We start from the raw sequence: 56513 nt of genomic DNA on the forward strand, positions 1-56513 counted from the left end.
CTGAGGTGTCCCCAGAGAGGTGGCGTCTGATACCCAACCTCCGGAACTTGTTGTTTTCGGAGGAAAACACGAACACGGTGTACAGTTGAGTCTTAATAGCTTACTTACAAGTGGGCTCGTCAGGCACTCTTCTTGGCTGCAGTGGTTATTATTATATTTACATGCTTCCAGCTCCCGTTTTTCCTCGACGACAACTCGTACCTTTCCACTCCCCTTTTTCTCCCTCCTCGCGCTCACAGACCCATAACGTGTATGGCAGTCCATTCTCCCTGCAACACGGACTACACTGCCCATGATGCTACATTCTTTAGAGCTATGCTTGTAGCATTCTGCCTGTTAGCTTAGCACAACAACAACAAGGAAAAGGCGCTCTCTCACCCAGGAAACACACAGTCGCAGAGAGCGAGAGAGCGTCGCCCTGTAACCATGGCAACCGTAACCCTGCCGCCTGGAACAACAGAACGTAGCTGTCAAACAAAACCCAAACAGTCCTGACCTGCGACAAAATGAAACAGGAAAGTACCGCAGTGTAATCTATTTATTTCAACAAAGTAACTGTATTCTGAATACCACCTTTTTAAACAGTAACTGTAACGGAATACAGTTACTCATATTTTGTATTTTAAATACGTAACGGCGGTACATGTATTCCGTTACTCCCCAACACTGCACAGAGGCACTAAGTTATATCAAAGAAGCCAATTTGTTTGCAGCAATGCTGCGAAGAACATCTTAAAAATACAAAATTCTTCATTGATTTGAGCTGTGGGGTTTGCTACACTTGGCAGAAAATTAAAGAGTAAACAGTGAAAGCCACAAACCCAAGTCACGAGATCCTTGAATTCCATTTTTAATCTAAACAGAAACTTCCAAGGGTCTGTGGACAATGGATGACCACCCAGTCCAGCAGGTGGTGATAATGTACCTTAAAGCGTTAACCGCCAAAGAATCCAAAAAGAAGAAGAAGACGAGGAACACGACGACGACGACGAAGAAGAAGCCACAGAGTTCCCGTTTCATTGCTGTTTGTTTCTCAGTTTTTCCCTCTCCCATCTAAAAGTAAGTGCCAAGGTAAGTTTGATCTGAGTTCAGTCAGTCTTGAGCTTTATGAAGTTTTCTGCTCCTCTCTGTGAGAGCGGGCGGGAGAAGACCGTTAAAGGCGAGGCTGTAGAGTGTAGCAAAACAGCTGGGTATGTGTATAAGTGTGCAAAACAATAGATTAGAAGTGAGCCACGAGTATAGTATGGTCACGCTTTGTGAATTGTTTTTGTCACTACTGATCACGCGCTCAACACACACTCTACACGTGCTTGCATCGCACACGCGCACTCTCAAGTATCAGTATTGTACAATTCAGCTGGACTGGCCATCGGACATACCGAGCATTTCTTTGTTTATCGCCCACTTTGCCCCAGAAAGAGGAAAACAGCGTATGTTGGCGGAAAAGTGCTATAATGAAATCCATTTATTTATATTAAAACACAGCTGCCTTAATCTTATTGGCGCAAAGTTGTGTCTGCCCACTGGGCACAGGGTTCGCTGGAAAAGCTTGAAAAGGGACCTTGAAAGTGCTTAGAAAGTGCTTGAATTTGACCCTGAAAAAGGCGTACGAACCCTGTGGGCATTTGATTCTAATAACAGGCCTCAGTCTCTCCTGGTACTGCTGTGCCATACTGCTAAATTTGGTATTGGTGCTTAAACCTTTTGTGTTTGTTTCAAACAAGTTGCCCTCTTGGGGAAGCTAAAGTTTGTTCTTTGTGCTGTCAGATGACCATATGAGACACTTTGACTCTTCAGTGCAGTGTGGAGCCTAACAAAGATCTGTTTTGTGTCCCAGCTGATCAGCAGGAGGAGAAGAGTCTGACGGAGCAGCAGAGGAACATTTTCAGCCATCTGGACTCAGCTGAGTCACTACAGAGGAAACAATGAGCTCAACACAGAAGGTGACAGATACTAGTGATAACTAAAACTCCATTAAAAGCTGAAGTACTGATATATATTTTACGCAAAACTTATTGATCCTTGTGCTATATTAAGGTAATGTAATGTTTTAATAATTTAATAATACAATGCCTACATTGTAGAGGGTGACTTTGCCTCTAAACAGGAACATGAGCAGGGAGGAGGTTAAAGTGGGATTGAGCAGGTGGGAACCCTAAAATCAGCTGTAGTGGCTCAGCGTGGGGAAAAGAATCACAGCTCACAATAATTTCTGTTGAGAGCTCCAGTAGATTTTCTTAAAGTACAGGCTGTGATCAGCTGACCTGCTGCTCTCTGTGGATGTACACAACTGAATTCAACCAGATGTCAGCAGATGTTTCATGAGCTGTCCTGGCTGATTTCCATCCTCTACACTGACAGTACACTGTCTTTATATTAGACACTATACTGTTGGTATGAAGGTGGAACTCAGTGAATGAATGTCAGCATCATGAGCTTCAGTTTAAATGAATCTCTGCTACACTTGATGTAATCTAACTCTGACATGAGCACCACAGTCACTGTGCACCAGTCACACACTGTTCTTTACTTTAAATCCATCACAGTTCAGCAAACGAACCTGTTTATCCTGCACTAACCTGCAGAGGATCTACATGCAGTTTTTAAATAACACAGTTAGTCTGCCTCAGATTGTTTTGCAGCATCTTTCAGTATATGAAAAAACATAATGTCACATGTACAGACATGTATATTAATCAAATCCCACTGAGCAGTCCTTCCCTTTAAATCTGACCTCTCCTCTCCTCTTCCTCTCCTGTCCTGTGTGTCGACCTTGTTCTCATTCGACAGCGTAACATACCGGCGATTTGTCACATCCTGAGGCGTTCCTCAGGCACGCGAAAGTTAACCTTCTGCGTTCCTATGATACGCACCGGGTTGTGGATGAAAAGCAATAGATTGGCGCTGCCGGCGGTAATACACGTTCCAGCTCTGACCATAACCTGATCCCTAACATAAGCACCACCTTAATCATGTTAGATAGTGTTTTCCATAACGATTACATTAAACGTACATGTGTAGATTCATTCCAAACGGTATAGGGACATGTTGGGTGGCGGAAAGCGTAACATACTGAAGATTTGTCATCTAGCACAAGCGTCAACAACCTTTAACACCCAAAGAGCCATTTGGACCCAGTTTCTAAGGAAAGGAAAACACTGGGAGCCGTAAATACTTCTTAACATCTAAAATGGAGCTAACACTGTGTATATTGTTTTTTTTTACCTTTATGCTTTGTATAAACAACTATAGTGTGTTGCTTATGAAATCCATGAAGGGCTAAAGAGAAAATGTAATTTTATTTATGTAATGAATACATTTTCAACTCTTAAAAAATAATAACAAAAAAGAAAGACAACCAGTTGAAGGTCTCTTTTAAATGAATTAAAAAGCTAAACTTTAATTTATCATGTAGCAAACAAAAACTGTTGTGAGCTGTCATCCTTAAATCGCCTTTGGGCTTTCGGAGTATAGGGGAGCCTTGACCTGAATTTAGAAAATAATTGGAAAACAGCACTATGCTCCTAAAAAATTAAAAAATAAATATTTGCAAAATATTTTTTTATTATAATAATATAATATTTATATAATAATGATAATATTTATTTTACCTGGTTAATGTGTGTCGCAGGGTGTGGCCCAAAGTGCCGCTGCAGGAGAGGCACACACACCTGAGCGGCATCCGGAATCACGCCTCGCCGACTTAAGTCTGTTGTTTGTACGTGTCGGGCTGTGAGCTGGAAAGCTACAGCCGGCTGTGTGTGTGAGAAAAGTGGTCAATAAAGAGATGCTGAAGAGCAAGCTAATGCAAACATCGTCGGCTCTGCCGTGATATGTTTACAATGGGACTTCTGCGGTAAGCTGTCGTCTGTGAGGCGTGAGTGGTGTTCGTTTTTAACATAATTCATGGTGGAGAATAGCTGCTCACTTACGGATGTGGATCCGAAGACTGACATTCCACAAATCAGGCGTCCTGATAGGCCACTCTCGTCAGAGGTAAATGCAAATGAATCTGCCCAGGCATCATTAAATGTTGTATTGTCTTCAGATATCTTTCTTTTCTTACATTTCTCCATACTTGGCCTACCTAGGGCTGAAAGTCTCGATGAATGCACGTTGTTTCAGTGGGTATAGCGGCTTCCACAAGTGTGACTCTTATTTTGAGCAACGAAAAATAATAAAATATGACTTTATTTTTATATCTCAAGATCACAATAATCTTCTAGTCTTCTTGTGTTAGTTGTTTTTTAGAACTAACACAAATACACTTCAGTTAAATACTTATAATTTATTTCTCCAAACCACGCAGAGCCACAGTACAAAGACTAAAGAGCCACAGGTTGCCGACCTCTGACCTAGCATAAAATGTTACACTTTGGGAATGTGTTGGTGTGTCTTAGCTAACTTCAGTCAGAGACAGGGAAAGATCTTTTCTCTTCCTGTGATATACAGCAGCTGGACTTTTAGCTAGCAACACACTGTGAGACAAACTGCACAAAAACAGTTTGTGTGTTTGCTGATGTTTGTTGAGCTGATGGAAACGCTGCATTTGAAATTACCTGCCACTTAAAAAATTATTACTCCATTTATGCTCGCTTGTCTTCTGTATTGCTAGCTAGATGCTGAAGCACCGCGGCCATTGTTGACAAAAACACAACAATGTTCCACTTTAACAGTCCCTGACTATGACACACAGTTTTTCCTTTTTTATCTCATTTTAATGTGTCATACCCTGGTGATTAGTACACGATCATAATTGCCTTTCATGTGTTACTGTTTAGGCTCAGGTTGGTTTGATGTTTGATGCCTGCAGCCAAATAACTCCCCTCAAATGGCTATACAAAAAATCAATACATTTCAATATAGCTACCGTTCTGATTAATTTACATGTTGAAAGCGAGTGGGAAGAAGTAAACACTTATTTAATCCCACCCCTTTGCCATAAATTATCAGTTAATATTTAGTCTGCTTCCTTAGTGATATAATTTGTAATAAAAATAGCAATTTCTGATATACTGTTTACTATAATATCACATCATGATTTTTTGTTTTTGTAAATAGAGACATTCACTTAATTTCAATATTTTCCTTTTCTTTATAGTTCGAGAAGATCATATTTTTATAACTGTTTTTGAACTGTTTTGGACATGGCTTTAATTCCATATTCAGACTGTTCCACAGTTTCACTCCATGAACAGAAACACAAAAGCTTTCTCTTGCAGTATGTACCGTCCCTGTTTTGAAGTTACAAAACCCCTTAAATTATAGCTTCCTTCTTTCAAAAAAAAACATACTCTGAATATTACCTTTATATTTTTTGCTTTGAATAGAATTTGTACTGTTTGGAATTTCACTAGATTGTCAATTTTCAATATTTCAGACTGCAAAAATAGTGAGTTTGTATGTTCCCTATAACCTGCATTGTGGGTGATTCAAATTGCTTTTTTTTTTTCTTTTTGCTTTTTTTTTTGCTTTTTTGAAGAATAAAAAGTGAATGTAGTGTCGTTTTATAGTTGTTGCCCCAGACCTCTGCACAATAGCTTAAGTATGGTGAAACCAGTGAACAGTATAGAATATGAAGTGATGTTCTGTCGAATACCTGCTTTGGCTTGTTTACTATTGCAATGCTTAGTGATACTTTAGAATGAATATATCTTACATGAGCACGCCAGTTAAGATTTTCATCTATTATTACCCTGCAAGAAGGTCCTGAGTTCAATTCCACCATCAGGCCGGGGTCTTTCTGTGTGGAATTTGCATGTTCTCCATGTGGGGGGGTTCCTCCAGGTACTCCGGCTTCCCCCATGCAGCTTGTGGGGATAGGTTAATCCAAATTGCCCATAGTGAATATGCGAGGGAATGTAAGAGCGAATGGTTGTCTGTCCCTGTGTGTTGGTCCTGCGACAGACTGCGACCCTACAAAACGATAAGCGGAAGCGAATAGATGGATGGATTTCATAAGCAACACACTTTAGTTGCTCTGTGGATTCTTTTAAAAAGCAGTTAAAAACTTTTCTGTTCAAACAAACCTTTTGTTGATAGACGTATTTACATTATTTACATTATTTACATTTATTTTGTGACTGCCTGTCTGTGAAAAAGGCTTAATATATAAACTTTACTTACTTACTTTAGTTGTTCACACAAAGCATAAAGATAAAAAAAAACAAAAAAAAACAACATACACAGTGCTATCTTCATTTTAGATGTCAAAAAGTATTTGCGGCTCCCAGTGGGTTTTTTTGCGTGGAAACCGGGTCCAAGTGGGTCTTTGGGTGTTAAAAGTTGCTGACCCCAGGTGTAGGGAGTAAAAGTTTAAAAGAAACCCTGAGGCTACAATCAGACTGACATTCCTTTACTGAAGCAGGCTGGTAACTGTTACTTTTGATTTATTATCATTGAAAAAAAAGAAAAGAAAAGAAAAGTATGTATGTATGTATGTATGTATATATACATACATACATACATACATAGACATGTGTGTGTGTGTGTGGAGCAAATGTCGGCCAGTTTCCTCTGGAAAATCCTTTTGGTTAAACTGTCAGCAAGCAATTTGTATTTGCACTGTTAAAAATTTATATATCTTTAATACACATAAAACCAGCTGCTTGTTTAAGTGAAAATACATTGATGGGATTTTTAATAAAGTTGTGGAGTTGTAAAGTATTTTGTCTTGCGTCAATTATATCGTCAGTTATATTGTTATCGCAAATTTTCAAATGTATATCGTGATAAATATTTTTGGCCATATCGCCCTGCTCTACTTTCATGTGTTACTGTTTAGGCTTAAATAGGTTTGATGTTTGGTGCCTTTTCCTTAATGGAAAAAAAACCCTCAGGTTACAATCAGACATTTTTCTTCACTGAACCAAGCTGGTCATTTTACCAGCTCAGCTCTAAATCATGTTACAGATGACATATGGTATAAACATCTAGATGATGGGAAAGTGGTGTTCTTGGACATGATTGTTGGGCTTCATTTCTGTACTGAACAGTCATTTTAAGTTTAGCTGGTAAATAACAATTAGCTAATGTTGTTCATGAGACTAAAGTCATCTCACTTTGGTAACATAACTATAATATGGCCAATAATATAGTTATTATGTTAATCACTTCACTCAAAGACAAGTATCTTTGACAGTGTATATATAGATGTATCATATATAAGAGACAAATATTGTTCCTTTAATTTGTTGGCATTACTAAATTTGGCTCAATGCTTACATATATGTGTAAAAAGCAAATGTAGGAGCTGTGATAACTGTGTCTGATAGAATGAAGAGTAGACTGATATATGAAATATTCCTTTATTGGGTGAGAAAATCAGACCATGTCATAACTGCTTTAAGTCACACAGAATAGATATCAGAGCCTTAAACAGGCTGACTTCTGCTAAATGGGTCAAACTGGGCAGAAAGTATACAAACACATAACATCCTTGTAGAATATGATGTAACACTATAGATCAACTTACCACAGAATATATAAAGCATATAAACAATTACAGCAATATGATGCAACAAACACAGCAGTGCTACTAATCCAAAATACTCAAAGCTTCATAGAACTGAAACAAACATTTATTTTTAGCTCCATTCTGCTGCTGATACATACTTTAGGTTTCTGAATATTAAACTTGTTTCTGCCTTTCATAGTGTGTAACTTGAAGGCCCTGAGTACTTTCTCCCACACTGAAAACACTGGAATGATAACATTATTTGAACATTACCTAATAAGACTGATTCAGAACAGACAATTAGTTATTTTAAACTAGAGCTGGGCGATAGAACGATAACGATATGTATCGCGATATAACTTTTTCTCGATAGAAAAATTAAACTATCGCGATAGACCTCGCTGCTCTTGTCCTCGTAAAAAAAGGAAAAAAAGAAGAAAAAAAAGAACAGCCAATCCAAATTAAGCAGTGCAGAGCCGAACCAATCACAGCCGCAGCGTCACGTCACGTCACGTGACTTGTTACGTACAGCACAAGTGCCAAGCCGCACATGTGTATTTGTTTGGGAAGCAGCCAGCCACCGTACCGCCCGGGTAATGGAGGAAATGAGTGTGCAGACTAGAGAAAAAACAACCGAGAGCGTGACTGAAGAGAAAACAGATGATGGTTCCAATGCCGGAGAGATTGTCGAACGGAAAAGCCATAGAAGTTCCGTAGTGTGAAGGTATTTCGGCTATTTCAAGTCTGACAAAAACAGAGTAGCGTTCAGTGTAAATTGTACTGAAAGCAAGTCTGGAAATACAATAAACCAGTGCATGCTCAGTCTCTGACTGGAAGCGCTAATTTGTCATTCGGCTTTTGTCAGACTAAAGTAACTGTTAAAACTGTTTGAAAAGCTAAGCTATACAACAAGGAGAGATTGAGAATTTCCTTTTAGTTCTCAGTTTATTTGATATTGACAAAAGTTAGTCAATTTTGTCTGTTCTTCTGTAAAACAAACTAAGATTTATTTTAAGAATTAATATTTTGTTTCTAAGTGGAATTGACAATTTAGTCTGTTTTGTTTGTTCTATTTTGAAACTTAAACTCTTTAGCGGCTGCCTTTTGTGTAGTTTGCAATATTTGCCTTTATTTATCTGAAAAAGTCTCATGTTCCTTAAGTACATCTACCCTGTTGAACTTATTATGGGAAATAAATATATAAAATAAAAACAAGCTGCTGATTATTTCACATTTTACTTGTGAGCAAAGGCACATTTAAATCTTACAAATATAGTTATTTGGCTTATATCGTGATAGATATCGTTATCGCCTGAAATGAAAAAAACATATCGTGATATGAAAAAAATCATTTTGAGCAGCCTTTGAATTGGGACAGCCTCGCTGTTACCGTGACGTAATCGGCCTTATAATGCGGCCTTTAAGGCTGCAGACCCTGAATTGGGATACAGCCTATGTCAGGCTGATTGGGTTAGAATGGCAGACCTGACATGTTAAAAGGAGGGTGGTGCTTGAAATCATTGTTCTTCCATTGTAAACCATGGTGACCTGTAAAGAAACGCGTGCAGCTATCATTGCGTTGCATAAAAATGGCTTCACAGGCAAGAATATTGTGGCTACTAAGATTGCATCTAAATCAACAATTTATTGGATCATCAAGAACTTCAAGGAAAGAGGTTCAATACTTGTTAAGAAGGCTTCAGCACATCCAAGAAAGTCCAGCAAGCACCAGGATCGTCTCCTAAAGAGGGCTCAGCTGCAGGATCGGAGTGCAGAGCGTGCTCAGGAATGGCAGCAGGCAGGTGTGAGCGCATCTGCACGCACAGTGAGGCGAAGACTCTTGGAAGACGGCCTGGTGTCAAGAGGGGCAGCAAGAAGCCCCTTCTCTCCCCAAAAAAACATCAGGGGCAGATTGATCTTCCACAGAAAGTATGGTGAATGGACTGCTGAGGACTGGGGCAAAGTCATATTCTCGGATGAAGCCTGTTTCCGATTGTTTGGGGCATCTGGAAAAAGTCTTGTCTGGAGAAGAAAAGGTGAGCGCTACCATCAGTCCTGTGTCAGGCCAACAGCAAAGCATCCTGAGACCATTCATGTGTGGGGTTGCTTCTCATCCAAGGGAGTGGGCTCACTCACAATTTTGCCCAAAAACACAGCCATGAATAAAGAATGGTACCAAAACCGCCTCCAACAGCAACTTCTTCCAACAACAGTTTGGTAAACAACAATTCCTACATAAGACACACAGGATTATAAGGGGCACCGTCGATTTTCAGAAAAATGAAAGGATTGATTTTAAGTGTGCCGTATTTTCCAAAAAACACGGTAATAACGACGGCCTGCTAGCATGCTCTACCACAAATAGTGCTTTGTTGTGTATCTGAAGGACGAAAGCTAAACCAGTTCCACACCACTGAAGTTGAAGCATTTTTACAAACCAATTCTGGTTCATCTGTTTCATTCAACGATTCGCTTTCACCCTTCTCATTCTCCGTCGCCGCCATGCTTTTTCCTCCATGTGCGTATGAAAACAAAAGCACTGCGCAAGCGTGTTTTACCCATATTCTATCGTAATATTTGAATTTCTTATTGTTTCCCATTATACCGGTATTACCGTATGGGGGTGCCTACTGGGGTCAGCGGGGTCACTTGCCCCTCCCTTCCTTCCCTCCCCATCTCCAGCTGCCTCCCTCTTCCCGCTCCACCACAACCACCCACACATGCAGGGCCTTGGAGTAGGGGTGTGTCACCAGGGTGCAGAGGAGGCTACCCCCCCCCCCCCCCCCCCCCTGTCCCCTTCTGGCTGCCTCTGCCTCAATTTTATCCCACAACTTAGACATTCACATTACTCACACTCTCATTACACATACATATAGGATCTTGGGGGTGGGCACGATACACGGAGTCCAAAGTACCATCAGGGTGTACACCTCACCCCTGGCGTCGTTGCCCACCTCTCAATTTTAAATACACGTAGACATTGAGGGCTAGCAGGAGGGACTATGCGCTTACCTGCTGCTCTCTGGCAGGTAGCTCCATGCCCTCCTGGGTTTTAAATGCACCTTAGAACACAAATGCATCAACACTACAATGAGCGGGTGGAGGGAGGTTTTGGAGTCTTCTCTCACCCCCGTTCTCTGCGGCCTGCTGGAGCGGGGGGGCTAGAAGGAGGAGTTGGCCGTCCGACTGGGGTCTGGAGTATGGGGCCTCCCTGCTGCTGCGGAGTCGGGGCGGTCTGCCTCTCCCCACCGCAGGCAAAAGGGTAACACCACCTGGGTCTGGGTGCAGTTCCCCCCTCCAGGGGCAAGGGTACCTAGACCCGGTTCGTAGAGTACGCTTGGGGAGTGTGATCGTGTGTACAGCGTCTCTTTATGTCTGTCTCCACGTTGGTTGAGTGTGGAGTAAGTGCATATGAGAGCATGAGGGTGGGAATGGATGTTTGTGTCTGTGTGTGCCTGTATGTCTGTGTCTATATGTCAGGTTGGGTATCAGACGCCACCTCTCTGGGGACACCTCAGGCCCTCCAAGGTTTGGAGGCCTATCTCCACCCACCACCACTTCCCCTGCCAGTGGCGGACTCCCTCAGGTGTCGGTGCGTTGGTGGTTCTTTGTGTCTGGGGGTGGGCGTCCGGGTACACACCAGCTCACTCCTTGGCGGCCGCTTATCGGGGCCTGTAGCCTGGGGCTCGCTCGGGCCACTTCGGAGGTGGGGTGCCCCCGGCCTCTCGGCCTGGTGCTCGGTCACTCAGGCACAGCTGGCTGCCGGCGGAGCTCACGGGCGCGTCACTGCAACTCCCCCTGGCTTCTGCTCCGCGGCTGCTGAGTGAGCCCTCATCTGGGACTCTCCTCAGCTCTTTCTGGGACAGTGGCGCGGCTGCCCCTCTGTTGGTCTTCCTTGGTCTCTTGTGTTCTGGGGGCCTCTGGATGTCTGGAGTTTTGATCTCCTCCATACCTGCTTCATGCCCTGGAGGACGGGGCTGTAATGATCTAGCAGATCATTACATGAAGGAACCTTTTAGAAAAACAAGCGCGTCCATGCTCACAGGTGTACACACGGGTGATCACACCCACAAACTACACCCTTTTTGGCTCCTACCTCAAAGCACACTGTGTTCTGTTGATCTTATGTGCTGCACAATAATGTTTAATATTTAGTATTTACTGTCATATTCCCATATATCATTGTGATGTTGTTTTTTCTATTACTCTTGTTCTCTTCTGCTTGTTTTCTTTTTTCTTTCTCAGCAGGTGATCCAGGTGATTGATATATGCATTTTTTCTTCTTTTCCTGCCCGTTCTGTTGGTTTTTGTTTTTTGCCCTTCTCCCCCGTCCCTCTTCTCAGCTGTTTCTCTTTCCCTCTTTCTTTCTCCCCTTCTTTCCCCCAGTCAAGTCTGTCCCATATTCAGTAAGTGAAAATAAAATAAACAATAAAAGGTGAATCAAATGGACCATTACGGCAAGGCTGGGATGGTCAGTTTGGTAAAGTAAATCCGTTGGACATCTTTCTTTGCCTTTAGACAATAATTCTGATGGCAAAAGAGCCAAACGGGACAGGCAAAGAAAAAAAAAAAAAAAAAAAAGATGTTCATACTACACTAATATTGATAAAATGCATAATGAACTTTCTTGGCTTCCAGGCTAAAATATTCTATGGCTTACTTGTAGTTATAAAGAAAGCAATTCTCTTAAACACACCACATTTATTTCTGCTCAGCTGCAGTATCCAGATGAAATACATAATCATATTACAGTTTTCAACAAACTACAATTTAGTAAATGCTCGAGTTAAAAGTAACTTTTGTAAAACTGTTATAGTTAGAGCAATTTTGAAGTGGAATAAATTGTCTTATAAAATTAGAGAATTAGCAACTATTCAAAACTTCAATGAACATTTAAAAGCTGATTTACAGAACTTTTAGTTGTAAATATTGAAAGAGATGGTTTGTTTTTGAAATTTGTGCAATGTGTCTCAATGTTATTGATATTATTATTATTATTATTATTATTATTATTATTATTATTATTATTATTGATTGCTTATGTTTTAACAATTGTGAAACCTCACTGTGGATGTAAGAGCCAAATTATGTGGATATCTTGAATCCACTTTATTGTATAATATTTTATGTGAGTATTTGACGTGAGACGAGCAACATGGAAGCTAATGGGGTTCTTTTTGAATAAACAAATAAACAAACATAGGATTTATTATCACTGAATAATTATGTATAAATCTATACAAACTATAGAAATATGTATTAGAAACAACAAGTGTGTGTGTGTGTGTGTGTGTGTGTGTGTGTGTGTGTGTGTGTGTGTGTGTGTGTGTGTGTGTGTGTACACAATCAGGAGGGATGGGCATGATTTTAGTGTTTGAACAGTCATGAATTATTTTTAACAGCAGGTTGGATGTAATGTGTTAGAACTACCAGCAGGTGGGGATAAGAGACCTTTAAGGTGTTTGGTGCCACACTCCACCTTCAGGTTTAAAACTAGTGTTAATGGAGGGAGTTTGAAGGTTGAGTTTGTTCCACGACTGCATTTCACTCACTGCCTCTGTTTGTATCTCTGTCACTGCAGGACCAACATGGAGCGAGAAGTCAGCGCTCTCAGGAGGCCGACAAACCTCACAGAAGAAAGGGAGAGAAAAAACACACCTGTGACGAGTGTGGGAAGGGTTTTACTTTGAAGGCTAATCTAAAACAGCATCAGGTCATCCACACTGGAGAGAGACCGTTCAGCTGTGACTTGTGTGGAAGGACTTTTTCCTGGAAGGATTCCCTAAAACAACACCAACTCATCCACAGTGGAGTTAAAGCGTACAGCTGTGATCAGTGTGGCAGAGCTTTTACTCAAAGTGGCCACTTACAGAGGCATCTAGTTACCCACTCTGGAATTAAGGCATACAGCTGTGACATCTGTGGAAAAACTTTCAGCCAGATAGGGAACCGAAATATACACCTACGCATTCACACCAGACATGATGTGTACTGCTGTGAACAGTGTGGCAAAGAGTTTATAACTCACACACAGTTACAACAACACATGTTTATCCACACTGAGGAGAGACCTTATCAATGTCACCTGTGTGAGAAGACTTTTAAAGCTCCACATCACCTGAGACTACACCAACAGATCCACACCAGAAAGAGACTCAACAAGTGCAGTTACTGTGAGGTATGTATTTATATTGTTATCTTGTCATTTTAGCCTGACTGTTTGGAACAACTCTGCTCATTAAACTGTGTTAGCATGTTAGCAATTCTACTGCATGGAAAAGCAGCTCTGAGTGATTATTCAGATTTTCATGTCAGTTATGATTTTAGTATTACTGTAGTATTATGGTGGTAGTATTGTAGTTATTGCAGCCCAGTAAACTGAGTGTGTTAACTGAAACAGTCAAATGTAATTGGACGTCTGCAGAGATGCTCTTTATTTCAGGCGACGTTCAGGATAAAAATGTTGAAGGACTGACTTACACTGTCTTTGTGTCTTTGTTTAGAAGCAGAGCGACACAGATGGATCCAGTTCTCAACCCTGTCATCACCGTGGTGGTGGGAAAGACTTTCATTGTGACCTCTGTGGAAAAACCTTCAGTCGGCAAAAGACCCTAAAAAGACATCAACGTAGACACACTGGAGAAGAACTGCAATACTGCAAAGAATGTGGGAGAAGCTTCACCACATCAGCTGAGTTAAAACAACATGACCTGATTCACAGTGGGGTTAAAAAGCACCTCTGTGATCAGTGTGGGTCATCCTTCACCACTGCAGTCAACCTTAAAACACACAAACGAGTCCACACAGGAGAGAAACCATACAAGTGCAGACACTGTGACAAAAGCTTCTTACAATCAGGTAATCGTAACAGGCACGAACGTACACACATGGAAGGAAACTACAGCTGTGACCAGTGTGACAAGAGCTTCAGGAATCTCAGTTCATACTCCGAACACAAACGATCCCACGTTATTAATAAACTGTTTCACTGTTACCAATGTGCCCAAACATTCACCTCATTGTCTGCTCTGTGCAAACATCAGCGTGATCACTCAGGGCTGAAATCACTCCCATCACTGTGAATCTGAAGAGACAGAAAGATCCTCTGGTTTCAGTGTCAGACTCAAAAAGCTTGAGATCAGGCTCCACAGAGTTCAGATAGAATCATTTAAACTTGTGTTGAACTGAACTGGTTGCTGGGCTGAACTTCTACATAATACAGATTTACATGAGATCTTATTTTCTGTTGTTTTACTGAGTCAGTTTTGTCCTTTTTTCTCTGTCCTGGTTTTGCTCGTCTGTAAATAATTGAAACTCAGTCAAATAGTTCATTGTTCTCCAGCAAAACGTTTTGGAAACTCATGTTTAACCTTTAAACTCTGACATGTTTTAGCACACAAGGCTTCATCGGGGAGTTCACTCATGATTGGACCATGAGAATAAAGGTTTTTAGTTCTTTCAAAGAGAGTCTTGGAGGTGTTTGATGTTTCTGTTTTTCTACATAAAGCAAGAAAAATAGTTTCTTGCTTTATGTAGTGTGGAAGTTTTTAATGTTTCTTCATCTGTGATGTTCTTGAATGTGTTGACATGAAGATGGTACAAATAAACTGTCCTTTTAGCTTTAGCTCCTAATTTATTCATTATTTATGGATGTAGCACAGCAGCAGTGTCTTGATTAACACATAGAGGGCTCGGGATCTGATGGTAAATAATGTTTTGTGTCCTTGTACACATCATACAGCTCAGCTGTTCCACAGATATCAGGTTTACACAGTGGGATGGTTTGTAAGAACACAGCTCTCCTGTGGATAAATCCTTACTCTTAGCCTCAGGACCTCACACAGTCCCAGCAGGTTCGGTCAGAAGATTTATCCCTTATATCAAAACGTCACTGAGTCTCCTTTGCTGTGCTGTTTTCACAAAGAAACGTAAACTGAAGACCTGAACTTACAATGTTTTAATTAGTTTAGCAGATTCAGTGTCTCCATGATCAAATCTGCTGTTTTTGTGCTGCTGTTGGTAGAAAGCCGGTTAATGCTGAAATGAACTGGCTGCATGCATCTCTGAATGTAAATTGGTGCACTATTAATAGATCACTCTGGAACGGTATCGTCACCATAATTTGCCCACTTAGTAAATCTCACTCATGGCCAAGAAATTGAAATAAATCTTTTTTCCCTGCTGGATAGTGATCCACTGTAACTCTGCTCCTCCTTCCTGTTTAGGATTTCTGTGGCTGAAGTAAAATTCCCTCCATCCATCACTTATCCCAGCTAACCCAAAGTAAAAGAAAGTTTTGCTCATCTTAAAAAAGCATTACAATAATGGGCATTACCAATGCAAACTGAATAATACAGAAGATGAAAGAAGAGACTTTGATCAGTTAATAAAGCTCATGATCTTGATTCATTGTGGCTGCTACACAGATACTTCTGGGTCACTTCTCTCAGTTAGGAGCCTTCCTCACCAAACTGACTGTTGGACCACACCCCTGGTTTCATGAGAAGTTGTTTCAGCCATGATTTCTCTTCCTGTATTTCAGAGTAAAGACTGAAGTGACAAATGGAAACATGTTTAAAAAACGCAATGTGAGAGAGACGTTGAGGTCCTTAGAAGTTACCCTGGGTTTTTCTGTCACCCTGCTAGATGTTACACACCTTGTTATTGGACTGATTTCTACTGCTGGACTACTCCTGGGGAGAGTAACAATACTCTTACTAATTAGCTCCCTTTCACACCTTTGGGGATATTTATTTTTGTGCTTGCAGCGCTGTGAGCCAGAACAGCGAGAGAAAAATCTGCAACAGCGACGAGCCGAATGCTTACGTGAATCGCAGCAGCTGCACATGTGCTACGCTGATTTAGAGGATATCTTTGCTCTGGATTTATATTTATACTTTTTCATTTCTATATGATTCTTCTTGCATCTAAACAAAGATGATTCAATTTGCTAAATTTTGATGGCATTTGTGCTTTGTTGTAAATGAGACGTAATATTTGCTCTTGGTTTGGTTCGCCTGTACTGAACCTTGCAGTACAACAGAAACCTAAAAACATTATTTGTAGTTGTTATTCTTAGTTGTTCTGCTGCCTAAATACCACAGGGTGTAATTATGAAGTTATTGAGCTGCACATACTTTACGACCTGCTTAAGTCCGAGGTCACAGCGTCTGTAGAGCAGCTGGAACATAATGAAGTCTACAAGGTTAAAGTTTTCTCTTCAGTTATTGTTCTTTCTGCTGCTTGGTTTGATGAATCTGAGAGCTTTTGTTTTTATTATTGTTATTATAATTATTATTAATATTTTACTCTCTAGAAGCTTTAAAATAGTGTTTGTGTTTGAAAAAATAAATTCAAGAATAGAACAGAAACATCTGTCCTTCTGAAAATCGCCCAAAGGCACGGAGACAAACTCAAAGGATGCAACCTGTAACTTTCTCTTCCTTCATGTCAGCACCATCATTGATTATTTATAGTAAATGCATATAGCAACAGTAACACTTTAGTTTGGATTTCATGATTTCTGTAACTGGAAAATATTTTGTTTAAAGACAGAAGTGAGTGCGTAGTTGCAACATTAAAGTGAAATATTAATTAATGAGCATTAAGTATATTTGTTGCTTAAGCGTTTGCACTATAACTTAAGTAGGATTATAACTTTTAAGCAAGGAAAGATTTCAGATATTTAGTTCACTGTTTCAGTCATTGTATATGAAATTAAAAAATTTACGTTGGTCAAATATGATCCTCTAAATCAAATAAGTTTGAAAAATACTTTTTTAAATTTCCTTTTTGAAAATAAATGATGTATTTTTAAATGTCACAACAAATTTTCACAAAAAGTAACTAATAATTAAAACCAGTTAAACAAAATAAAACGATTTAAAAATAAAATTTTTGAATCATGCTTAACCAAATGCCAGGATGGAGAGCTGAACCTAAAGTATACGTAGAAAGATTTCAACATTTGAGCAGATTGTCCAGTTTTTAATGTTTTTATCACATATAAATGTCACAGTAGTGGGTCCTGGCCCAATGCTTTGTGTTTTTCATTTAATATTCTTTGACTATTGTTTTTCTTGGTTTTTGTTATTCTTATTTATCAGGCTCTCAGTAATCTTAGTTCTCCCTGCCTCAGTGTTCTTCTTAGCCTGTGTTTAGTTTCTGTTCCCGTGTCCCACGTTTCATCATTTCATGTCGAGTCACCCCTGTCTCTATGTTCCCTGTTTCTCCCCAGTCAGCCCCGCCTCCCTCGGGCACTCATGTGTGATATAGAGTAATAAACCTGACTACATTTTCTACACTCTCTTTATTACCTGTTACTTTAAAATTCATACACTAATTATGTCTGCCCACCTCTCTAATGTGAAGGTCAAAGGTCAACATCCCAGTGACATAAGAATAATCCCAAAGGGGCAAGGGGAGCGGTTAATTTAGCATATTTAGCATTAAGGGTACAGCAAGGATATACTTTTACTTATTGTGGCAGGGGTGTGGTCTCTGGCCTGCTGCAGTGGAGGCTGGTGGTGGGACGTTGGACGGCACAGGTGAGGGTGATGGAACTCATGACTCTCCCCTTTATAGTGACTGAGGAGACTGGCGTGGGGGAAGCGTGTAGTGGAGGAAGCCGAGGAGAGAGCTGGTTTCTGGCTACAAAGACGGCGTCAAACCAGAAAAGATTGCTTGTGGTCAAATAATGTGTCAATCACCTCTGAATCAAACTCTGTATGGGTCAGTTCATTTCACAGTATTGTTTAGTATATCTTCACTTGTCTCACTCTCCTTCTGTTCTGTCCATCAGGACGATCCTCAGCGCTTACACAGATCCTCCATCGATGTTTTGGATCCAATCAGTGATCAGTTCTACGAGGAGGCCTGGATGTTCACCAGCGCTCGCTACAACTCCATCTACAGGAAGGTGAGTGTACTCCTTTGTATTCAGATGAACTTTCTTTTTTAAAATACATTTTCATATATGAGCTTTCTATTATTTCATGGGCAATGTAATCAATATTAAAATTACAAGCATATCAACAAAGGTAAAGCTGATTTTTTTTTCCACTTGCTGTCACACAGTCATGGAGGAATACAATTAATCCCTAATTTGTCTGTGAAGGTTCTCAGTCATCCAGGTCATCGTAGTCAAAGGAGCTTGCAAAGAAAAGCGTCTGGACTTCTTTAAGCTACTTGAAGACGTTTCACCTCTCATCCGAGAAGCTTCTTCAGTTCTAAGGTCAAATGGTGGAGAGTCCCAGATATAAACCTAGTGGGAGTAACCCCACACAGAGGGACAAAAGGACCCCCTGATGATCCTCTAATCGCCTGAGACAAGGTGTGAAACTGGGTGTGGGTCCCAATCAGCCAGAGTTTCGGGTGAGTTCATTGTGAAACCTGGCCCCACCTTATCATGCAAATTCCTGAGATCAGATGGCCCAGGATGTGAGTGGGCGTTAAGGCGTCTGGGAAGGGATCTCAAAACTGGATTATAGATGGCAGAGAGTTGGTGTTGTAAACCACCGCCTCTGTTCAAAGATGGTCGCTCACAGTGGACATAGATGGCTTCTTTCACTCCTCTTTCAAACCATCTGTCCTCTCTGTCCAAAATGTGAACATTGGCATCCTCGAAAGAGTGACCTTTATCCTTAAGATGCAGATGGACTGCTGAGTCTTGTCCTGTGGAGGTGGCTCTTCTATGTTGTGCCATGCGCTTGTGAAGTGGCTGTTTGGTCTCTCCAATGTTACATTGGAGAGACCAAACAGCCACTTCACAAGCGTCCCTCTGTGGGGGGTTACTCCCACTAGGTTTATATCTGGGACTCTCCACCATTTGACCTTAGAACTGAAGAAGCTTCTCGGATGAGAGGTGAAACGTCTTCAAGTAACTTAAAGAAGTCCAGACGCTTTTCTTTGCAAATCCCTAATTTCCTTTGGGATTAATAAAGTATTCTGATTCTGAATACAATAAATACATAATCAATCATAGATCCTGAACAATGAGATTAAAAGAAAGTCTGTGGCTCTAAAAACTAAACAGTATAAAGACATGCTCCAAGCTGCTTTTTCTCTCCTACTCCTCTAGGTTTTCCACTGTCGGCCATCCAGAGATGCTGGAGGGCTACCTGGCCAATGCTGGCCTACGCAAAGAGGTCCCGGCTCGGGCTCGGAGGAGCTGAAGAAGATCCTTGCCTTCCTCGTCAGTTTCCTCTTCAGTTCATGTCCCAACAAAACCTGCTTTCACCTATTAGCTCCAAAGAGGCTATAGTGCCCGTGGAGGTCTGGACCTGAGGCCTGTGCTCATCACGTGGAAGGTGAATAGAAAACACTCTGACACCATTCTGGAGGTCTGACGGGACTCTGACCAAAACACAGATGAAATAAAACTTGTGGCTGGAGTTTTTAAAATCTCTTTTTCACCTCATAGATTAATGCTCATGATTGCATGTTAGCAAGACAGCATCTGCCCAAGGTGAAACTCTCAGGATGACATTTACTCTTAAACTGTTATCTGGTTAAGACTACTTGAGGAGATCTTAGTAGCGAGTATGTGGATTTAGTCTCTTCACCAACAGCAGACAGACCCATGCCAAGAAAGCAGACATGTTCACAGAGAAAGCAGAGAGCAGAGATTGGAAAAAGCTAAAAAGAAAACGCTGCAGCTTTAGACGACTATCTGCCTGTAAGGCTGAAAAATTCCAGTTACGCTCTATTTTGGAAAAGGTCCCAGTTTTGGTAACCTGGATTTTTATTTCTCCTCTTCTGCTACAGATGTTGACTGTGACCTCAGAGGCCAACTGGACCACAAAGCTGCAACAGGATTGAGGGAGAGGAGTCTTCATCCAGCTTCAAAGAAAACATCTAGGTAAAGTGATGTGGATCAGTGGATAAAAGTCTCCACTTTCAAAGGAGATACTCTGAGAGAGAGAGAGACTATCTGAGCCATTTTAGCCCAAATTATAGTACTTTATAGTACAGCAACACTTTTAAAGGACAAAAATTAACATAAACTTTGACTGTAATACAAACAAAGTATTGCATGTGTTTTTTAAAACTGTTCCTCAGATGGGCAGGATATCACTATTAGACTGTCCCACCAGCCAACTTCAACAAAAGAACACAGCAGCATTCAGTGATCAGCACAGATGAGCTTGTTCCTTTAACACTCAGCATCTGATCCCTGTTGGTCTGTGTGCTTCTGCTTTTGGTCAGTTAGAAACCCTGCAGTAACCTCACCCAACACTGTGTCTTCTTGTTCGCCTCAACGTTGAAGTGTCAAATGTCAAACATCTGGAAAGGAAACCACACCAGTGTACTGTGATGCTTCACCAACATGTGGCTGACGCTGGTTCTGCCTTTCATGCTGACATCACCAGAGAGCACCGCCCACCTCAGGACCTCCCCTGTCATGTATTGAACAGGATGATTATGAAGATGACCGAGTGCAAATAAGACTGTAAAAATCCACGACCAGAATGTTTAGATGCTTTCTAATTATTCATGAATATCATGAGTGTTTGTGTGTTTTGTCTTTTCTTTCCTGACGTTTGTTACTAACAAAGACAGTTTACGCTCTGTATGTGTTTTCATCCTTACCAGCCACACTCTAACTGCAATTAAGAAAACAAACTTTAGAAATTGTCGACTCAGTGACTTCATAAAATATTTAAGTGGTTCAGGTAGAGCCAGTTTTTAAATGACCATGAACACTTACCTTATTGTATCTGTACAGCATGTTTTTCTATTAGACAGATTTGTAACAGAGGCCTTGCTCTCAGTAAGTTTGAAGTCATTTTCTGATTTATTTTGTAATCTCTGACCTTTGTACATCCTGCTCAGTTTGCATGCTGCCTTTAGGAGTTTCTGTCTTTTGTATTTGAAGATAATTCATTGAATATACTCTGCTGCTTCCCTTTGGTGCCTCACACATCACTTTGTCAAGTTTTTCAGTGTCATTTTTTTATAGCTGTTTGAATTCTCTGTATGTTTGACCCTGTAGACTGTTTAATGGACTGCTCGTCTTCCTGTTTGTAACCACTGCCTGTTTACGACTAAAGATTTGGATTTTTGACTTTAATACAGCCTCTGCGTGTCGTCCCTTTGTGACCTCGTCCTCTGTGAATGTGTCACAGATGTTTTCATTATAATAACACAGCTTTCCCACAGTGGCTTGCAGCAGCAAAGCTTCAGATTAACACAGTGATTTTATATTCAGAATTATTCTGACAGTGGGCCACTGTGAATTGTGATCTTTCATGAGGTCAATTTTAAAGTTCAGTATTTCAAAGCAGGAGCTATGAACAGTCATCATGTTGGCATTAGAATTATTATTATTAATCATTATTAATAATGTTGTTACTCATAACTTTTATTAGTATACATGAATTTTATCAATAGTAAAAAAATAATGAATAATTCATGTCTAACTTTCATTGTGTTTTGTATATTAATTATATTTAAATAGAGATGTTGACCATAACTGTACAGTAGCATACTAAAACAAGCATCAATGTAACATACATTAATGGTCCAAGCTGTCATAAATGGGGAGCCTGATCCTTTATTATGAAAATATGACGAGTATTTTTCTTGTCAGTTGGGAAGAAGTTGGTCTTCTTTTTTCCTTTTCTGTTATAATTGAAACTCTGATCAAACCTACTCATGTTTACAGCAGGTAAAAGCAACTGACAGTCCATGGCATTGTTGTTTGTAGATGTGCAGTGTAGTGGGAGCATAAATCAAAATGAAATAAAACAGTAACATTTATGTAATAAAACATTTTAATGAAAATGATTAGACCCTTTATAAACTTTAAAAGGATCTGAAAACAACACTTTTTAAAACAGTATCTTGGGGTGTAGGTGGTCAAAATAGAAAACTGAGCTGAGGATTTAAGTTCAATCCATCTATTCATTAAACTTAGGAGGAAGAAATGTCAGGCTGGTTGTTGTGGAAGTTTTCCACTTAAATAAACCAAAAGAGTCTCCCTGAGCCTAGCATGGCTCTCAGTTAAATACCTTCTCCAGGAACAAAAGGCAGTACACAGCTGTTTCACACCTTAAGGTTCACACTCCCTTGCTACCTCCCAGAGTCCTCAAAGAGACAAAAGACTCTTCCTGTGGAGTGGTCTGCTTCTCCAACTTCCTTATTACAGTATGGGTGTCAGACATGTTAAAATCCAGTGGCACCAAGGCATTATACAATAAAATAATTTGATTAATACACAAGTAAAAGAAATTCCTATACACGAGCAGGATTTTGAATTCAATTCTGGATTTAACAGGAAGCCAATGAAGGGAAACCAATACAGGAGAAATATGCTCTCTCTTTCTAGTCCCTGTCAGGACTCTTGCTGCAGCATTTTGGATTAACTGAAGGCTTTTCATGGAGTTTTTAGGACATCCTGATAATAATGAATTACAGTCGTCCAGCCTGGAAGTAATAAATGCATGAGCTAGTTTTTCAGCGTCACTCTGAGACAGGATTTTTCTAATTTTAGAGATGTTGCGCAAATGGAAGAAAGCAGTCCTACATATTTGTTTAATATGTGCATTGAAGGACATGTCTTGGTCAAAAATGACTTCAAGTTTCCTCACAATGTTACTGGAGGCCGAGGTAATGCCATCCAGAGTAAGAATCTGGTTAGATACCATATTTCAGGAATCAGAAAATATTACAAGATTTTCAGGGCTGAGTAAAATAACCTGTTTTATCTGAATTAAGAAAAAAAAAAGTTAGTGGCCATCCAGGTCTTTATGTCTTTAAGACATTCCTGCAGTTTAACTAATTGGTGTGTGTTACCTGGCTTCATGGATAGATAGAGCTCCGTGTCATCTGCATAGCAGTGAAAATTTATGCTATGTCTTCTAATGATGCTGCCTATGGGAAGCATGTTTAATGTGAACAGAATTGGTCCTCGCACTAAACCTTGTGGAACACCATGATTGACCTTAGTGTGTGAAGAGGACTCTCCATTTAGGTGCACAAATTGGAGTCTATTAGATAGATATGATTCAAACCACTGCAGCGCTGTAAATTAAATTAATTTGTGGCCACATTCAAAAGGACTTCTCCCTGTGACTTTGTCTTTAATAGCGTTTAATGAGTGGTCTTCACAAAAACTGCTTCTTCACTTAGTAGTTGACAACAGACCTTAATCTAGAGGTTTAAGATTACCATTAAGATTACCATTTCGTAATCTTAAACTAGCCAGCTGCATAAATTTGGGCACGCCAACAGAAAATTGACATCAATATTTAATAGATCCACCTTTTGCAGAAATAACAATCTCTAATTGCTTCCTATCGCTTCCAATGACAGTCTAGATTTAGTTGAAGGTATTTTTGGACCATCTCCAAAACATCTCCAGTTTAGCCAGTTTTTGTGGTTTTTGAGCATGAGCAGCCCACTTTAAGTCACACCATAGAATTTCAATAATATTCAGGTCTGGGGACTGAGATGGCCATACCAGAACATTGTACTTGTTTCTCTGCACGAATGCCTTACTAGATTTTGAGCAGTTTTTAGGATTGTTGTCTTGTTGAAATATCAGCCCCGGCACAACTTCAACTTTGTCACTGATTCTTGAACATTGTTCTCAAGAATCTGCTGGTACTGGACTGGAATCATGTGATGTTTGTGTAATGTATGTATGGTTTTCCCATTAACAGAAAATAGAATCCTTAAAAGAAAACTGTCTTATTTTGCACACACCGCAGGTCAAGAAGGCGTCAACAACCCCTCTAATCGATATTAGTATTTCTTAAGTCTTGTAACCTAGCAAAGAATTTCATGCAGGCCTCAACTCCTAGTACGTGTAAAATAACCCTTAGTGAAAAAAAAAAAAAGCACCGCGCACATATTCAGAACTCAGAACTAAATAATTTTATTAAAACACCCTGATGAGGTATTTTGGTTTTGTGCAGCCACTCATACCAAAGTAAAGAGTTTTTCTTCATTTTTATAGCTACTTTTACAACAGGTTTTCCCATTAACAGAAAATAGACAGAAACCCTAAAAGAAAATGGCCTTGTTTTACACACATCAAGAAGGAGTCAGACGACCGTCGGTTCAATCCCGGTCAATGCTTCCTCCGTCGGGTACCATAAACATATGAGAAAAAAAAAACCCCCAGAGAATTTATTATTTTTGTAAGAGTGAGAAAGAGAGGGAGAGAGCGAATAGATCAAACTTTTCTACAAAACGTTGTACCACTCCGGGTCAGGAGGGGCGATATAGCACGGACCGGTCAGATGACTACGCCGGATGGAAACATAACCGGAAGCGTCCCAGGGACTTTCCCTTTGACCTTCATCCTGGAATGATCTGATATCCTCGTGTCGGTGTTGTTCCCACATCATCATAATAAATGTTGTTCCAGGTACAACATTGCCAGTGACCAATCACATTGTTGTGACGTCCACCTCATCTGGAACAAGAGAGATATTTTATTCAAAAATAAATCACTTTTCCTGGAAACTTAGGCCCAAAATGGGATCCTATTGGTGGCTCAGCTGGTTAATAAAGAGGGAGTACGACTTACTTACAATGAATCCCTTACACTATATAATTTTCCCATTAGTGTTTGGGAATTCTCAATGGTGCTTGGTGCCATACCCTCAGGTACTTTAATGTTATATAAAAACACTGACAGTTCAATATCTACCTCAGTCACTCTCTCTGATCCAGCTGAGTCAGCAGTGGGAGAAATCTGCTTTTCACAGGAACTTGGTAACAGCAATAAGAGAATACGTAGTTTATTCCAAGAAGATATCGTGTCTCTCCCATATATATAATATCTTACTGGAACCGACATGTTCCAGATATCACCTGGAAGACAGTCTGGATGATCCCATAAATATCTAATTGTAAACAAGGTGAAGGATATCTCATGTAAAATTCTTCATAAATGTTACCCAGCCAGTCACTATATGGTAACATTTAAAAGACACATAAATACTAATTGAACTTTCTGTGGGGATCATCCAGAAAGTGTGGCACATCTTTTTTGGTACTGTTCCTCTACACAGAGATTCTGGAAGGAATTTAACAGTTTTGTTATTGTCCATATTTTAAGGGAGTTTTCTTAATGATGGGAAAATGTTTTATTCTGTTTCTTTAAGTTCACCAGGAAGAATGATAAATGATTTTTTTATAAAAAATTTGTTAATACTTTTAGCTAAATTTTTTATCCATAAATGTAAGTTTATTAATAAAACACCATATTTCTGCCTTTTTATAAGGATATGGAATTGTACATACAATCAATATCAGACTCAACCAACAAAAAGGCTCTCAGAACAATATTTATATATGTTGATTTTTTCTTTTTTTACCCCTGATTTTGTATGTTCATGTTCTGTTCTTTTGTAAACTTCATCTGTTTGTATGTTGTATACTCATTGTGTTTCAATAAAGTTCAATTTTAAAAAAGTACATTCTAAATGAAGCTTCAGACGTCACTAATCACGTGACTCTGGCCAAACGAATCAAGCCTCGACACGGTGCTTCTGAAGCAGTATGTTGATCTTTTTCACACACGCACCGGAGCGTCAGCTTCAAGCAGACCATCGCTACCTCTCACATCTAAAGGTAAGTGTCAAGGTAACTTTGAACTGAGTTCAGTCAATCTCGAGTTTTTTTAAGTTTTCTGTTGCTCTCTGTGAGAGGAGACCGTTAAAGGCGAGGCTCTCCAGAGTGTAGCAAAACAGGAAACAGCAGCTGGCTGTGTGTGCGTGTGTGCAAAAGAATAGATTAGAAGTGCAAGTGAGCCACGAGTAAAGAAAGGTCAAGTTTCGTGAGTTGTTTTTCTCACCACTGATCACGCGCTCAACACTCTACACATACTTGCATCACACGCGCGCTCTCGAGCATCGGTATTGTACAATTCTGGGCGTCACGTGAGTTGAGGGTGTTACCATATAACGGAAATCTCCATTGTTCTGTAGCAGTGGTTCTCAAACGTTTCACAATGAGTTTCACCCTTACGAGCGACATCACAGCACAGTAGTATAGGCCTATTTAACACTACATACACATACTTGCCAACATTCAAAAGGGCTCTCTCTCTCTCTCTCTCTCTCTCTCTCTCTCTCTCTCTCTCTCTCTCTCTATGGCACACTCCGTCAGTCTCGTTCCTCTAGAACGACAAAATGTTTAAAAATATTCTCATGCAGATGGTGTTCACAGGACAGCAAGAGTAAACGATCGGGAGAATCTTGTCTTTGTCATCGTTCCCCTCGTACGTGTTATTACTCAGCGGATTTCAGCGGTTTTGCTTCACAACTAGTGCAGTTTACTACTCAAATGGAGTCCAGTCAACCAGCGCCACCTCTGGCCAAGTACTATAGCCTACTACTAGATTAACTTGTGACACACAGTAGCGGTTTTTGAAACTGGCGACACGGGCGGTTGCCCGGGACGGCATCACAAGCATCGGGGAAAAAAAAAAAAGGTTGCTCCTCATTCTGCCCCGACATCATGCCAGCGCATATTTGGAATGTCGTAGGCTCCGATCGGTTTTCTATCACCCATTTGCTGGGAGTAAGGGCGCCCTCCGTTTGCGAGGTGCGCCTGCTGCTTGCGGCACAGGGAGGAGAGGGCGGGGCGGCGGGGGAGTCTCTGGCTGTATCCCAATTCAGGGTCTGCAGCCTTAAAGTATGCAGCCTCAACGATCCTCAAGGGCCGCGTACTCAAAGACCGCTAAGGCCGGAAGTGCGAGGCTTGTGTAATGGGACGGTCTAGCCTCCTTTGCGCTGATACTGTTGTTTGTCAATAAAGTAAAAAAAAAAAAAAAGCCTCCGTTGCTCTGCCCAGGTTGCCTAGCAACCATGATACTAACCACTGGAAACGTGTCATAGCTTTGTTTGACAGAAATGAAGGAGAAAATCTTCTGTTCATTTCTTTGTTTCTACGCGAGCTTTGATCATTCTCTGTAAGATTAAGCTCAGCTATTGAACGGCGTATATTTTAAAGTAAAGGCTTTAAAACCAAGTTAGTACAAACGTCACTAATGTCACATAACTTTGCCGACATGTGGCCAACAGTAATGTTTACCGTTCTTCGTTATTAAACATTTGCACACAAATAAGTGCCATAATATTCAGTACTTAAAATGCACTCTTCGGCCGCCCCTCATTTGCCGTTTTTTTTTCTGCAAATTTATCCACACCCATCGCCACGCTATGCATTCTGGGATATGTTGGGCCATGAAGTCTACACTGCCACAGCCTTAAACTTCAGGGAAATGAAGGACGCATTTCAGGGCCGCATTTCGAGCAGCCTTTGAATTGGGACAGCCTTGAAATGCGTACATTAAGGCTGCAGACCCTGAATTGGGATACAGCCTCTGGCTGGCTGGAGCGGCATTTAATCCGGTTGTTCAGTGATGACGCGACGAATCCTACTTCCGGGCCTAAAGTAGTGTGCGTTTAATATGGCTTTTGTGTTGTTAACATGTTTAATGTTATGTATTTTCTTCTATTTGATCTCAAAAAGCTCCTAAAACAGTCAGTGATCTCTGTTGACCTCCCTCGGCTTTTATTACCGCTAATAATTTATTTAAGCTCAGTTTTTAAAACCTTAGGATGTAACTACAGCCCAGCCCATGCAGCAGTATATGAATGACTAACCTCGTATTGTGGATGGATTATCTCAGTTGTTCTCCTGGCTGAAGTTTGGTCCTTTTACAGCATCCTGCCATGCGATTACATTTGTTCCTGACCACCGAGAACACTCACGTTAACTTTTATCGAGTGGAAAAAAAAGTTAGCTTGTTTATATTATGCTAACATAGCTGTGTTGCTAGCAGTCACATAGCACATCATTATATACCAGCTAGCCCAACTTCAGTAACCCTACAAACGTCACTGCTGTTAAGTTTCCTGTCTTCATTTATGTTGGAAGTGATAACAGAGCTGTACGTTTTAATTTGTTTCCAAAACCCCGCAGTCAGGACATATTGGATTTAGATAGAAGCTAGCGAGCTAACTCCCTGCTAACTTCTAACTCCGTTAAATGTCATAAATTCCGTTTTCATGGATGCCTGGATGTTAAACTCAATTGTTACACCTGGTGGAGCAGAACGCTGATCATTTTATTAAAGATGAAAGACTTTTGATAGTTTTTCAACTCTCAGTAATGCCATAGTGATCGTTTGATATATGGACCTGCAGCGGAGTTTAGGTCCAGACACGGCTAGTGACGTCAGACTGAACAATCGGATAGAGATTGACAGACCATGTGACTTTCGCGCATTGCATGCCGGCAACTCGTGGCAAAACAATCCAAGTACCGCATCAAACGCAAGCATTTGCAGCACCGCAAAACGTTCATTCTCCGGTTCCAATACCTTCTTGCTTTTTCTTTGTTTCCCAAAAAAGGTATGTACAAAAACGAAAGAGAACAATGCTGGTCCGTACAAAGACAGACTTGATGAAAAGTCAAAGAAAGATACGTGGAAAAAAATCAAAGGAGTGAAAGGGTCAGACCCTTACAAGCACACAGAGTGGACAAAATACGTTCGCGTGCTGCCCAACTTTCACCATGCTAATTATACGGTTCTTGGAGTGAGTGCATACACTCATGAAGTTTAGTAACTTCAGGTCACTGCAACAAGCCCAGGTCCAGTTTTTACCAGCTTCGCCTTATTTCTAAGACCAGGCACTATATCCCGTATAAAGACCTAGAAAAGCTCATCCACGCCTTTGTAACGTCGAGGCTTGATTACTGCAATTCACTTTATTGTGGTCTCCACTCTTCCCTTTTACATAGATTACAGACAGTTCAGAATGCTGCAGCACGCATTCTAACTAAAACCAAGAAGTTTGCCCACATTACTCCTGTCCTTGCTAATCTGCACTGGTTGCCTGTCAAATATCGTATTCAATTTAAAATTTTGTTGTTTACTTTTAAAATTACCAATAACACTGCACCAAGCTATCTTAAGGAACTTTTAAACCCATATGCTCCTGCTAGGGCTTTAAGGTCATCCTCACAGTTACTGTTGGTTCAGCCCAGATCTCGACTGAAATCTAGAGGTGATCGATCGTTTGCTCTAGTTGCACCGGAGCTGTGGAACAATCTCCCGATTGGCATCCGGGCGTCTGATTCTATTCATTCTTTTAAATCACGGCTAAAAACATATCTTTTTAAACTTGCCTTTTCTACCAGTTAAATGCTGGCTTGCTTGCAGTGACCTATTGACCTATTGTATTGTATTGTATTGTATTAAATTCTTTGCTATCTTTCCATTATTGGTGTCTTTTATCATGGTGGTACAGTCTTACCTTGCTATAACCTATGTGCTGCAGTCTACTCTTATTGGTGGCTTTTATCTTCATAAATACACATTCGTTAACAGTTTATTAATAGGACCTTTGAGCTCAATGGTAATTAATTAGTAGTGGAAATAATTTCTGGTTCGCATCACAGAAATGTAGCAGCGACAATAATATTGTATGCTGTAATCGTACTGGGCAATTAGTGATACAAAAAACTGTTGTGTGAAATCCCAGAAATAAACCTTAGACAAAGTGAATCTGTGAACTAAGCTGTAGGTCTATTAGGTTATTTGTGGTGATCCTCGGGTTGGGGGGATTTGTGTTCATACTGGGGTCCGTTCTTCGTACCTCGCTTACTACATCCAAGATCAAATGACACATCCAAGATCAAATCATCGCGCCAACTTTGAGCTCGCAATTCCGGTTCTCCGAACACACCTGTTGTTGACGATTAGTATAGCTGGATGAAGTAATGTGAGATCACTGGGTGGCTTAACAGGGGCTACGCATCGATAGTAGAAACATTGATCGGCAACCCTTTGGTCGGCGAAAATGTCGAAGGAGCGCGCTCAGTATTTTTCGGCAGCAGAGCAAGAACTCGATTGAGGGATTTCAGGAGTTTCAGAGTTTAATTAAAACGCAAGGGAACACTGCAAAGGCTGCAAAAGCAAGGAGAGAGGGCTGGCAGAAAGTTGCTGACAAATTAAACTCGTAAGTAATTTAATAATAATAATGGAGTGGATTGATATAGCACTTTTCAAGGCACCCAAAGCGCTTTACAATGCCACTATTCATTCACTCTCACATTCACACACTGGTGGAGGCAGCTACGGTTGTAGCCACAGCTGCCCTGGGGCAGACTGACAGAAGCCAGGCTGCCATATTGCGCCATCGGCCCCTCTGGCCAACACCAGTAGGCGGTAGGGTAAATTTATTATATTATATTATATCCTCTTTTAGGGCTGCTCAATTAATCGAATTTTAATCACGATTACGATCTGGGCTTTCAACGATCATTAAAAATGACTGAGCTGATTATTAGCCCCTCCCTAATTTATCCGCGACACCTTAAAGGCCGGTCCGTGAAAATATTGTTGGGCATAAACCATCCGTGGCGCAAAAAAGGTTGGAGACCGCTGATTAAGAGGACCCGAGGGAAGCTCGGAAAGCTAAGCAGAAGTTATTTAGAGAGGAGAGTGACTGCCGTTGGTTGAAAAGAGAGTTTAAAAAAAAAAACTTCAGTGGTGTTGCACACTATTTTATATTATTTTTTTAAAGTCATTGTTAACCCTTTAAAGCCGGTCAGAGCAGCACGCTCCGTTTTGCATAACTATTTTTAAATCCCTGTAGAACCTGAACCGTGTAAGCTAGCGCAATAATTTGTTTTGCATATGAAACCGGAGGAGTTGTACTTATATCTGATGCCATCAGCTTGTCCTCGGTCACGGTTTCGTTCCACATATAGCTTTGCAAAAATTGCATAAAAAGCGCTTGCAGGAACAAAAACATAATATTCCAGAAACACGCTTTGCCGTTCCTATCAGCTGTTCGTAACACTTCCCACAGTGAAATGATGCACATGCTGTTTTCTTTGCAAATTTGCATCATAGGATTGTTTTTTGTTTTTCCTGCAGTATATAAAAATTGCTGTATCTCCAAAATAAAACTATGAAGACACTCAAAATAAATTTCCTGTGGTGGGAAACTATTTTTTGCAACTTTATTGTATTTAAAGTTTTGAGGGATAAGCCTCTTAAATTTCTCCAAGTAGAAATATATGTAAACAAAACAAAAGTGATTTTCAATTTTTTTTTTGTAGTTTATTGCACTTTTTTGCAATTTATGTAATTACTATGGACTAATGCATACATATTATTAAAATATGGGCTATAACAGTTGTATTGATGTATAGCAACTTGAAATGCTCCCACAAATGGCACTACAGCATATAAAAAAAAAAAAAAAAAAAAAAACTCTGGTGGACTTGGTTCTATAGTAGGTCTTAAAGGGTTAAATAAATATCGTCAAATAATCGTGATCTCAATTTCAGTGAAAATAATCGTGATTATCATTTTTGCCATAATCGAGCAGCCCTATCCTCTTTCACATTAGAGCCACAACAGGAGCCACTAGAACATGGGAACAAGTAAAAGTGAAATATAAGAATATTCTACAGAATGGTAATATTTATCACTTATATTGCTTTTAGTCTCTTGAAAAGAGACCCTGAAATAATCTGTTTGTTTATAACAGCAACCAAGAAAAGGGCAGAGCAAAAAAAAGACAGGTGGTGGTCCTGCACCCCCTCGTCAACAAGTTGGTTAAGTAAATAATACCCTCACAGGAAAATCGATATCTCTCTATGAGCACACTGTCGCGCTGAGCTAAAGGATCCTGTCTGTCCCGCAATATACGCTGAATTCTGAGGACTCTCCTTATCAATCTTGCACCTTCCGCAATGGGTGGCTCGCGTATACGGACAGGACATGGCTGCGACAGACTTCCCAAATCCACCTTCGCTTTTATAGCCGTGGTCTCTCATCTTGATTACATGAAGTAATTTACTATTACTACTCTAAAATATGAATTACATCTGTAATAATCACATACATGTAATAGAATGTTAATAGTACATTTCCCTTTTTTTAGGAAATGACCTGTATGTATATCTGTATGAAATCAATAAAAGGATGAAGTACTGCATTATCTTTAGTTACATTGATAACATTTATTTATGGAAAAACAGTGGTAAAATATCGCTGTTGCTTTCGTATAAATGAAGCGGACATACCTGAGTGGCTGCGATCTAATCTTGTTTACATGAAGTAAACCTGCTCCCAAGCAGGTTTACGCTTACGGATCTGTTGCTATGACAGCAAGTCCCGGATGAGCTTCGGGGAACCGAACGATCCAAGATCACGCGAAATCGTCACCAATCAAATCCAGCTAACTTACTTAGCGAGGTACGAAGAACGGGCCCCTGGAGTGCAAAATTAAAACTAATGGAAGGTGGACAACAAAAGTTCAAAGCCACATCACATCCTGTAAGCATAGTCTGCCTGTGTCGCTACTGCACCTGTTTCTATGACTACATTGAGTAGAGTCTGAGTGGCTGCACTTGACACTGGTGCATTCAAATCCACCCTCAAACATATTGAAAGATGCAATGTGGATTGTCAAGACTCAAACCAATCAGTAAGCAAAGACAGCAGGGATCACTTGTTTCTATTTATTATACAGCCAGATTTACTTGTGACACACATGTGCAGCTGGCTTTATCACCTATTTTGAATTTGTTTCAAGCACAATACATTTGTAACTTTCAGTGTTTTCCGGTCTTCCAAAAGAAGAAAAAAAACCTTCAACTACATGACATGCAATTGTGTATTTGTTTTCACCTTATCATACACTTGAAGTTTTACAAATCACCACTCCTTTTGTTTAATAACATTTCAGTCTCAGACAATCTAGTTTTTCTTACAGAGATTGAATGCACCTTCTGCGGATGGCGGTACCACACAGTGTGCGTGGACTTCCCCTGTACAGAAGGCAACTACAAATGCTGTGAATGCTAAATAAACAGAAACAAATGATCCCTGTTGTCTTTGCTTAATGACTGGTTTTAGTCTTGACAATCCTCATTGCTGGCATTGCATCTTTCAATGCCAGCAATGCCAGGTATCAGTGCTCAAACCTTTTGTGTTTGTTTCCAATAAGTTGCCCACATCGGGAAACAAATGTGTTCTTTTACTTGTCAGATGAATATATGAGACACTTTGACTCTTCAGTGCAGTGTGGAGCCTAACAGAGATCTGTTTTGTGTCCTAGCTGATCAGCAGGAGGAGAAGAGTCTGACGGAGCAGCAGAGGAACATTTTCAGCTACTTGGACTCAGCTCAGCCACTACAGAGAAAACAATGAGCTCAACACAGAAGGTGACAGACAGAGCAGGGCGATATGACCAAAAATATTTATCACGATATACATTTGAAAATGTGCGATAACGATGTAGCTGATGATATAATTGACACTAGACAAAATACTTTACAACTCCACAACTTTATTAAAAAACCCATCAATGTATTTTCAGTTATACAAGCAGCTGTTTTTTTTATGTGCATTAAAGTTATATAAAAATTTAACAGTGCAAATGCAAATTGCTTGCTGACAGTTTAACCAAAAGGCATTTCCAGTGGAAATTGGCTGACATCCTAAACATAACCATGTATAATATCCAGAAACTTAAAAAGAGGTTATACAGTCGTGGCCAAAAGTTTTGAGAATTGCATAAATAATGTTGAGAGAATATTGACTAGCACAAGGCTGGAGATCATCATGGCTGTATTCCAATTCAGGTTCTGCAGCTTTAAAGTACGCAGCCTCAACGGTCCTCAAGGGCCGCGTACTCAAAGACCGCTGAGGCTGGAAGCCTCGATCGCGCTGCCCAGGTTGCCTAGCAACCATGATACTAACAGCTGGAAACGTTTCATACAGCTTTGTTTGACAGAAATGAAGGAGAACATACTTTGTTCATTTGTTTCTACATGAGCTCTGTGTGATTTAATAAGTATCTGAGGCTGAGACCACAGGACTGTAAAACATGATTGTTGGGCTTCATTTCTGTACTGAACAGTCATTTTATGATTAGCTAGTAAATAACAATTAGCTAATGTTGTTCATGAGACTAAAGTCGACTCACTTTGGTGATGGAACTATAATATTGCCAATAATATAGTTATTATATTAATCACTTCACTCAAAGAAAAGTTTCTTTGACAGTGTATATATAGATGTATCATATACAAGAGACAAATATTGTTTGTTCAATTTGTTGGCATTACTAAATTTGGCTCAGTGCTTACATATATGTGTAAAAAGCAAATGTACGAGCTGTGATAACTGTTGCTGATAAAATGAAGAGTAGACTGATATATGAAATATTCCTTTATTGGGTGAGAAAATCAGACCATGTCATAACTGCTTTAAGTCATACAGAATAGATATCAGAGCCTTAAACAGGCTGGCTTCTGCTAAATGGGTCAAACTGGGCAGAAAGTCTACAAACACATAACATCCTTATAGAATATGATGTTACACTATAGATCAACTTACCTCAGAACATATAAAGCATATAAACAATTACAGCAATATGATGCAACAAACACAGCAGTGCTACTAATCCAAAATACTCAAAGCTTCATAGAACTGAAACCAACATTTATTTTTAGCTCCATTCTGCTGCTGATACAGACTTTAGGTTTCTGAACATTAAACTTGTTGCTGCCTTTCATAGTGTGTAACTTGAAGGCCCTGAGTACTTTCTCCCACACTGAAAACACTGGAATGATACAATTATTTGAACATTACCTAATAAGACTGATTCAGAACAGACAGTTAGTTATTTTAAACTTTCCTAGCAGTCCTTCACAAACAGGGAACAGTCTGTCTATTCTCTCCATCTGTCAGCTGTTGCTGGCTCTTCCTCCTCCTCTTCCTCACACACTGCTGAGTTTGTCCTGGTGGATCATCAGGGGTGCAAAGCCTCACAGATGATGTGCAGCAGTGGGTCCCTCAGTCTGTCCTCACTCTGGACACTTGCAGTCGTCACACATGGAAATCAAATGTGTGATAAGCTGCAGGATTCAAACACAAGTGTAACTTATAAATACATGTTATACTTTTATTACACAATCAGAGAGAGAGTGCAGGACAGACAGACAGGTGACAGTCTCAGGTGTACACACTGCTACAAACAGGAGGATTTAGTGTTTGTGTTATTACGAGTGCTACACAAGAAGAGTTCCCAGATGGTACAGTGGACACATGTGTGACTCCTGTGATTAAAGCATCTTTCTTTCAGCTTAACGAGTGAACCGTCAGCTCGTTCAAACACACGTTAAAGTGCGTTTGGCTCGACACCACCGAACAGAGGCAGCAATATAACATAGCTAACATTAACAGTGCAGTGAATCCTGCTTGTGCCGTGATATTCAGGACTGCAAACCGAGCAGCATCACTGACTTTCAGCTTGTTGTGTTTGTGGATATATGACTGACTTTAATTATCCATAAAATCATCACATTCTCTGTAAGATTAAGGTCGACTATTGAACAGTGTATATTTTAAAGTAAAGGCTTTAAAACCAAGTTAGTACAAACATCACTGATGTCACATAACTTTGCCGACATGTGGCCAACAGTAATGTTTTAATGTTCTTCATTGTTCAACATTTGCACATAAATAAGTGAAATAATATTCAGTACTCACTTTTAAAAGTTTAGTCTTTGGCTGCTCCGCTTCAGCTTTTTTTTTTTTTTTTGGCAAAATTATCCACACCCACCGCCGCGCTATGAAGTCTGGGATATGTTGGGCCATGAAGTTTACACCGCCACATCCTTAAAATTCAGGGAAATGAAGGACACATTTGTGGCTGCATTTCGAGCAGCCTTTGAATTGGGACAGCCTCGCTGTCGCTGTGACGCAATCGGCCTTAAAATGTGGCCTTTAAGGCTGCAGACCCTGAATTGGGATACAGCCTATGTCAGGCTGATTGGGTTAGAATGGCAGACCTGACATGTTAAAAGGAGGGTGGTGCTTGAAATCATTGTTCTTCCATTGTAAACCATGGTGACCTGCAAAGAAACGCGTGCAGCCATCATTGCGTTGCATAAAAATGGCTTCACAGGCAAGAATATTGTGGCTACTAAGATTGCATCTAAATCAACAATTTATAGGATCATCAAGAACTTCAAGGAAAGAGGTTCAATTCTTGATAAGAAGGCTTCAGCACATCCAAGAAAGTCCAGCAAGCACCAGGATCGTCTCCTAAACACGATTCAGCTGCGGGATCAGAGTGTCACCAGTGCAGAGCGTGCTCAGGAATGGCAGCAGGCAGGTGTGAGCGCATCTGCACGCACATTGAGGCGAAGACTTTTGGAAGACGGCCTGGTGTCAAGAGGGCAGCAAAGAAGCAACTTCTCTCCAAAAAATCCCCATCAGGGACAGATTGATCTTCCACAGAAAGTATGGTGAATGGACTGCTGAGGACTGGGGCAAAGTCATATTCTCGGATGAAGCCTGTTTCCGATTGTTTGGGGCATCTGGAAAAAGTCTTGTCTGGAGAAGAAAAGGTGAGCGCTACCATCAGTCCTGTGTCAGGCCAACAGCAAAGCATCCTGAGACCATTCATGTGTGGGGTTGCTTCTCATCCAAGGAAGTGGGCTCACTCACAATTTTGCCCAAAAACACAGCCATGAATAAAGAATGGTACCAAAACTGCCTCCAACAGCAACTTCTTCCAACAACAGTTTGGTAAACAACAATTCCTACATAAGGCACACGGGATTATAAGGGGCACCGTCGATTTTCAGAAAAATGAAAGGATTGATTTTAAGTGTGCCGTATTTTCCAAAAAACACGGTAATAGCGATGGCCTGCTAGCATGCTAGTGCTTTGTTGTGTATCTGACGGACGAAAGCTAAACCAGTTCCACACCACTGAAGTTGAAGCATTTTTACAAACCAATTCTGGTTCATCTGTTTCATTCAACGATCCGCTTTCACCCTTCTCATTCTCCGTCGCCGCCATGCTTTTTCCTCCATGTGCGTATGAAAACAAAGGCACTGCGCAAGCGTGTTTTACCCATATTCTATCGTAATATTTGAATTTCTTATCGTTGCCAAACATTATACTGGTATTACCGTGAATGGTATGATATAGCCCAGCCCTACATGAAAGGCAACCTGATCGTGCACTAATCACACATTAAAATAAGCAAAAGAGGCAAAACTGTGTGCCAGAGTAAAAAACAAAACAAACCCCCCCCCCAAATCCCTTTAAACCTTAACACCAACAAAAGGAAGCATTTCTATGGAAAAAGAAACCCCTCCACTTGGTTTGACCTGCTGATGTCATATGTGACATCATCAGGACTTTAAAATGAGGAAATGCTAGGCGGGTGTTTCCCCACACCTGACCCTCATGAAGACTGAAAAGACAAACAAAGTATGAACTTAATGACTTAATCTGTAACATAATAAAATATAAAGTAACATGTAACTGAATATTTGCCTTAATTTGCAGAATGTTTGATTTGCCGGCAACAAAACGCTTACACAAACAAACCCGGGATAGTGAGTGCAGCGATGTTACTTGACAAATAGCGAATCATAGCAAATACATAGAAACAGAATAATGTGTACAATGTGCAAAAAAAGGTAAACACATATGGGACAAATGGAGAGCATTGCAACTGCTCCTCCACTTTGTCACAGTACAGTCTGTGCCAAAAAGTACTGACAGGAAACTACATGCTTTTGCAGAAAATAGGAGCTGCAGCCAGAAAGTGAATCTAAGCAGAGTCTTTGATTGAAACTTAAAGTGTGTGTGACGTCTAGAGGAAGTATATAAATAACTAGGCTTCCCTTTTGTGCTTCAGACCTGAGCTTATGTGTTCGTGTGTTCAGGTCTCCATTCCTGGGAATGAAAAATAAAGATCATCTTTTGAGCTTTGACCACTTTGAGCCGTGTCTTTCTTTGCCGTAGGGAAAACAAAGAACTGGGATTTAATACTTGTAGTTATAAAGAAAGCAATTCTCTTAAACACACCACTTTTTTTTTCCCGCTCAGCTGCAGTATCCAGATGAAATACATAATCATATTACACAGTTTTCAACAAACTGCAATTTAGTAAATGCTCGAGTTAAAAGTAACTTTTTGTAAAACTGTTATATTTAGAGCAACTTGTAAGTGGAATAAATTGCCTTATAAAATTAGAGAATTAGCTACTATTCAAAACTTCAATGAACACTTAAAAGCTGATTTACAGAACTTTTAGTTGTTGTAAATATTGTAAGAGTTTGTTTTTGAAATTTGTGTAATGTGCCTCAATGTTATTGATATTATTATTATTATTATTATTATTGATTGCTTATATTTTAATTGTGAAACCCCACTGTGGATGTAAAATTATGTGGATATTTTGAATCCACTTTATTGTATAATATTTTATGTGATAGTATTTGACGGAAGACGAGCAACATGGAAGCTAATGGGGTTCTTTTTGAATAAACAAATAAACAAACATAGGATTTATTATCAGTGAATAAATATGTATAAATCTATAAAAAAATGATAGAAATATGTAATAGGAAACAACAATATGATATAAATTATGAAAATAATATAAGTGTGTGTGTGTGTGTGTGTGTGTGTGCGTGTGTGTGTGTGTGTGTGTACAATCAGGAGGGATGGGCATGATTTTAGTGTTTGAACAGTCATGAATTATTTTTAACAGCAGGTTGGATGTAATGTGTTAGAACTACCAGCAGGTGGGGATAAGAGACCTTTAAGGTGTTTGGTGCCACACTCCACCTTCAGGTTTAAAACTAGTGTTAATGGAGTTTGAAGGTTGAGTTTGTTCCACGACTGCATTTCACTCACTGCCTCTGTTTGTATCTTTGTCACTGCAGGACCAACATGGAGCGAGAAGTCAGCGCTCTCAGGAGGCCGACAAACCTCAACCAAGAAAGAGAGAGAAAACATACACCTGTGACGAGTGTGGGAAGCATTTTACTGGGATTTATAAACTAAAACGTCATCAGTTCATCCACACTGGAGAGAGACCGTTCAGCTGTGACTTGTGTGAAAAGTCTTTTTCCTTGAAGGATTCCCTAAAACAACACCAACTCATCCACAGTGGAGTTAAAGCGTACAGCTGTGATCAGTGTGGTAGAGCTTTTACTCACAGTAGCAACTTACAGAATCATCTAGTTACCCACTCTGGAATTAAGGCGTACAGCTGTGACGAGTGTGGGAAGGAGTTTACTCTGAAGGCTTCACTAAAACGGCATCAGGTCATCCACACTGGAGAGAGACCGTTCAGCTGTGACTTGTGTGGAAAGTCTTTTTACTTGAAGGGTCACCTAAAAAAACACGAACTCATCCACAGTGGAGTTAAAGCGTACAGCTGTGATCAGTGTGGCAGAGCTTTTACTCAAGGAAGCAGTTTACAGAATCATCTAGTTACCCACTCCGGAATTAAGGCGTACAGCTGTGACGAGTGTGGGAAGGAGTTTACTGGGAAGGCTGAACTAAAACGGCATCAAGTCATCCACACTGGAGAGAGACCGTTCAGCTGTGACCTGTGTGGAAAGTCTTTTTCCTGGAAGGAATCCCTAAAACAGCACCAACTCATCCACAGTGGAGTTAAAGCGTACAGCTGTGATCAGTGTGGCAGAGCTTTTACTCACAGTGGCAACTTACAGAATCATCTAGTTACCCACTCTGGAATTAAGGCATACAGCTGTGACATCTGTGGAAAAACTTTCAGCCAGAGAGGAAGCCGAAATATACACCTACGCATTCACACCAGACATGATGTGTACTGCTGTGAACAGTGTGGCAAACAGTTTATAACTCGCACACAGTTACAACAACACATGTTTACCCACACTGGGGAGAGACCTTATCAATGTGACCTGTGTGAGAAGACTTTTAAATCTCCACATTACCTGAGAGGACACCAACAGATCCACACCAGAAAGAGACTCTCCAAGTGCAGTTACTGTGAGGTATGTATTTATATTGTTGTCTTGTCATTTTAGCCTGACTGTTTGGAACAACTCTGCTCATTAAACTGTGTTAGCATGTTAGCAATTCTACTGCATGGAAAAGCAGCTCTGAGTGATTATTCAGATTTTCATGTTAGTTATGATTTTAGTATTACTGTAGTATTATGGTGGTAGTATTGTAGTTATTGCAGCCCAGTAAACTGAGTGTGTTAACTGAAACAGTAAAATGTAATTGGACATCTGCAGAGATGCTCTTTATTTCAGGCGACGTTCAGGATAAAAGTGTTGAAGGACTGACTTACACTGTCTTTGTGTCTTTGTTTAGAAGCAGAGCGACACAGATGGATCCAGTTCTCAACCCTGTCATCACTGTGGTGGTGGGAAAGACTTTCATTGTGACCTTTGTGGAAAAACTTTCAGCTGGAAAGCTGACCTAAAAACACATCAACATAGACACACTGGAGACAAACTGAAATACTGCAAAGAATGTGGGAGAAGCTTCACCACACCAAGTGAGTTAAAAAAACATGAACTGATTCACAGTGGGGTCAAAAAGCACCTCTGTGATCAGTGTGGGTCATCCTTCACCACTGCAAGGGAGCTTAAAAGACACAAACGAGTCCACATAGGAGAGAAACCATACAAGTGCAGACACTGTGACAAAAGCTTCTCACAATCAGGTCATTGTAACAAGCATGAACGTACACACATGGAAGGAAACTACAGCTGTGACCAGTGTGACAAGAGCTTCAGGAATCTCACTTCCTACTCCGAACACAAACAATCCCACGTTACTAATAAACTGTTTCACTGTTACCAATGTGCCCAAACATTCACCTCATTGTCTGCTCTGTGCAAACATCAGCGTGATCACTCAGGGCTGAAATCACTCCCATCACTGGATCACAGTGAATCTGAAGAGACAGAAAGATCCTCTGGTTTCAGTGTCAGACTCAAAAAGCTTGAGATCAGGCTCCACAGAGTTCAGATAGAATCATTTAAACTTGTGTTGAACTGAACTGGTTGCTGGGCTGAACTTCTACATTACCAATGCAAACTGAATAATACAGAAGATGAAAGAAGAGACTTTAATCAGTTAATAAAGCTCATGATCTTGATTCATTGTGGTTGCTACACAGATACTTCTGGGTCACTTCTCTCAGTTAGGAACCTTCCTCACCAAAACTGACTGTTGGACCACACCCCTGGTTTCATGAGAAATTGTTTCAGCCACGATTTCTCTTCCTGTATTTCAGAGTAAAGACTGAAGTGACAAATGGAAACATGTTTAAAAAACGCAATGTGAGAGAGACGTTGCGGTCCTTAGAAGTTACCCTGGGTTTTTCTGTCACCCTGCTAGATGTTACACACCTTGTTATTGGACTGATTTCTACTGCTGGACTACTCCTGGGGAGAGTAACAATATTCTTACTAATTAGCTCCCTTTCACACCTTTGGGGATATTTATTTTTGTGCTTGCAGCGCTGTGAGCCAGAACAGCGAGAGAAAAATCTGCAACAGCGACGAGCCGAATGCTTAAGTGAATCCCAGCAGCTGCACATGTGCTACGCTGATTTAGAAGATATCTTTGCTCTGGATTTACAACACGCACAAAAAACTTGTAATCCCTAGTTCAGCTCCCGAAAAATATGCTTAAGTTGTTCTTGTGTCCAACAAAAATGAGTTCTAATATGTTTTATTTTTAATGGTACTGCATTGAAGTTAGCACAATTTAAATTCCAAAAATTAATAAACTCTTAAATGAATGGCATCTTGACGTGGACTCGGTGAACGGCTTAAAAAAAGAAAGCAAAGAATGTGGGATAAGCTTCACCAGTGTGGGTCATCCTTCACCACTGCAGGTGAGCTTAAAACACACAAACGAGTCCACACAGGAGAGAAACCATACAAGTGCAGACACTGTGACAGAAGCTTCTCAGATTCAAGTAATCGTAACAAGCATGAACGTACACACATGGAAGGAAACTACAGCTGTGACCAGTGTGACAAGAGCTTCAGGAATCTCAGTTCATACTCCAAACACAAACGATCCCACGTTACTAATAAACTGTTTCACTGTTACCAATGTGCCCAAACATTCACCTCATTGTCTGCTCTGTGCAAACATCAGCGTGATCACTCAGGGCTGAAATCACTCCCATCACTGGATCACAGTGAACCTGAAGAGACAGAAAGATCCTCTGGTTTCAGTGTCAGACTCAAAAAGCTTGAGATCAGGCTCCACAGAGTTCAGATAGAATCTCCTGTAAAAATCTGATGAGGCAGCTGTGAATCAAACTCTTCCCCTAGTTCCATTTTAAGCTTTCAAAACTGTCCTACTGTAGTGTTCATGTCGAGTGGTTAGCTTTCTTTTCATCAGTTCGTTGAAAACTCTGTTTCCTATTATAAAGTATTTGTTTTAATGTATTTTGATACACAAATGTCTTCTTGTTCGGGTTCTTTATGTTATTGAATCTTGGAAATGTTAAATAAAAAATTCAAATGTTAAATAAAGAAAGATTTTAATGATAAAGACTTGAGCCATGATGTCATTTCCTGTATTTCAGAGTAAAAACTGAAGTGACAAATGGAAACATGTTTACAGTCACAGTTAGATGAACTGTTTTCAGTGTGTTACAAAATTAATATATTATTAGTGCTTATTTAGTGAATATTGTTACTTGTTTAAACAGGTACATGGAGTTGTTTGCAGTGAAAGTTATTTTTAAACACAGTCAATATTCCTTCTCCTCTACCTGATATCCTTGGAGCATTACGAAATGAGCCGTCAGAGGGTAACAGTCCAGAAATAATGCTAGACTCACCAACTCTCATCTGTGTCTCAGTCACAAAAAGGAGATCCAATCCATTGGAGGAAAAATAATTTATAATGAAGCTTTATTTGCTAAGGACCACGCATTTGTTAGAGCCATCTTCATTGGAGCTGGAGCCTGGGTAGAAGTTGTCGGTGAAGCCCAAGTTAATGGGACCAAATACAAAAAGTTTATTCCATGACTCCCACAATGCAAAAAACAGTGGTGAGCAGGGTTATGGACACCTAAGCCTACAACAGTAACCAGACAGGAGATAACAGGATCCAGGAGACGTCTTGGGATGTGGCGGAAAGGACCATAACCAGCTGGAGCGGCCGCTGAAGAAAAGAGAAGTCAAGCTTTAAACTTCACCAGCCGACCGGCACGTTTACCCCGGTGTCTGTGGCGGTGTGTCGGAGCAGGTGGTGGCACTTTATGTAGCAAGTAATCAGGAACACCAGCCAGGAGCAGAGGATACCCTGTTTGTTTCTTCTGATTAGAGCTCTGAAAGCTGATGGCAAAAAACTGAAGATCTAAAGGTTTTTGGTGTTCCCCAGTTTTGAGTTGATTTCAGTGACAAGAAACATCAGAAACAGAACAAGCAGTAAGAAAATTGACAGAGGTAAACAGCAAGCACACACACTGGAGCCATTTTACCCTTTAGTTTAATTATGTAAATTACAATTATGTAATCTGATCATTTACAAACTGAAATAATCTCAACATAAGCTGACGGAAGAAGAAGAAATTGAGGAAGAAATTCAGGCCGTGCACTGAAAATGTATTTTTTCTTGTTATCTTAAGACATTTGGTGTGACGACTTCTACAACTCAGTTTTTGGTTTTGCTGAAGTAAAGTTTACACTCTGAGGAGTCACAGTGTTGATATTGGACACAAAGAGAAAAGTTCCTGTAATGTAAAAGTTAAAAGTAGAATTTTAAAATGGAACCTAAATCTGATTAGTAGCCAGTGCACCGACTTTAAAACGGGTCATATGAGCTCCCTTGTTCGAGTGGGTCAGTAGCCTCGCTGTTAGTTTTGAACAACCTGTAGACGAGCTAGCCCTTTCTTGTTTAGACAAGTAAACAGGCTGTTACAGTAGTCAAGTCTTGTAGAGACAAAAGCATGTATTATCATCTTGAGTTCACTTGTTGACACGATGGATCTAAGTTTAGAAATGTTCCTCAAGTGAAAAAAGCAGGTTCTTACTATCTGATTTAAATGTGCCTCCAAAGAAAAAGCTTCATCGAAAATAACACCCAGGTTTCTAAGGTTATGTTTCTGTGAGGAACCTAATTCACCCAGTCGCCGTTTAATATCAGGCACTGTCTGGTGCAATAATCAAAGTTTCTGCCGGGTTTATTTGTAAGCAATTATTGTTCAACCATTGTTTAATGTTGGTTAAACAGTCAATCAGATTGGAGAGCTTATGAGCTTCAGCAGGCTTAAAAGAATAATATAGCTGAATATTGTCAGCAAAAAGATGATAAGATACTTCAGGAAACTGCTGTATTATCTGGCTTAAAGGAAAATTGTATATTAAAAACAGAATAGGTCCCAGTACAGAGCCCTGAGAAACTCCACACAACAACTCTATAGATTCCGACGTGATCTGGTTTGCAGACACACTAAAACTCCTTTCAGATATATCAAAAGAAAACCAGTGTAGAACAGAGCAGACATCCCAACCAGGTCTCTGTCTGTTTATCAGGATGGTATGGTTGACTGTATCAAAGGCTGAGGTAAGGTCTAGCAAGACTAGGACTGTGTATTCTCCGGAGTTTGCTGACATCATAATATCATTAGTAACTTTCAGTAGTGCTGTCTCAGTGGAATGCAATTTATGGCACCCACATTGAAAACGGTCATTGAAGTTATATTTCTCCAAGTATGCTGTGAGGTGGACAGCTACTCAAGGAGTTTTGACATGAATGGGAGTTTGGAGATTGAATTTTAAAGTAGTGTTGGATCCAGGTTGGGTTTTTTGAGCCTTGGTTCCACAATGGCATGTTTAAAAAAGCTGGGGAACACCCCAGTCTGAAGAGAAACAGTAAAAAGGTTCCCAACCCAAGGATCAATGGTGTCAAAAGCATTGATGAAGAGCTTAGTGGGGACAATGTCTTAGGGGCTTGTAGGTGGCTTCATTTTGTCCACCAGGGCTGCTATCTCAATATATATTTTGCAGTTGTAAAAGTTGACCAGGAGTACAAAGGGAGTGCCTGACTCGGAGAACAAGAAAGCTTTGGGGAGATTTCAGCATTGATTTCTTTAATCTTGTCAACAAAAAATCGGATGAGTTTACTACTATCTACTTTAGAGTGTACATCTATGGAGGAGATCAAATACTTATTTTCCACCCTGATTTACGAATAAGTTCTTTACAAATCCTACCATGTGGATTCATGGATTTTTTTTTCACATTCTGTCTCTCACAGTTGAAGTGTACCTCTGGTGCAAATTACTGACCTCTGTCATCATTTTAAGTGGGGGAACTTGCACAATCGGTGGCTGACTAAATACTTTTTTGCCCCACTGTAGCTAAAGGATCCTGTCTGTCCCGCAATATACGCTGAATTCTGAAAACTCTCCTTATCAATCTTGCACCTTCCGCAATGGGTGGCTCGCGTACAAACGGACAGGACATGGCTGCGACAGACTTCCCAAATCCACCTTCGCTTTTATAGCCGTGGTCTCTCATCTTGCTTACATGAAGTAATTTACTATTACTACTCTAAAATATGAATTACATCTGGAATAATCCAATACATGAAATAGAATGATTAATGGTACATTTCCCTTTTTTTAGGAAATGACCTGTATGTATCTGTATGAAATCAATAAAAGGATCAAGTACTGCATTAACTTTAGTTACATTGATAATATTTATTTATGGTAAAACAGTGGTAAAATATCGCTGTTGCTTTCGTATAAATGAAGCGGACATACCTGAGTGGCCGCGATCTAATCCTGTTTACATAAAGTAAACCTGCTCCCGAGCAGGTTTACGCTTACGGATCTGTTGCTATGACAGCAAGTCCCGGATGAGCTTCGGAGAACCGAATGATCCAAGATCACGCAAAATCGTCAACAATCAAATCCAGCTAACTTACTTAGCGAGGTACGAAGAACGGACCCCTGACCCTTATGAAGACTGAAAAGACAAACAAAGTAAGTACGAACAAATGACTTAATCTGTAACATAATAAAATGTAAAGAAACATGTAACTGAGTATTTAGCTTAATTTGCAGAATGTTTGATTTGCCGGCAACTAGTGATGGCCAAATGAAGCTTTCTGAAGCACTGAAGCTTGTATTGAAAAACGGTTCATTACTCGAAGCTTTTCAACACAGTCCTCTCTGGTGACATTTGGTGGCCAAAAATATGAAGAGCAGCTTGAATCCACAAAATAAAACCAACTGCTTCATTATGACTGCCCACTCACTCTACAGAGTGGAATTTTGTCTGATATTGGACCACCACTGTGTTGCTTTAAACATGTATTTTTGAGGGTGAAAAAAATGTTGTTTATTTCTTTAATACATAATTTTGACCAGTAAACTTTCCTTGTTTAAGTATGCACCGTGGTTTGGTCTTTCTTTGCTTGTGACTTCTTGATGTTGGTAAATACAATAATTGAAAAGTACCACGCTACATATAATGTACATATAATAATGTACAACACATTATGGAGTATGCTTCTGCTGTGAGGTCCAGCCTCCTTGTACTTGTGCAATTAGTCGCCGGACAGGCATATTTATAAATAATATTATATTAGGGACATTTTCCTATACATATTTTTGACCTGGGGGTAGAATTGATTGTGAACTGGAAAAGGAAAATGCTTATGAACTTGCAAATTAAAAACATGATTCATTTAAAGTAGCCCTTTTTCATTTTTATTTAAGAAGAGAATTTGTTCTAGTGTGCGATGGCCAAACCTGTTCCTTTTTGTGGAGATAATTTCTCCTGCATTAAGGAAAATCCCTTCACATGGAACAGAGGAGGCTGGAGTGCAGAGAAACTGGTAGAGATGCAGTTTTACAGTCTACCTGGGCCCCACCAACTATCAGCTAAAGAGAATAAATTAATTATATTGCTGCACATTTTGCAGACTAACATTTTAAGATTAATTTAAAAAAAAGATATATATTTTTATAACATTAAATGTAAAGAGTCAAATGGAAGTTTTTCTAAAGTTATTTTATTTTTTATTTTTTGTGTGTCCCGTTTGGATCTTTAGCCATCAGAATTGTTGTCTTAAGGCCAAGAAAGATGCCAAGCGGATTTATTTTACCAAGTGGATCATCATGGCCTTGCCATATTGGTCCATTTGATTGACCTTTATTATAATTATGAATTTATTTTATTTTCAGTTGCTACAAACGGGACAGACATGACTGGGGGATAGGACAGGGAGAAAGAATGAAAGAAAGAGAGGGAGAGAAAGAAAACCAAAGGGGAGAAGAGACGGTGAGAAGGGGGGGAAGAAAGAAAAAAAAAACAAACAAAAAAAAACAAAACACCTGGGTCACCTGTATGGAGAAAAAAAACAAGAGAAAGCAAACAACAAAGAGCAACATAGTAAAAAAAACCCCAAAAAAACGGCACCATCACAATAAACTAGCTAGCAGTAGATATCAGTAGATACTAAATAATAAACGATATTGTGCAGCACGCAAGATAGACAGCGCACAATGTGCTTTGAGGCAGCAGCCAAGAAAGCTGTAGTCCACGTCTGTGAATACCCGTGTGTACACCTGTGTGCATACCTGTGTGGATCAGCATGCTTGCATTCCAAAGGTTTCTCCATGTAACGATCTGCTAGGGAGTGTGGGGGGGCCACAGCCCCGTCCTCCAGGCTATGAAGCAGGTATGGAGGAGATCAAAACTCCAGACATCCAGAGGCCCCCAGAACACAAGAGACCAAGGAAGACCAACAGAGGGGCAGCCGCGCCACTGTCCCAGAAAGAGCTGAGGAGAGTCCCAGGTGAGGGCTCACTCAGCAGCCGCGGAGCAGAAGCCAGGGGGAGTTGCAGTGACGCGCCCGTGAGCTCCGCCGGCAGCCAGCCGTGCCTGAGTGACCGAGCCCCAGGCCGAGAGGCCGGGGGCACCCCGCCTCCGAAGGGGCCCAAGCGAGCCCCAGGCTCCAGGCCCCGATAAGCGGCCGCCAAGGAGTGAGCCGGTGTGTACCTGGACGCCCATCCCCGGACACAAAGAACCACCAACGCACCGACACCTGAGGGAGTCTGCCACTGGCAGGGGAAGTGGTGGTAGGTGGAGATAGGCCTCCAAACCTCGGAGGGCCTGAGATGTCCCCAGAGAGGTGGCGTCTGATACCCAACCTGACATATAGACACAGACATACAGGCACACACAGACACAAACATCCATTCCCACCCTCATGCTCTCATATGCACTTACTCCACACTCAACCAACGTGGAGAAAGACATAAAGAGATGCTGTACACACAATCACACTCCCCAAGCGTACTCTATGAACCGGGTCTAGGTACCCTTGCCCCTGGAGGGGGGAACTGCACCCAGACCCAGGTGGTGTTACCCTTTTTCCCCTGCGGTGGGGAGAGGCAGACCGCCCCGACTCCGCAGCAGCAGGGAGGCCCCACACTCCAGACCGCAGTCGGACGGCCAACTCCTCCTCCTAGCCCCCCCGCTCCAGCAGGCCACAGAGAACGGGGGTGAGAGAAGACTCCAAACCTCCCTCCACCCGCTCATTGTAGTGTTGATGCATGTGTGTTCTAAGGTGCATTTAAAACCCAGGAGAGCATGGAGCTACCTGCCAGAGAGCAGCAGGTAAGCGCATAGTCCCTCCTGCTAGCCCTCAATGTCTACGTGTATTTAACATTGAGAGGTGGGCAACGACGCCAGGGGTGAGGTGTACACCCTGATGTTACTTTGGATTCCATGTATCGTGCCCACCCCCAAGATCCTATATGTATGTGTAATGAGAGTGTGAGTAATGTGAATGTCTAAGTTGTGGGATAAAATTGAGGCAGAGGCAGCCAGAAGGGAACAGAGGGGGGTGGTAGCCTCCTCTGCACCCTGGTGACACACCCCTACTCCAAGGCCCTGCATGTGTGGGTGGTTGTGGTGGAGCGGGAAGAGGGAGGCAGCTGGAGATGGGGAGGGAAGGAAGGGAGGGGCAAGTGACCCCTCCCTGGGGCCAGCTCCCCCGCTGACTCCAGTAGGCACCCCCATACTCCGCGACCCGCCAGGGAAAGGGGGCCCAGGCCCATCCAGACCGGGGCCCAGCGCAGCAGCGCCCCCCGGCCCCACAGAGCTCGGGACAGTCCACCCAACCCCACCACAGAGAAAACTGCACCCACCCCACCATCCACTCATCTTCCAGACTACATGAGACAATAGACACCCAGGCTGAGATCTTCCTCCACCTCTCCTGTATCTCCCCCTCCTGCAGAGAGTTCCTGAAGAGAGGAAAGCTCCTGCAAGGTGTGACAATCTCCCCCACCAGTTGAAGAGCCCCCCAGGTGGCTCGACGCACCGGCGGCACCCTGCGCCAGGGATGGGCCCCCATGCACCCACCCGCCCACAACCCCGGCAACACACAAACCAGGACCCAAGGCCCCGAGGCCTTGCCAGGGCCCCAGCCCAGAGACGGAGCGCCCCCAGAACCTCACGCCCATCCCGGACCCACCCAGGGGCAGACAGGCTACCAGGTCAGTAACCCACGTCCGTCAGCACAGACCCTCCCCTAGCCCCGCTGCACGCAGCCACGAGGAAACAGTCTCTAAAGTTATTTAATGATATTTATATTATGAAAATCAGATTTTTGACATTTTAAGTTTTTCCCATTTTCAGATAAAATAAACACGCACAAAACAAAAGCAAACAGCCAGAACACAAAGCTGGAAAACCCACCCGATCGACCAAAATCAACTCAAAATACTCCCACACAACAGAACCTCCTCTATTCCTCACTGGCTCCAAATCTCTCAGTAGAAATATCAGTGATTCGCTATCTGTCACCATCAAAACACTCCACAAATCCCGCAAATGATTCACTTTCTTATAAACCAGGGAATCAGACACCAAAGCGGTTAGGTTCTAAATGAAGCTTCGGACGTCACTGATCACGTGACTCTGGCCAAACGAATCAAGCTTCGACACAGTGCTTCTGAAGCAGTGTGTCGATTTTTGTGACACACGCACCGGAGCGTCAGCTTCAAGCGGGCCATCACTACCGGCAACTGAACGCTTACACACACAAACCTGGGATAGTGTGTGAAGAAATGTTACCTAACAAATAGCAAATCATAGCAAATAAATAGAAACAGTATAATGTGAAAAAAAAAGTAAACACATATGGGACAAATGGAGACCATTGCAACTCATCCACTTTGTCACACAGTAACAGTATAACTGTAACACATTTGCAATTTAGATCCAATATTTATGAGAGAAATAAGTGAATTAAAAATATCAGACCTCATGCCAGATTTAATTGATAGAGATATATGCATGTTATTATATTATGTATCCCAGATAATTGTTTTTCATCTAGCCATGGGACACCCACCCCTTCCTCCCAAGTTAACTGCAGCCAAAGCGAGCTAGTGGAGGTATTTAGACACAACCAGTGGGGTAAAAAGAGCAACCAAGAAACTGGCAGCCTGCACGGCCACCGATGTGCTGGAAGAGCTAGAAGCTCTACCCATGGAGAAACTCTTGGAGAACCTTGCTAGCCTTGTTTTCAGATCCCTTTAAAGTTTATAAAGGGCCTAATCATTTTCATTAAAATGTTTTATTACATAAATGTTACTGTTTTATTTCATTTTGATTTATGCTCCCACTACACTGCACATCTACAAACAACAATGCCATGGACTGTCAGTTGCTTTTACATGCTGTGAACATGAGTAGGTTTGATCAGAGTTTCAATTATAAAAGAAAAGGAAAAGACAAACTGAGCAAAAAGAAGCAAAGAAGGGGAAAAAAAGACCAACTTCTTCCCAACTGACAAGAAAAATACTCGTCATATTTTCATAATAAAAGATCAGGCTCCCCATTTATGACAGCTTGGACCATTAATGTATGTTACATTGATGCTTGTTTTAGTATGCTACTGTACAGTTATGGTCAACATCTCTATTTAAATATAATTAATATACAAAATACAATAAAATTTATACATGAATTATTCATTATTTTTTACTACTGATAAAATTCATGTATACTAATAAAAGTTATACATGAGTAAAAGCATTATTAATAATGATTAATAATAATAATAATAATTCTAATGCCAACATGATGACTGTTCATAGCTCCTGCTTTGAAATACTGAACTTTAAAATTGTCTTACCAAAAATAAAGTATTTATTCTCAATGATCCCAACTAAACCACCACAAGATTGGTTCAGATCTCTAGATTCATGTATATCCAAATTCCTTTGGAAAAATAAATCCCTATGTATAAGCTTAAAAACACTACAAAAGACCAAGGATAAAGGAGGATTAGAACTACCTAACTTTCAGCACTACTTCTTAGCCAACAGGCTTCAGTTTATCTCAGGATGGCTAAAACATACCCTCTTAGATGATCCTTGGATAGATGTAGAACAAGCACTTTGCAATAATCTAGAGATTTCAGATCTACCATTTATCAGCTCAAACATCCAATGACATGAATGCTTCAAAAGCATGTTTATTGTATTGCTCTCATTTTCTTCTGCTTGTTTTCTTTTTTCTTTCTCAACAGCTGATCCAGGTGATTGATATATGTATTTTTTTGTCTGCTTATTTACTTGGTTTTTGTTTTGTTGCCCTTTATCCCCGTCCCTCTTCTCTGCTGTTATTTTTCCCTCCTCCTTTCTCCCTTTTCTTTTCCTCATTCAAGTCTGTCCCGTATCTAGCAAGTGAACATAAAAAAATAAATAAAATAAACAATAAAAGGTGAATCAAATAGACCATTACGGCAAGGCTGGGATGGTCAATTTGGTAAAGTAAATCCGTTGGGCATCTTTCCTTGCCTTTAGACAATAATTCTGATGGCAAAAGAACCAAACAGACAAAAAAAAAGAAAAAAAAAAAGAGTGTGGCTGGTAAGGATGAAAACACATACAGAGCGTAAACTGTCTTTGTTAGTAACAAACGTCAGGAAAGAAAAGACAAAACACACAAACACTCATGATATTCATGAATAATTAGAACGCATCTAAACATTCTGGTCGCGGATTTTTACAGTCTTATTTGCACTCGGTCATCTTCATAATCATCCTGATCAATACATGACAGGGGAGGTCCTGAGGTAGGCGGGGCTCTCTGGTGATGTCAGCATGAAAGGCAGGACCAGCGTCAGCCACATGTTGGTGAAGCATCACAGTACACTGGTGTGGGTTCCTTTCCAGATGTTTGACATTTGACACTTCAACGTTGAGGCGAACAAGAAGACACAGTGTTGGGTGAGGTTACTGCAGGGTTTCTAACTGACCAAAAGCAGAAGCACACAGACCAACAGGGATCAGATGCTGAGTGTTAGAGGAACAAGCTCATCTGTGCTGATCACTGAATGCTGCTGTGTTCTTTTGTTGAAGTTGGCTGGTGGGACAGTCTAATAGTGATATCCTGCCCATCTGAGGAACAGTTTTAAAAAACACATGCAATACTTTGTTTGTATTACAGTCAAAGTTTATGTTAATTTTTGTCCTTTAAAAGTGTTGCTGTACTATAAAGTACTATAATTTGGGCTAAAATGGCTCAGATAGTCTCTCTCTCTCTCAGAGTATCTCCTTTGAAAGTGGAGACTTTTATCCACTGATCCACATCACTTTACCTAGATGTTTTCTTTGAAGCTGGATGAAGACTCCTCTCCCTCAATCCTGTTGCAGCTTTGTGGTCCAGTTGGCCTCTGAGGTCACAGTCAACATTTTAATTTTAAAGTTAATTTTTGTCCTTTAAAAGTGTTGCTGTACTATAAAGTACTATAAAGAGTTAGGAGTTCGCCTTGTAATCGGAAGGTTGCCGGTTCGAGCCCCGCCTTGGACAGTCTCGGTTGTTGTGTCCTTGGGCAAGACACTTCACCTGTTGCCTACTGGTGGTGGTCAGAGGGCCCGGTGGCGCCAGTGTCCGGCAGCCTCGCCTCTGTCAGTGCGCCCCAGGGTGGCTGTGGCTACAATGTAGCTGCCATCACCAGTGTGCGAATGTGTGTGTGAATGGGTGGATGACTGGATATGTAAAGCGCTTTGGGGTCCTTGGGGACTAGTAAAGCGCTATATAAATACAGGCCATTTACAGGCCAGGCCATAATTTGAGGCTAAAATGGCTCAGATAGTCTCTCTCTCTCAGAGTATCTCCTTTGAATGTGGAGACTTTTATCCACTGATCCACATCACTTTACCTGGATGTTTTCTTTGAAGCTGGATGAAGACTCCTCTCCCTCAATCCTGTTGCAGCTTTGTGGTCCAGTTGGCCTCTGAGGTCACAGTCAACATCTGTAGCAGAAGAGGGGAAATAAAAATCCAGGTTACCAAAACTGGGACCTTTTCCAAAATAGAGCGTAACTGGAATTTTTCAGCCTTACAGGCAGATAGTCGTCTAAAGCTGCAGCTTTTTCTTTTTAGCTTTTTCCAATCTCTGCTCTCTGCTTTCTCTGTGAACATGTCTGCTTTCTTGGCATGGGTCTGTCTGCTGTTGGTGAAGAGACTAAATCCACATACTCGCTACTAAGATCTCCTCAAGTGGTCTTAACCAGATAACAGTTTAAGAGTAAATGTCATCCTGAGAGTTTCACCTTGGGCAGATGCTGTCTTGCTAACATGCAATCATGAGCATTAATCTATGAGGTGAAAAAGAGATTTTAAAAACTCCAGCCACAAGTTTTATTTCATCTGTGTTTTGGTCAGAGTCCCGTCAGACCTCCAAAATGGTGTCAGAGTGTTTTCTATTCACCTTCCACGTGATGAGCACAGGCCTCAGGTCCAGACCTCCACAGGCACTATAGCCTCTTTGGAGCTAATAGGTGAAAGCAGGTTTTGTTGGGACATGAACTGAAGAGGAAACTGACGAGGAAGGCAAGGATCTTCTTCAGCTCCTCCGAGCCCGAGCCGGGACCTCTTTGCGTAGGCCAGCATTGGTCAGGTAGCCCTCCAGCATCTCTGGATGGCCGACAGTGGAAAACCTAGAGGAGTAAGAGAGAAAAAGCAGCTTGGAGCATGTCTTTATACTGTTTAGTTTTTAGAGCCACAGACTTTCTTTTAATCTCATTGTTCAGGATCTATGATTGATTATGTATTTATTGTATTCCTCCATGACTGTGTGACAGAAAGTGGAAAAAAATCAGCTTTACCTTTGTTGATATGCTTGTAATTTTAATATTGATTACATTGCCCATGAAATAATAGAAAGCTCATATATGAAAATGTATTTTAAAAAAGAAAGTTCATCTGAATACAAAGGAGTACACTCACCTTCCTGTAGATGGAGTTGTAGCGAGCGCTGGTGACCATCCAGGCCTCCTCGTAGAACTGATCACTGATTGGATCCAAAACATCGATGGAGGATCTGTGTAAGCGCTGAGGATCGTGCTGATGGACAGAACAGAAGGAGAGTGAGACAAGTGAAGATATACTAAACAATACTGTGAAATGAACTGACCCATACAGAGTTTGATTCAGAGGTGATTGACACATTATTTGACCACAAGCAATCTTTTCTGGTTTGATGCCGTCTTTGTAGCCAGAAACCAGCTCTCTCCTCGGCTTCCTCCACTACACGCTTCCCCCACGCCAGTCTCCTCAGTCACTATAAAGGGGAGAGTCATGAGTTCCATCACCCTCACCTGTGCCGTCCAACGTCCCGCCACCAGCCTCCACTGCAGCAGGCCAGAGACCACACCCCTGCCACAATAAGTAAAAGTATATCCTTGCTGTACCCTTAATGCTAAATATGCTAAATTAACCGCTCCCCTTGCCCCTTTGGGATTATTCTTATGTCACTGGGATGTTGACCTTCACATTAGAGAGGTGGGCAGACATAATTAGTGTATGAATTTTAAAGTAACAGGTAATAAAGAGAGTGTAGCAAATGTAGTCAGGTTTATTACTCTATATCACACATGAGTGCCCGAGGGAGGCGGGGCTGACTGGGGAGAAACAGGGAACATAGAGACAGGGGTGACTCGACATGAAATGATGAAACGTGGGACACGGGAACAGAAACTAAACACAGGCTAAGAAGAACACTGAGGCAGGGAGAACTAAGATTACTGAGAGCCTGATAAATAAGAATAACAAAAACCAAGAAAAACAATAGTCAAAGAATATTAAACGAAAAACACAAAGCATTGGGCCAGGACCCACTACTGTGACATTTATATGTGATAAAAACATTAAAAACTGGACAATCTGCTCAAATGTTGAAATCTTTCTACGTATACTTTAGGTTCAGCTCTCCATCCTGGCATTTGGTTAAGCATGATTCAAAAATTTTATTTTTAAATCGTTTTATTTTGTTTAACTGGTTTTAATTATTAGTTACTTTTTGTGAAAATTTGTTGCGACATTTAAAAATACATCATTTATTTTCAAAAAGGAAATTTAAAAAAGTATTTTTCAAACTTATTTGATTTAGAGGATCATATTTGACCAACGTAAATTTTTTCATTTCATATAAAATGACTGAAACAGTGAACTAAATATCTGAAATCTTTCCTTGCTTAAAAGTTATAATCCTACTTAAGTTATAGTGCAAACGCTTAAGCAACAAATATACTTAATGCTCATTAATTAATATTTCACTTTAATGTTGCAACTACGCACTCACTTCTGTCTTTAAACAAAATATTTTCCAGTTACAGAAATCATGAAATCCAAACTAAAGTGTTACTGTTGCTATATGCATTTACTATAAATAATCGATGATGGTGCTGACATGAAGGAAGAGAAAGTTACAGGTTGCATCCTTTGAGTTTGTCTCCGTGCCTTTGGGCGATTTTCAGAAGGACAGATGTTTCCGTTCTATTCTTGAATTAATTTTTTCAAACACAAACACTATTTTAAAGCTTCTAGAGAGTAAAATAATAATGATAATTATAATAACAGTAATAAAAACAAAAGCTCTCAGATCCATCAAACCAAGCAGCAGAAAGAACAATAACAGAAGATAAAACTTTAACCTTGTAGACTTCATTATGTTCCAGCTGCTCTACAGACGCTGTGACCTCGAACTTAAGCAGGTCGTAAAGTATGTGCAGCTCAATAACTTCATAATTACACCCTGTGGTATTTAGGCAGCAGAACAACTAAGAATAACAACTACAAATAATGTTTTTAGGTTTTGTTTGTACTGCAAGGTTCAGTACAGGAGAAACAAACCAAGAGCAAATATTATGTCTCATTTACACCCGAGCACGAAGAGCCTTCAG

The 56513-nt window shown here is 40.7% G+C and overlaps 2 protein-coding genes and 2 long non-coding RNA genes across 6 annotated transcripts; 3 read left to right on the top strand and 1 right to left on the bottom strand.

Moving 5' to 3' along the window:
* The first annotated feature begins 793 nt into the window (after nt 1-793).
* On the top strand, nt 794-15080 carry LOC143420346 (uncharacterized). The gene is made up of 4 exons (XM_076888346.1): nt 794-1071; nt 1838-1943; nt 13038-13634; nt 13960-15080. Exons 2-4 carry the CDS (start codon nt 1926-1928, stop codon nt 14536-14538), a joined length of 1194 nt encoding a protein of 397 aa, XP_076744461.1. The 5' UTR covers nt 794-1071; nt 1838-1925; the 3' UTR covers nt 14539-15080.
* A 3013-nt stretch (nt 15081-18093) lies between these two features.
* On the top strand, nt 18094-21486 carry LOC143420531 (uncharacterized). Its single transcript, XR_013100361.1, has 4 exons — nt 18094-18374; nt 19536-19764; nt 20222-20315; nt 20663-21486. It is a non-coding gene; the product is annotated as an uncharacterized LOC143420531 (long non-coding RNA).
* Nucleotides 21487-25948: 4462 nt separating this feature from the next.
* On the top strand, nt 25949-42827 carry LOC143420342 (uncharacterized). Of its 3 annotated transcripts, none has more exons than XM_076888337.1 (4): nt 25950-26041; nt 33559-33664; nt 39200-40300; nt 40626-42827. In XM_076888337.1, the coding sequence occupies exons 2-4, from the start codon at nt 33647-33649 to the stop codon at nt 41316-41318; spliced, it is 1812 nt and encodes a 603-aa protein (XP_076744452.1). In that variant the 5' UTR covers nt 25950-26041; nt 33559-33646; the 3' UTR covers nt 41319-42827. The 3 variants fall into 3 exon arrangements, with proteins under 3 accessions (XP_076744451.1, XP_076744452.1, XP_076744453.1); XM_076888338.1 differs by lacking the exon at nt 25950-26041 and adding an exon at nt 29960-30441; XM_076888336.1 differs by lacking the exon at nt 33559-33664 and having other exon boundaries at nt 25949-26041.
* A 10660-nt stretch (nt 42828-53487) lies between these two features.
* On the bottom strand, nt 53488-54642 carry LOC112432440 (uncharacterized). Its single transcript, XR_013100362.1, has 3 exons — nt 54559-54642; nt 54041-54269; nt 53488-53583 (listed from the first exon to the last, which is right to left on the bottom strand). It is a non-coding gene; the product is annotated as an uncharacterized LOC112432440 (long non-coding RNA).
* Nucleotides 54643-56513: the final 1871 nt, after the last annotated feature.

This window comes from Maylandia zebra, linkage group LG9 (assembly GCF_041146795.1).
Source record: "Maylandia zebra isolate NMK-2024a linkage group LG9, Mzebra_GT3a, whole genome shotgun sequence".
In the NCBI taxonomy this organism is placed as follows: domain Eukaryota; kingdom Metazoa; phylum Chordata; class Actinopteri; order Cichliformes; family Cichlidae; genus Maylandia; species Maylandia zebra.

Excerpts from the sequence above, each read along its gene's own strand:
- LOC143420346 (XM_076888346.1), top strand. Across the intron at positions 13,635-13,959 it reads ACAAGTGCAGTTACTGTGAG|AAGCAGAGCGACACAGATGG; the intron begins GTATGTATTTAT and ends GTCTTTGTTTAG.
- LOC143420342 (XM_076888336.1), top strand. The coding sequence starts at position 25,970 with ATGTTGATCTTTTTCACACACGCACCGGAGCGTCAGCTTCAAGCAGAC. Across the intron at positions 26,042-39,199 it reads GCTACCTCTCACATCTAAAG|GACCAACATGGAGCGAGAAG; the intron begins GTAAGTGTCAAG and ends TTGTCACTGCAG. Across the intron at positions 40,301-40,625 it reads CCAAGTGCAGTTACTGTGAG|AAGCAGAGCGACACAGATGG; the intron begins GTATGTATTTAT and ends GTCTTTGTTTAG.